Below are 70,473 nucleotides of genomic sequence, written 5' to 3' on the forward strand. Positions count from 1 at the left end.
TCATCCGCAAATTTGCTGAGAGTGCAATCCACACCATCCTCCAGATCATTTATGAAGATATTGAACAAAACCGGCCCCAGGACCAACCTTTGGGGTACTCCACTTGATACCGGCTGCCAACTAGATATGGAGCCATTGATCACTACCCGTTGAGCCCGACAATCTAGCCAGCTTTCTACCCACCTTATAGTGCATTCATCCAGCTCATACTTCCTTAACTTGCTGACAAGAATACTGTGGGAGACCGTGTCGAAAGCTTTGCTAAAGTCAAGAAACAATACATCCACTGCTTTCCCTTCATCCACAGAACCAGTAATCTCATCATAAAAGACGATTAGATTAGTCAGGCATGACCTTCCCTTGGTGAATCCATGCTGGCTGTTCCTGATCACTTTCCTCTCATGCAAGTGCTTCAGGATTGATTCTTTGAGGACCTGCTCCATGATTTTTCCGGGGACTGAGGTGAGGCTGACTGGCCTGTAGTTCCCAGGATCCTCCTTCTTCCCTTTTTTAAAGATTGGCACTACATTAGCCTTTTTCCAGTCATCCGGGACTTCCCCGGTTCGCCACGAGTTTTCAAAGATAATGGCCAATGGCTCTGCAATCACAGCCGCCAATTCCTTCAGCACTCTCGGATGCAACTCGTCCGGCCCCATGGACTTGTGCACGTCCAGCTTTTCTAAATAGTCCCTAACCACCTCTATCTCCACAGAGGGCTGGCCATCTCTTCCCCATTTTGTGATGCCCAGCGCAGCAGTCTGGGAGCTGACCTTGTTAGTGAAAACAGAGGCAAAAAAAGCATTGAGTACATTAGCTTTTTCCACATCCTCTGTCACTAGGTTGCCTCCCTCATTCAGTAAGGGGCCCACACTTTCCTTGGCTTTCTTCTTGTTGCCAACATACCTGAAGAAACCCTTCTTGTTACTCTTGACATCTCTGGCTAGCTGCAGCTCCAGGTGCGATTTGGCCCTCCTGATAACATTCCTACATGCCCGAGCAATATTTTTATACTCTTCCCTGGTCATATGTCCAACCTTCCACTTCTTGTAAGCTTCTTTTTTATGTTTAAGATCCGCTAGGATTTCACCATTAAGCCAAGCTGGTCGCCTGCCATATTTACTATTCTTTCGACTCATTGGGATGGTTTGTCCCTGTAACCTCAACAGGGATTCCTTGAAATACAGCCAGCTTTCCTGGACTCCTTTCCCCTTCAAGTTAGTCCCCCAGGGCTGTAGGAGTCTGCTGAGGAACCGAAAATGCTGTTCCACCCCATCAGAGTAGGATAAAAGCATCTGTAATCCTTGGACAGCTGTAACTTTATGGTGAATACAGAGGCAGTAAAGTCTAAAGAAAGCAACTCAGCTCTGGAAGGAAATATTATCCTTCTGCCAGGCTTTGGGTAAGGCTGGAAGATTTCTATACCCAACCCAAAAATTTGTGCTTAAAGCACTATCCCGGGACCCACAGATCTAGAGTTAAGTCCTGAGTCTGCTACAGGCTTCTTGGATGACCTTTCACAAGCCACCTAGGCCAGATTCACTGATTTTGGGTGCCCAGCTTGATACACGAAGGTGCTGGGCAGCTAATATTTAAGACACACAAAAATTAATGGCCATGTTGGAAAATTTGTGGCCAAATTGTCCGTACCCATAGAATCATAGAATATCAGGATTGGAAGAGACTTCAGGAGGTCATCTAGTCCAACCCCCTGCTCAAAGCAGAACCAACACCAACTAAATCATCCCAGCCAGGGCTTTGTCAAGCTGGGTCTTAAAAACCTCTAAGGAAGGAGATTCCACCAATTCCCTAGGTAACCCTTCCAGTGCTTCACCACCCTCCTAGTGAAATAGTGTTTCTGAATATCCAACCTAGACCTCCCCCACTGCAACTTGAGACCATTGCTTCTTGTTATGTGATCTGCCACCACTGAGAACAGCCGAGCTCCATCCGCTTTGGAACTCCCCTTCAGGTAATTGAAGGCTGCTATCAAATCCCCCCTCATTCTTCTTTTCTGCAGACTAAATCACCCCAGTTCCCTCAGCCTGTCCTCGTAAGTCATCTCTCTGTGCTTCAGTTCCCCATCTGCAGAATGGGGATAATATTCCTTCCAACCTCACCAGGGTTCTCGGAGGAGAAAGTCATGAATGTGTGAAGGGCACTCAGATGGGGGCCATACAAGATAGAGGAGAGTCAGGGATACACTGGCAAGGGTGTTACCAGATTTGCTTGTTACTTTGGGGTATGCTCATTTATTAGGGTTACTCTTCTGTGGGGTTGGTTCTGTAATTCTATCAATGTACTGCTTGTGTCACTTGAGTTCTCATACGGAGCTCTACTTCTGCAAAAGTTCCCTCCCAGTGGAGCTATCCTGCCAGGACCTAGGTTCCCCAGGGCTGGGTTCTTCCAGCCCCAGAATCAGATTAACACACACATTAACAGAGCACGTCTGAGAGGACTGGGTTAATCAGCACTCCCAAGCTGATCCCTTATACGTCCCTGGATTCAACAGACTGGGTCGAACAGCACCTCCAAGCTGTCACCCTCATAGGCCCTTGGACTCAGCAAACTGTCCCAGGTTCAGCATGTCCCTAACCCCACTTTCACGTTATAATTGTTCTGGTAGTAACCCACTTGATGAGAAAACCCCACAGGACTTTTGGGTGCTGCAGGGATCTTTAGCTTAGGTACAACGAGCATTGCTGCAGAGTGAATGAGGAAGCCAAAAAACACCCACAAGGGGGAGAGAGCGAGAAAAACGCAATCAGCTTAACCATGAAAGTTATTTATTCCCAGGTAATAACCATAGGGGACCCAAACAAACAAAACAGGGATAATATTAAATCTAACTTAAATTTGATTATAAAAGTCAGGTTTAGAAAACTAGAACTGATCCCACAAGTCAGTGTCAGAAGGCTACACCTAGAGAGAGAGAGCGAGCGAGAGCTGGGTTCTCACCACTCTGTGAAGCTTGAATCGATCAAGGTCTCCCAGGTGGTGCTGGTAGCTGAGGGTACGGAGTGCTAGAAACAGGCAGAGCCCCCAGCACAATCAGTCAGGAGAAGACAAAGTCCCAATGGAACTGATACAGATTTTGGATCCAGGCATCAGAGCACTTACCTGAGCATGGGTAGGGGGTTTTGTAGGGAAAGAACAATGGTTCAAGGGAGAACACGAGATTTGTTTATGGGTAAACTGATGGCTCAAGGGAATATACCAAAGTTGTTTTGTTCAGGCAGACAATAGGATCTGCTCATTCCTGACTATGGGTGGTGTTCCTTCCAGGGAGCTCACAATGCAATTAGGCAGCTTCACTATTTTGGATACCAATAAAGGATTTATACTAGAATTGGTCTGATAACTACTGAGCTGGGTGCGTGCAGGTGTGGGCTCATTAACATCTAGAGCAGAGATCCCCCATCATGCAGTACTTCCCTGCTTTTCAGATCCCAGAGTTCTGTGCGGTTCTTGCCTTGGAATCGCTGTTCTCCATTCTGTATGCTAATGGGATGTCTCCCTGTCCCATCCTTGATGCAAATGAGGCTCGGGGAGTTTCTTTAATCCTGTCACCCTTGTCAGGTGTGACTCCCACTGCCTTTCATTGCTTTTTGTAAGTCTTTCTTCTGATCAGTTTTAGTTCAAGCAGAGGCTGGGTGGAGGGAGGTCTTTTGTGAGTCAGACAGGCTGGATACTGCATCCTGGTTTCCCAAGAACACAGAGCTGATAGGTAGCAAGTGACCCACTGTACTGTAGGTTCCCATCCCTGCTGAGCTCTTTGCAAACTCCCTGGGCCTCACAGGAGTTCAGTTACACTTCAACCACATTTCTACAAATATCCTGTGCTCCCTTAGCACCTGAGCTGCAGGGCTTACTATGTGTTTCACTGTGACCCTACCTGACCTGTGAGCATGCCCAGTGCAGCCCTCTGCCAAGCCCAGTCCTGAGAGCGAGTGAGCTGTTCAAACGCTGGCCATCTGCAGCCTCTGGCCGAACGTTCAAAAGGGTTCTGCACCCACAATCCAAAGAGCTCAGTGTGCTGGGGGCTGGGCTCCTTTGAAGTCATTAAATCAAACTCAGGTGTCTGAAGATACGTTCTAGCTCAACCAGATGTTATTGGGTTACATATACAATGACGGGGTCTAAATTAGCTGTTACCCATCAAGAAAGAGATCTTGGCACCACTGTACTTTGAAAACAGCCACTCACTGTGCAGCGGCCGTCAAAAAGTCAAACAGAATGTTGGGAATCATTAAGAAAGGGAAAAACAACTAGGAGTCCTTGTGGCACCTTAGAGACTAACCAATGGATCTGGGCATAAGCTTTCGTGAGCTACAGCTCACTTCATCGGATGCATAAGCCCAAATAAATGTGTTAGTCTGTGAGGTGCCACAAGGACTCCTTGTTGTTTTTGCTGATACAGACTAACATGACTACCCATCTGAAAGCTGTCACCGAATTAAGAAAGGGATAGATAATAAGATAGAAAATATCATATTGCCTCTATATGAATCCATGGTACACCTGGCCCACATCTTGAATACTGCGTGCAGATGTGGTCGCCCCATCTCCAAAAAGATATGCTGGAATTGGAAAAGGTTCGGGAAAGGGCAACAAAAATGATTACGGGTATGGAAAGGTTTCAAAAGACTGGGACTTTTCAGCCTGGAAAAAAGACGACTAAGAGGGGATATGATTGAGGTCTATAAAATCATGGCTAGTGTGGAGAAAGGAAATAAGGAAGTGTTATTTCCTCCTTCTCATAACACAAGAACTAGGGGTCAGCAAATGAAATTAATGGGCAGCAGGTTTAAAACAAACAAAAGGCAGCACTTCTTCACTCAGCGCACAGTCAACCTGTGGAACTCCTTGCCTGAGGACATTGTGAAGGCCAAGACTATAACAGGGTTTTAAAAAGAACTAGATAAGTTCATGGAGGACAGGTCCAACAATGGCTATTAGCCAGCATGGGCAGGGATGGTGTCCCTAGCCTCTGTTTGCCAGAAGCTGGAAATGGGAGACAGGGGATGGATCACTCAATAATTGCCCTGTTCTGTCCATTCCCTCTGAAGCACCTGGCATTGGCCACTGTTGGAAGACAGGATACTGGCCTAGATGGACCTTCGGTCTGACCCAGTCTGGCTGTTCTTATGGATGTAGGAATTCCTGCATGAAATTCTATGGCCTGTGTTACAGCAAAAGGAAGGATCATAAAGGGAGGAAGGGTGGTCCGGCGACCAAGGCCTGATCAGCAACGTGTGATCAATTCCCTACTCTGCTACCAACTCCCTGTGTTATCTTAGGCCATCACTTAATCTTTCTGTCCCCAGCTCCCCATGAGATTGCAAGTTTGCTTGATGAAGATAATAGTGTTGACATAATATACTTAGACTTCTTCAGGCATTTCACTTGGTAAAACATGACATGTGAATAAAAAACTAGAACAATATAAAATTAACATGGCACACATTAAATGGACTAAAAACTGTTTCAAAATGTAACTGTAAATGGGGAATTGTGATTGAGCAGGTGTGATTCCAGTGTGGTTCCATGGGAATCAGTTGTTGGCCCTACACTATTCAACATTTTTATCAATGACCTGGAAGAGAACATAAAATCATCACTGATAAAGTTTGCAGATGACACAAAATTTGGGGGAGTTGTAAATAACAAAGAGGACAGGTCACTGACACAGAGCGATCTCAATCACATGGTAAGCTGGGCGCAAGAAAACAATGTTCTTTTTAATACTGCTAAATGTAAATGTAGTATACCTCTATGAACAAAGAATGTCGGCCATACTTACAGGGTGGGGGGCTCCATCCTGGGAAGCAGGGACTCTGAAAAGGACTTGGGGGTCATGGTGGATAATCTGCTGAACATGAGCCCCCAGTGCCACGCGGTGGCCAAAAGAGCTAATGCAATGTTTGGATGTACAAACAGGGGAATCACAAGTAGGAGCAGAGAGTTGATTTCACCTCTGTATTTGACACAGGTGTGACCACTGCTAGAATTCTGTGTCCAGTGCTGGTGTCCACGGGTCAAAAAGAGTGTTGATAAATGGAGCGGGTTCAGAGATGAGCCATGAGAATGAGTAAAAGATTAGAAAACCTGCCTTACAGTGAGAGACTCAAGCAGCTTGATCTGTTTAACACAAGCTGCGACTTGATTACAGTCTGTGAGCACCTACATGGGGAACAAATATTTAATAATGGGCTCGTCAACAGAGCAGAGAAGGATGTAACAGGATCCAAATTCAGACTGGAAATAAGGCATAAATGTGTACCAGCGAGGGTAATCAACCACTGGAACAACTCACCAATGGCCACGGGGTCAGTGACAATGCGGGGAACCAGCCCCACACTAGTCGGCCCTGCCCCGGTCTGCAGCGCTGGTGTATCTGTGGGTCCCGGGGTGCTGGAGATGAGGGAATATCTGTTACTGGACCAACTTCTGACCAGCTTTCCCGCGGCCCAGGTCCTTCTCGGGTGGGATTCCCTGCTCAGTGTCACTGCGGCCGGGAGTGCAGGAGCTGGGCTGGGCTGTCCCAGGGTTAATGGGCGGGAGGCAGGTGCACTGGACTCTGCCCTGCCCGGCTCCCTGCTGCCCCCGCTCCTGCCCCACCTCCCCCGCCTGCGGGGCTGGGGCATCGGCGGCGGCCCTCGCTCCCTGTCTCGCTCCTGCTTTCCCAGGGACGCTGTGCGGTCGGCCAGCCCCGTCCTCCCGCTGAGCATCCATCGCAGCCCTGCCCCTTTCGCCGCCTGCGAGCCAGACGCGCCCCGAGCCGGAGCAGGCGGCGGAGCCTGGCGCCGCGGTCGTGCCAGGGCCAGCCGGCGGGTGGATGAGGTTGATGCTCCTCTGCTGCACCTGGAGGGACGAGCCGATGGGAGAGGACGAAGGTTCGTGCCCGGGGCCGGGCTGGGGCCGCTGCGCCGCCTCTGCAGATGCGGGAGCCCCGCCAGCCGGCGGCCGGGCAGGGACAGCTCCGGGCGGCCGGAGCCTCTTCTCATCCCCCGGCCCCGGCTGCTCCCCGGCCGCTGCCGCGCCCCCTGCGTGCCCAGCCCGGCCGCTCCGGCCACTGCCCGGCCGGGGGCTGCAGGAGCCCCCGGCGCACCCCGCAGGGAGGAACCCCGGGCCAGCGCTTGGCGCAGGGGCTCCCGGAGCCCGAACTCCTGGGTTCCTTTCGCAGCCCGCAGGGACTCGCTGTGACCTTGAGCGAATCGTTTCCCCTGCTGCAGTGGGTTTGGACGGGCGGGCGGCTCAGGGCTCGGACACGTTGCTGGGCAGGTGTGGAGGGGGCTCCCACTGGCGCGACTTCGTGTCCCGGGCCCCCCGCTCCCGGCCAGGCGGGCCCTTTGTGATACCGGGGAGGCCTCCGCCGCCTGGCTCACTGCAGGCAGGCAGCCCTCAGGGGGCAGTTGGTGGCCAGCTCTTAGCCCTGGGCTAGAGGTTGAAGAGCCCATGGCCCCCTGCTGAGCCACGAGGTGCCCCTCACCCTACCTCAGTCCTGCTCCGGTCAGGCCAGGGTTCCCAGAAGCTGCCCCCTCCGTCCTCCTGCAGCCAGGCGCTCCCCCCGTCTCTCCCTGGCTTGGGGTTCACATCCCACTGCTCACATTCCTCCAGCACAGGGGATAGTAACCCTAGCATCTGAGCCCTCCCCCTGGCCAGGAGGTGCATGCTGGACAGGAGCTTTCTACATCCCTGCTTCTATTCCCTGGGACATCAGTGGCCTTTCTCTGGCCCTCTGGGGGTCACCTAAACCCTCCCATCAAAGGTCCCCTGCTCCCAACTCCCCAGCCACCACTCCCAGCTCCAGGCTGACCAGACAGCAAGTGTGAAAAATCGGGACTGGGTTAGGGGGTAATAGGCACCTATATAAGACAAAGCCCCAAATATCAGGACTGTCCCTATAAAATCAGGACATCTGGTCACCCTACTCCCAGCCCCTTGCAATGCCGTTTGCCAGCTGTTCCCTAGCCCTGCAGCCTGGCCCTGGCTGCTGGGGGTTCATCATTTCAGGGTGTGGCTTGTCACAGCCCCTTGGCTCCTTTCCTGCTGTGAGCTGGGGGCCTGGCTCCCAAAGCAGGAGGGAGCAGACCTTAGCCTGGCCTAGGTGATCCTGGTGATTAACAGCTCCCTCTTGTCCTGGCTGCCCTGCCTCCCACACCAGCGCATGGCCCCTCTCCATGCCCACCTATCACTTTACTGCCGCCAGCAGCTCTGCTTTCAAGCCATTCTGCTTCCACCCCCCGCGGAGCCGGGCTCCTGTGACTCAGTACTTGGGGCCTCCACTGCCCCCACGCCGGGGCCCTCTCTCCTGACAGCTGGGGAGTGGTTCCTGGCTTCTCTTGGGCAGTGGGGACCCCCTGCGCCCGCTGACACCCTGCACACTCAGCCTGCTGAGGGGCCCTGACCTTCTTGCCACCCCACATCTCCTCCCCCATGCCTCATCCTATCCTCCCCTCACACTCCTCACCCCTGCACACCTCCCCCTTCCTTCCCCCTCATGCACTTTGCTCTTCCCCTGCTCAGCGAGTCACCTGCCTGACAGCATCTTCTTCACCACCTTCCCTCACCCATTCATGCAGCCCTCAGGGCCAGCAGGGCTCCCCACCCCCGCCTTTCCCAAACCAGCAGCCTCCACTGCTCTCTCCCCTGAGCTCTGGACTGGCCCTGGGGCCCCTGGGCTGAGTCTGCCCCGTGCTCTCCCTCCACCCCACTCCGCTTTGCGCTTCCCACCCCTCACCTGCCAGTCAGAGGAGACAGAGCAGCAGTCGTGGGCACTCAGGGCGGCGCTTGCATCACCAGGGAGCCCCACCGCTCTCCAGGGCCCCAGGCTGGCCCAGGCCACACTCCTGACTCCTGCCAGACACCACACGCCCAGGGCCTGTCACCCTGCCCCAGCCTGAGCCCTGATGTGACTCTGTCCCAGTCCTGCTCTTCCAGCACGGGCCACGGGCACTGGAGGGGGCAGCTCTGGCTGTGGCTGGTGGGGACCCCTGCCCCTGTTATAGAAACCAGCAGGGGATCAGTAAATATAGGCAAGGTGAGTGGAAAGTGCAAAGAAGCCACTGGGAGAGCACGGCTATGCCTGGCTTGTGTTGCACCTCCCCTGGGCCAGAGGCCAGGCTTGGTCAGGGCCCAGAGATGGGGGCTCAGGGTCAGCATAGGTCCCAGTGGGGGATGGGAAGTCAAGGCCTGTGTGGGTCTGGAGGACAGGGGTCAGGGTCCATGCAGGTCCCAGTGGGGGAGGGGCATCAGGGTCACTGCAGTTCCAGTGTGGGAGGGGGTCAGGGTTTGTAGGTGTTGCAGTGACAGCATGGTGGGGAGTGTGTGGCGGGGGTGAATGTCAGTGTGAGTCCATGTGATGGGGGGATGAGGCTCAGAGTTACTGTGAGTCCTGGTGATGGGCAGGTGGGGGTGGGGGAGGGTCAGTGCAGGCCCTGTGGGGAAGGGGAAGGGAATGGGTCCCGGTGGCAGACGGGCTGCGGGCTCTCAGGTGTGAGGTGGGGATGTGCCCGGCCTAGTTGTTCTTGCTCTGTAGCGGTTTCGGTGCTCCTCGCACAGGGGTCTGTGGGACTAATTGCGTGCCCGTTTCTGGCGCCATCCCACCAAGGCTCGCCATACCCTGCACACCTGCCAGAGCGTGCTGCTGCATAGCCTGCCAGGCAGTCGCTACATCACATTCCCCTTTCACTGATGGGGAAACTGAGGCACAGAGCAGATAGGAGATGTTCTATGTCCCCCCAACTCAGGAGTCCTGCTGTCCTGTCCTGTCCCTTTACCACCAGCTCCCCCTGCTGCACGTCTCTCTCCATAGTTGCCTCAATGCATGCAGGTGAGGTTAGGTGCCGGGCTTCCACGGGAGAAGGGCCCTCAGGGCTCCCCGAGCCAGATTGACTCTGCTGGGGCTGGCTGTGCCCTCGCATGGGGGTGCAACAGCCTGTGCTTCTTCTGTGCCCTGCAGGAAACGACCTGCCTGTATGTGCGAGCTGTGGCCACAGTATCTACGATGGACAATACCTCCAGGCCCTGAACGCTGACTGGCATGCTGACTGCTTCAGGTAGGAGCCACATGGGACAGGCATGGAGGTCTCCAGCCTGCGCTCCCCAGCTAGAAGTCTAGCCAAGGCTAGAAGTCTAGGGACAGACACTGGTGTCACCTCCTGGTCAGGGCTGCAAGGTGGCAGCATGTGTACACACACACACACACGTGTCCATGTCCTGCACAGATATACACTCATGCACTGTCACACACACACAATGTCCTGCACAAACACACACATATGCAATGCCTCTCTGGCACACAACTTCCTGGGGTAAGGGCCCTGGTCCCAGCTAGCCGTTAGACTTGGGGTGGGCATTCCCAGGGTGGGCTGCAGTTCTCCCCCGGATGGGCTCTGGGGCCCTGGCACACCCTGGCTGCCTGTGACCCTGGCAGTCTGCTTTGGTTTCTTGCTTGCTTCCCTGGGCTCCTCTCTCCCCTCAGCACCTGCTCTTCAGGCTTCTTCCCAGCCCTCAGCACTGGCCATGTCACCCAGACTGCCCAGTGGCCTGGCCACAGGAGGGAGCCCTGTGCGCTGCGTGGGGCTTGAAGCCTCTCCAGCACTCAGTCAGCGAGGGCTGTCCTCCAAGCCAGGCGCCCCAGGCATGCCAGGTGTTCGGACAGGCCAGCCGGGGTGAAGGGGCGTTTGCTGCTGCAGCTGGATCCCAGATGGGGTGAAGCAGAGTGTGAGCATGGCGTTGCTGGGCCCCTGCGCTCCCTGTCACGGGGAGCCTGCAGGCTCCCAGCCACTCCTCTCAGAGGCCTGCCCTTCAGTGCCACACAAGTGTGCTGCCCCTCACATCTGTGGTCGCAGCACAGATAAATGTCATTCCACAGGGAGGGCTCAGACACCAGGCATGCAGCATGGAGTGTGTCCCTGGCCTGGGGAATGGGAGTGCCCAGCCCCTGGCATCCTTGCTGCAGCCTGCCTTCAGCTTGACCCACCCAAACCTTACTGGGGCCCTGTGTGCCAATGCTTGCTTCAAGGGACCTCCCTGCTATTCTACTGCAGTCCCAGCCTCTCCCAGCAGGGGCGCTGTAGGGAGTGGAGCAGGAGTCCTGGCTGTGGGGGAGCTCCCAGCTATTTCTGCTCTGGCATCTCCCAGCAGGGGGTGCTGTGGGGCGGTGTGAGGGTGGCACCCTTCATTATTATTATTACTGTTTGTGTTACCGTAGCACCTAGCAGCCTGAGATGGCCCAGGACCCCATTGTGCAAGGTGCTGTACAAACACAGAACAAGCTGACCCTTTGGCCTGTCCCTGGGGCACAGTGATGTCTGCAAGAAGCCTGTCTGGGAGCGACACAGATTCCGTGGGAAGCTGGGCTGCTCTCTGCACTCCACAGCCCCATGCGCTACTGCAACTGGGCAGCCATTAATAGCAGCAGCAGCAGCAGCTGGAGAGCATGTGAACGGGGCCATCTGCTCCTCATTAGCCTGTGTGCCGGCTAAGCCAGAGCCAGGGAAGGGAGCGGTGGACTGTGCATCGCATCCTGTGTGCTGGAGTCCCCAGAGTGGGGGCAGGCTTTTCTGGGGCCAGGACAGAGCCAAGCCCCTCTGCCCAGGCAAGGGGGTCAGCAAGCGTTTCTCCTTCAATCTGTTGAGGGGGCAGAGGGGTGGAAGTTGTGACGGTTCCCTCCTCGTGCCGACACCGTGACGGTGCCCCTGTGAGCAGGGCGAGGCAGCACCGGGGTTAATGCCGGCAGCTGCACTGGAGCTTTGCTGACAGTGGCGTAGCCAGCCACCGAATTGCCGCTAGCGCCAGTGCAGCCCTTCCCAGGGCTGGCAACACAGCAGGGCTCTCTGGAGCTGGGAAAGCCCCGTTCCCTTGGGGTGCACACATGGGTACCTGCCCCAGGGCTCTCTGCACTTGGCAGGTATGCACCTGTGCATCTGCATCCTGGAAGCTGTGCATGCGACTGGGAGTTGGGTTCGCTGGCAGGGACGCTGCGAGTTTGTGGGCAGGGGTGAGCTGCGATGTTGGAAGGCAGGGCATGGCCAGGCACAGTGCTGTTGCAAATGGGGGAAGAGATGTGGGAGGGCGTGTATGGGTGGTAACAGGGCCATGTCCATGTGGACAGTAAGCTGCACACGTCAGTGCTGATGTTATGCATGGAACAGTGGGGTGACATGCGGGTTGGCTGGTGTTGTGTTTGCAGGCGTGTGCCTAGGGAGGGGAGGCCTGTGAGTCCCCATGAGGAGCTAGCCCAGGGGAGGCGCAGCAATGGCTGATGCAGGGCAGGCTGCTGGCTGTCACTGAGGAAGCCACCTCCCTGTGTGATTACAGCTCGGTTTCCTTTCCTCCTCAGGCTGCTGGCTGTGGTCTGGGGGTGGGGGGAAGTGAAAGCAAGTGTCTCTCCCTGAGTCACTGAGGACAGAGCTGTGGGGAGCAGGCTGGGGAGGAGGGGATGATGTCATGGGTTCCTGGTCTCTCTCCCTCTCACTTAATGCGTCTGTAGGAATTAGAAGCCACAGAAGTGTGTGCAGGGCCTCCCTGGCCAGCTGGGGGAGGCGCCCCCACAGCTGAATGCATGGCCCCACCATCCTAGCAGAGGCTGTGCGTGAGTGCCGCTCACTGAGGCGGGGGCCACACGGCCCCGGACTCCAGTTCTGGTTCGGAGGATGCTGACTGCTGTGCTCAAGAAGAGCCGCTTCCTGAGTGCTGGAGTCAAGTAAGTGTGTGGGGCTGCTCTGGCTTGCAGCTGAGCCTCCGCCATGGCTAGGGACACTGCATCACCATGGGCTTGGGGCCACGGTGTGGGACAGTTTGCGGTGGAGTCCGGACAGCACCCTTGGGTCCAAGCCCAGGACAGGGATAGAGGGAAGGCAGCAATCCCGAGGAAAAGGCGTGTGCCTGGAGACATACTGCCAAGGAAATAGAAACTGTGGCAGGAAATGTCCCTTCCCCCCACACCCAGCCCTCTAGCCTGGAGGGCAGCTGCCCCCACACATCTCTCCTCACCGCCTGCTCACTGCTTCTCCTGCACTCCTCCAGTTAGCAGGCAGCTGAGGCCAGACCAGCTGTGGGAGGGGGAGGAGCTGAGCAGGGTCTGGTGATGCTGAGATTCTGATCATCTTCTGGGGGCTGCGGCTTCCTCCCCCAGACTGGGGGGAATTGGCCCCTCGGTGACTAGAGGAACCGTCTGGGTCGGTGGCTGGGGCCGGAATTTTCCTCCCTCAGGCCGGGGGGAATTGGCCTCTCGTGTTATGCACTTGGTAAAAAGTCTGGCTGCTTTTTGTGTGAAATATCCCCCACCTCCCCTCCACCCAGCACCGAGGAACCGAAAACCCCTCTGCTCCAAAGTGGGCAGCTGTCCCAGCCGCCTGGGCGTGTGTGTTGTTATCCCCTTGATCAGATGGGGAACCTGAGGCAGCATGAGAGGAAGGGACTTATCTGGGTCCGGGAGGGACGCTGGGGTCTGCTGGACTGAGCAAGGGTCGGGGAGCCAGGCGGGTGAGCTGGGTCTGCCTTGGGCCAAGCGGGCGCCCAGTGGGCTGCCAGGGTGGATCAAAGGCAGGTGGGTGAGCAGGGCGAGGGGACGTGCCTGGGCACTCACCATCACTGCGACCTCTGGCAGAGCTGCGCAGCGGCCAGACCAAAGGTCTTCGCAAGGCTGAGGGCCAAGCAGCATGGCGAGAGCGTGACCCAGCCGCTGCGCCCCCCCAGGGTCAGGGTCACCCCCAAAGTCTCCGAGTGGCTCATCTCTACCCCTGGAGCCGCCTGCGGCCCAGCAAGCGGGTCTCCCCTTTGGCCCTCCGCAGTGCGTGTGTGCGCGGTGCCAGGCGCCCGAGCGGGCGGGCCGAGCGGGTGAGCGCGCCGGGGCCGGGGCCGGGGCCGGGGAGCGCAGGGGGCGGGGCGGGGCGGGGCCGGGGAGCGCAGGGGGCGGGGCCGGGGAGCGCAGGGGGCGGGGCGGGGCCGGGGAGCGCAGGGGGCGGGGCCGGGGAGCGCAGGGGGCGGGGCCGGGGCCGGGGAGCGCAGGGGGCGGGGCGGGGCCGGGGAGCGCAGGGGGCGGGGCCGGGGAGCGCAGGGGGCGGGGCGGGGCCGGGGAGCGCAGGGGGCGGGGCCGGGGAGCGCAGGGGGCGGCCCCCCGCAGGTGCCGGGGAGCGCAGGGGGCGGGGCGGGGCCGGGGAGCGCAGGGGGCGGGGCCGGGGAGCGCAGGGGGCGGGGCCGGGGAGCGCAGGGGGCGGGGCGGGGCCGGGGAGCGCAGGGGGCGGGGCCGTCCAGCCCACCCCCAGCGGCCCCTGCGCGGCGCCCTCCCGGCGGCGTTTGAGGAACGCAGTCGGAGCGCGGCTTCCCGGCCCGGGTGACGTAATGGGGCTGCCGGGGCGTGACATCATCGCTGATGCCCCTGCGACCCTCGTGCCGCCGAGAAAGGGGGAGGAGTCAGGAGCGGGCTGCAGAAGCACAGCCCCGCCCCCACTGCGCCTGCCGCTGCCGCCCCGCCCCCTCCAGCCCCGCCCCCATGCGCCTGCCGCTGCCGCCCCGCCCCCTCCAGCCCCGCCCTTCCTGTCCCCCTCCAGCCCCGCCCCCACCGCTCCTCACTCTGCAGCCCCGCCCCCTACAGTCCCGCCCCCATGCGCCTCACTCTGCAGCCCCGCCCCCACTGCGCCTGCCGCTGCCGCCCCGCCCCCTCCAGCCCCGCCCCCATGCGCCTCACTGCAGCCCCGCCCCCTCCAGCCCCGCCCTTCCTGGCCCCCTCCAGCCCCCCATGGACAGCCCCAGCCCTTCCTGTCCCCCATTATCCATACCCCACCCCCTACTCCAGCCCCACGCCAGCACCCCACAACCTCCATCCCCACACTGACATCCTCAGCCCAATCTCTGACCCTCCATCCCCCCACTGGCAGCCCGACCCCCACCCTCCCAAACTCCAGTCCCACACCGATACCCCCCACTCCAGCCCTCAGCCCCTGCCCGTCACTCTCCGTACTGCCCCCCCGGCCTGACACGGACATTCCCATGCCCCCACTCCAGTCCCCCTCTCTCCGTACCCATGATCCTGACCCCACGCGCCTCTCATGAACAGCCTGCTCTCCGCCAGCCACATGCTCCTCGCTTTTCTGCATGCGTCTTCCCTACCAGGCATATAAAAGGTGATCTTCCCATGCTGTGAGCTTCCCCACAGCAGTGTCCTGCCAGAGCCCAAGAGTTCCAGCAGGCTACATCTGAAGCAGTCGTGAATTGCACTGTTCGTGCATACTGTTCAGTCCCCCTCCCCGCCCCGCTGTTGGGACTAGCGCTCCAGCAAGCCCAGCACCTGGCGCCCGGGGGTGGGGGAGTAGAGAGCTGGGGACAGGGCACAGCAGCTGGGGCCTCCCCACTGGGACAAGGGGTTCATGGGGAGCAGAGGGTTCTGCTTGCCCCCAGCAGCTGGAAACCATTGCGGCAAGTGCAGCATGAGTCAGAGCCGCTGCGCCAGGCCTAAGGACACATTGCCAGTGGGGGCTGCACATCTGCGGGATGGCTCGCTCGCCACCTTCTCGGGCTCCTGCCTGGTTGGCCAGCTGGGGCATGGCCCAGACAACGGGAAGGACAGTGCTGCTCAAGTAAGACATTCTTTAATGCATCTTGCATGGCGTGATGGTAGGTCTTGCTGAGCACAATCTGAACCAGGCAGATCTGTTCTGCAGTGTGAATGAGGATGATAAGAACCAGCCAGGGACTATCTTTTTGTTCTCTTTGTACAGCATCTAGTGCAACAAGGCCTTGATCCCTGACTGGGGTCCTAGCTGCTTGTCACGGAGTCCCTGGGTGATGCTCTGGAACTGCTCCCCATGAAGCCAGTCAGGACTCTGGGGCAGTCGCCTTTCTGTGAGCAGCCTGTCTTCAGGACACACAGCTCACACAGCTTCCACCTTCCTGGGTCTGACCTCGGAGCATTCAGCCTCCTCTGCCCCTCCGTGCGCTTCCCCCAGCGAGTCCGCCCAGGCGGTGTCCTGGGGAAGCCAGAGGGTCCTGCCCCCCAACTTCGCAGTCAGACGTGACTCTCAGCCAGCCAGTAAAACAGAGGTTTATTAGACGACAGGAACATGGTCTAAAACAGAGCTTGTAGGTGCAGAAAACAGGACCCCTCAGCCAGGTCCATTTTGGGGGGCAGTGAACCAGACAACCACGTCTGCCCTTCACTCCATGTCCCAGCCAGCCCCCAACTGAAACTCCCTCCAGCCCCTCCTCCTCTGGGCTTTGTCCATTTCCCGGGCCAGGAGGTCACCTGATTCCTTTGTTCTCCAACCCTTCAGCTCTCACCTTGCAGGGGGGAAGGGCCAGGCCATCAGTTGCCAGGAAACAGGGTGTCGGCCATTCTCTGTGTCCAGACTCCTGCACACACCTGCCCTCTAGGGCTCTGCAAGGACCATACCCCCTTACCCCACCCCTTAGAGACTTAAAAACTGCCCAGGGGAAACTGAGGCACCCCCCACACTATTCAGAGGAAACATTAAGAACAGTCCCACTTCGTCACACTGCTACTGTGCCACAAATAGCGTATGGGTGTGTCTGCACCAGGGGTTTCAAACTAAATGACCACGAGGGCCACATGAGGACTAGTACATTGGCCCAAGGGCCGCATCACTGACACCCCCCCACCACCACCGTGCACCCACCCGCACTCCACCTCGTCCATGAGGCCCCGCCCCTGCCCCACCTCTTCCCACCCCTTCCCTGGCCCCATTCCAACCCTTCCCCGAAATCCCCACCCCAGCTCCGCGCCCTCCCTGCTCTCAGGGGGTGCAGGAGGAGTGTGGGTGTGGCGGGGGCTCAGGGCAGGGAGTTGAGGTGCCGGAGGGGTGTGGAGTGCAGGAGGGGGCTCGGGGTGTGGCGGGGGGCTCAGGGCAGGGGGTTGGGGTGCGGGGTTCAGGAGGGGGTCAAAGGCAGGGGGTTCGGCTGCAGGAGGGATTTGTGGGGTGGACTCCGGCCTGGCACACACCAGGGGCAGGGCAGGCTCCCTTCCTGCCTGCCTGCCCTGCCCCCATGCCGCTCAGGGCCAGAGCCGCTCGAGGTAAACGTGGCGAGGGGCCTCGGGGAGCTGGAGGGCCGCAGAAAATAACCCCGCAGGCCGTGTGTTTGAGACCCCTGGTCTGCACTTAAAACGCTACAGCAGTACAGCTGCAGAGCTTCAGTGTAGACACTACCTATGCTGACAGGAGGGATTTTGCCGTAGGCGTCAATAATCCACCTCCCTGAGAGGCAGTAGCTAGGTGTCACGGAGTCCCTGGGCGATGCTCTGGAACTGCTCCCCATGAAGCCAGGCAGGACTCTGGGGCAGTCGCCCTTCTGTGAGCAGCCTGTCTGCAGGGCAAGAAGCTCACACAGCTTCCACCTTCCTGGGTCTGACCTCAGAGCATTCAGCCTCCTCTGCTCCTCCATGCGCTTTCCACAGCGAGTCCGCCCAGGCGGGCTCCTGGGGAAGCCAGAGGGTCCTGCCCCCCAACTCCACAGTCAGACGTGACTCTCAGCCAGCCAGTGAAAAGGGCTTGCTCTAGAGGAACACTTTCCTGAGCAACAACAGACTCTTTCTGGGACTCCCTTACATCCAGAATTATCTCTGGCCCATCTGGCGGATTCCTACACAATCCCCTTTCAGGCAAACTTACAGACTTCCTAGATAAAAGGTCAGAAGCATTCTCCTTCCCTTTGCCACACACAAGTTCAGGAATCTTTTCCTTCTTGCTACAGGTTTCCACACCCTCAGTAGGTAACACAATCATGCTCTCCTTGTGCCCTAGCTAGGATCTCACCCTGATTAGACAGAGTTGCGACACCCTTTCCCAGCCACACACTAGCAACAGGCAAAATACAAGCACCAGAATTGTCTGGTCTCTGGGATTTTACATAGACACTAACTGGATGCGACCTAGTTACACGGCCATTCTCCCGAGCAGACACAAACTTAGGACCATTCCCTTCCTGGGCTTTAGCTGAATCCAGAACCAACTCTGAGACAACTGCACGACCCTCAACCATCACAGGCTGAAAGGCCCCTTATGTCTGCTCCACAGACAAAGAAGAGCCGGACACACTTTCTCCTTTCCCAGACACACAGCTTGGGATCTCTTTTCCCTTGTCCCAGCACACAAGGCTGGTCACAGACAACTGCTTGGAGATCAGGGTAGCTCCCTCCACAGGCAAGTCAATACCCCTGACAGACACAGGCACATTTCCTTCACTGTCCCAATTCTCCACCCGGTTAACAGGTAAGGTCCAGGGACACTCATCTTCCACTCTCCTCGCCTTCCCACCCTGCTGATTAGACAAAGCCATCAGCTCACAAGGCTGCCTAGGCTCATCCAAACTTTCCTTACCAAGTGCCTTCCCACTCCCAACAGATCCCCTGCCCTGCCTGTGTCTCCCCCACTCAGCTGGGGTCTCAGCTCCCACTGTGCTCAGCGCTGCCCTTGCTGTCCCAGTGGGGGTAGGCAGTGAGCTCGCTACTTTCCTCACTGCATCAGAGCCAGCGTGAGCCCCTTCTCCAGTGTGCAAGGGGGGCGGGGAGCCCCAGGGGTCTGGTTACAGGCAGGCAGGTAGCCTGAGCCTAGCAGCTCCTCCCCGCTGCCAGCCAGGTCATCTGCCTTTTCACTGACCATTTCCCTCTCCACTGATTGGTTCCCTGGATTCAAATTCAAACCCTTGGCAGTTACAGGAGCAGGGCCTGGATCCTGTCCCAAAGAGACACAGTCACCCCACAACAGGGTCTCGCAACTGGAGTCCTGGAGAACCCCAACAGCCAGCCAGCCCCACCCCTCCTGGGTCTGCACAGGGATATGGGCCATAGGCAGGGCGAGGGGCTTTGTCCCTGGGACCCTCACCCAGCTCTCACAGCCCCTCAGCATCTGAGGCTGCACCACCCAAGGCCTGACAACAGTTCTCTCTGTCCCAGGATCTCACCACCCCAGGAATGTCTCCCCATTGACCATCACCTTCCGCTCCCACTGGAGGTCTGAGGGGCCTGGCCCCAGGAAACTCCACACAGACATATAGGTTGGGGTCAGGAGTGGGAGCCTGTCCACCTCCCCGCCCATCGGGCTGATGGAGTCTATGGCCTTCGGACCCAGCAAGGGAGCTAGACACCGGGGCTTTTCCGCAGGGTCCCCCTGGTTCAAATCGCCAGCCTGCTCAAAGGCAGTGAGGTGGGCATCCACATCCCCCCCTCGTTACCCAAGGGCTGCAATTTAGTATCGAGGTTCCCTGCAGAATTGGCACCCGGGGTCTATCCCCACTCACTGTGGGAAGGTCCCCTATGCCTCTCCGCTCCAGTTCATGCTGCTGCTGCTTCTGCAGCTCTTTCTCGGGCTCTCGCTGTCTCTCACAGTCCTCTTGCTCTCTCGGATTCAGCTCCAATCCCATCCATCTCTGATCCCCGATCGTGAAGACCCTCGTCTGGTCAGGGACAGGAGACTTGGGGATGCCTGGCTACCACTCCAGCTGCTCCCAGATCCTGTAATAGCCCCATTTGGGGTCAGGAATCTGTTCCTTAGAGCGGTCATCCTCCTCCAGCTGCGTGATGAACTGTGCTTTGGTGAACTTTCCAATGCGCAACCCTCTCTTTCTGCACCGAGTTACAATGTCCTTCTTAAGGAGAGGGTGACAGGCCATCACTCCGCTCTTCCCAAGTTGTTGTGGACTCACAGGCCTGTGTGCTCTCAGCTCCCCACGGTTTCCAGGGAGAACCCCTAGTGTGCCAGCCCTTCTCAAGGTCACCACCACTTTGCCAGGGTCGAGCTGCAGACTCCTCCGCCCCTTGGACTGTTACTGCAAAATTTCTTCTCTCTCCCAGGGCCAAGCCACAGGCTCCTTCACCTCTGAGACTGCTCACCGCAGTCCCCAAGGGGACCCCATTAGTGCACAGTCCTTCTTGCTGGTCACACACTCCCAGGGGTTAACTGCCCCCCAAAACCGCTCCTCTCTGAGCCTTCAGCAGGCCTGGTCCTCGTCAATCCCCCTTTGTTTTACTGCTCCCCAGTCACTTACTGCAGGAAGTGCCATCCATGGGGTGCAGTACATCCCACAGCTGCCACCAGTTGTCACGGAGTCCCTGGGCGATGCTCTGGAACTGCTCCCCATGAAGCCAGTCAGGACTCTGGGGCAGTCGCCTTTCTGTGAGCAGCCTGTCTTCAGGACACACAGCTCACACAGCTTTCACCTTCCTGGGTCTGACCTCGGAGCATTCAGCCTCCTCTGCCCCTCCCTGCGCTTCCCACAGCGAGTCCGCCCAGGGGCGGGGTCCTGGGGAAGCCAGAGGGTCCTGCCCCCCAACTTCACAGTCAGACGTGACTCTCAGCCAGCCAGTAAAACAGAGGTTTATTAGACAACAGGAAAACGGTCTAAAACAGAGCTTGCAGGTGCAGAGAACAGGACCCCTCAGCCGGGTCCATTTTGGGGGGCAGTGAGCCAGACAACCACGTCTGTACTTGATTCCATGTCCCAGCCAGCCCCAAACTGAAACTCCTTCCAGCCCCTCCTCCTCTGGGCTTTCCCCTTTCCCAGGCCAGGAGGTCACCTGATTCCTTTGTTCTCCAACACTTTAGCTCTCATCTTGAAGGAGGGAAGGGTCCAGGCCATCAGTTGCCAGGAAACAGGTTGTCGGCCATTCTCTGTGTCCAGACCCCTGCACACACCTGCCTTCTAGGGCGCTACAATGATCATACACCCTTACCCCACCACCTAGATACTTAAGAACTGCCTAGGGGAAACTGAGGCACCCCCACACTATTCAGAGGAAACATTAAGAACAGTCCCACTTCATCACACTAGGTCCATGGAAGAATTCGGCCATCTACCAAGTGCTGTCTATACTGGGCTCAGGTGGTATAACTGTCTCTCGGGGGTGTGGATATTTTCACACCCCTGAGAGACGTAACTACACGGATGTAAATTCCTAGCGTAGCCCAGGCCTGAGATTCCAGGCCTATTACCTGTCTGTGTTACTCTGAAGCCTGGAATGTCTGGTGAGTCAGCCGGAAGCCAGGGAAACAGCTCCAAGCATGATTGAAGGCTCTTTTTGTCCAGACAGAAAAGGAGGACTTGTGGCACCTTAGAGACTAACCAATTTATTTGAGCATGAGCTTTCGTGAGCTACAGCTCACTTCATCGGATGCATACTGTGGAAAGTGTAGAAGACAGTATGCATCCGATGAAGTGAGCTGTAGCTCATGAAAGCTTATGCTCAAATAAATTGGTTAGTCTCTAAGGTGCCACAAGTCCTCCTTTTCTTTTTGCGAATACAGACTAACACGGCTGCTACTCTGAAATTTGTCCAGACAGTCACCAGGTCAGCCACCCCTGAGATTCACAGAGTGTTACCATCCAGTTCGCTGCCATTGGTACCTTACAAGTTCCATCCGTACGACGCCCAGCGACAGCCAGGCATGGCAAGGGCGTGTCTGCCCTTAGAATGCTGCAGCCGCACAACTGGAGTGCTTCAGTGAAGAAACTACCTCTGTGGATAGAAGGAGTGCTCCCATCCGGGCAGGCGTTGCACCGCCCCCAGAGGCAGTGGCTAGGTTGACAGAAGAATTCTTCCGTCCAACAAGTGCTGTCTACACCAGGGTTTCGCTCGCACAGCTGTGTCTCTTGGGGTGGCTTCCTGGTCAACAGGGTCACAAGATGGCTACCCAGTTCCCTTCTCCTCCATCACCCGCTCACTCTACCCCCATGACTCACACAGACACCCCATCTGTAGCTAACCCACGTACGTTCCTGGTCGGGACTGGACCCAAGAGTTGTCAGAGGTAACTCAACCATTCACCACCCTTACTCTGCAGCTAATTTGCACTAATTGGCTGAGGGAGATGGCACAGATGTGGATCACTTGGCCCAACTGCCAAACCCGTGCACCAGCCTGGGCTCCCAGCTCCATGTACAGCTAACACGAGAGATGCTGTCATGCTCTGGCCCCAATTCCCTCGGGGGCAGGTCCCGGGCTGTGGCTGGACAGCACATGATGTACACAAATCAACTGCTGCCTTGCAACCTGCATGCAAACAGGACATGACTCTGTGACACCGCTTCCTCTTCCCCCCACACCAGGGGAAACCAAGAGCAAGTAGGGACCCAAACACAGCCCATGCCTTCCCAGTGCCCCACACTGTTACCACACTTGGGAACTTACCTCCGAGGCAGGGCTCCCTCAGCCATGGTGCCAGGCTGGAATTAGAGGGGGACCGGCAGGCAACATGGACAGGACACAATTAGAGGCCAGCAGTGGCTACCTGAGCTACGAAACTGGGATGCAATTAGAGACCAGCTGTGGTCACCTGAACTACAGAGCTCGGCCACAATTAGACACCAGGGGAGACGTGAACTGCAGACTGGACAGAATTAGAGATGGGTGGGGGGTATCTCTGTGAGCAGGGTGAAGGGGTGGAATTAGAGATGGGGGTGTCAGTGTGAGCCGGGGGGAGGGGTGGAATTAGAGGTGGGGATGTCGGTGTGAGCTGGGGGAAGGGGTGGAAATAGAGATGGGGGTGTCTGTTTGAGCCAGAGGGATGGGGTGGATTTAGAGATGGGGGTGTCTGTGTGAGCCCTGGGGGATGGGGTGGAATTAGAGATGGAGGAGTTTGTTTGATCCGGGGGATGGGGTGAAATTAGAGATGGGGTGTCTGTGTGAGCCGGGGGATGGGACGGACATAGAGACTGCACGTGGCAAGGAATCCTGGGACTGGGGCCTGAGATCTGACAGCTGGTTCATTCCCTAGGGTGAGCAGGGGATGGAGGAGAAGGGAACTGGAAGCCAGCATGACCTGGGCTTCACTATATTGAAGACAGTCTGTGTGGGACCAGGCAGCTGGGAGTCACCTAGCTACTGGTGCCTGGGCTGGCGAGCTCCTTGTCGGCTGGCTGGAGGGCGCACAGCGAGCAGGGCCCTCTCATCTCATGGTCAGAGGATGGGGATTGCCACATACTGGAGCCCTCTGCAATAGCCATGATCAGAGACAGGAAATGGCCCTGGGTGGCTCGTGGCCTGGCTGCTGCAGTCTCTTCCACACACAGGGCGCAGGATGGTGATGGCTTTTTCCGGAGCAGTAGGACCACGGCTCTCCCCAAGGCAGCAGGCTGCTGTGGTGCTGTAAGTGCTGATAACCACCGGCCATCAAAGCCCAGTCTGCCAACCATTGCCATCCCCTGCAGAGCATAGTCCATGGAGCCTTTGGCTCCGTCTCCATTGTGGAGCCCGCCAGGTGACCCAGAGGTGCTAGGCTCTAGGAGAAGTGCTGGCAGCCAAGAGTAATATGCAGTGATTTTGATCACTCTGGGTGTGGGTGCACTGCAGTTAGACGCCAGCAGCTGGTCTGCGTCCACTAACCGGGCGCGCAGGGCTCAGGCTGTAGGACCCTGTGAGGTGGGAGGATCCCAGAGCCCAAGCTCGGATGTCTATATCAGAAGTAAACAGCCCCTTAGCCCTGAGTGTGAACGTCTGCACTGAGAGCTGGAACGGCAGCTCTCCCAGAAGCCCACGGGAGCCTGGCAGCCCCCTGCCAGATGAGCAACAGTCTCACTCTCTCTCCATCGGGATTCGGCACAGGGCACAGTTCAGAGGTGCCCACACAGGTGGGGTCAGGGTTCAAGAGCTTCCCAGTTGCGCAGATGCTGTCAGGTTGCAGCCCTAAAGTCCCATCAGCTGGGGGTCACCCACATAGTCTGTTCTTCCTCTGCACGGGGGCGGGGGGGGGTAGTAAGTGTCACCAGGGTAGCTACATGATGGGGGAGGGGCTGAGCATAGCTGGGATATGACCAGGAATGGGGGGAGGGGCTGAGTACTAACTGTGCTGGGAGGGAGCTTGAGCCTCCTGTGTTGTCACTGTGAGCCCAGGGGAAATGAGCAGGTCTGGGAGAGGCCAGCAGGATGCAGCCTGAGCTGGAGGGGAGGCAAAGCCGGCTGGCCCCAATACACACCTGGTGCAATTCCCCTGGAGTCCCTGGGACAGCAGCAGGGCTGGGGATGGGCTGAGGCTGACGGGGGTGGGCTAGCGAGGGGGTGAGGAGTGAGGTCTGTAAGGTCACAGGGGCTGGGGGTCTCTTGCCTGCAGGTGTGTGAGGGAGGGGAGCTTGGGCTGGGTGCGGGGTAGGTGACAAGGAGAAGACACCAGCCGGGCCATACAGGAGGGATGGAGGGCAGCTCAGCGCGGAGGGCTGGGCACTAGCTGGGGCAGCCTATGCCCGAAGCACATCAGCTAGTCCTCTGCTGTGGGGCGCACAGCCAGGGGCTGGGGCTACAGATTCTGCTGACAGGCAGGATTTCCTCTGCAAGGGCCCAGAGCCCAGCCCTGCAGCCATTTGGGAAGGTAGCGCCCAGCAGGAGCGACCCAGCCCCATGGTGCTGCGGCTTTCCTGTGGCCAAGCGGCAGGGAGGGGCAGGCCCGCATGGTGCCCTCGTTCGGATCCCGATGGGTCACAGGCAGGCTCTCCAAAGGGCTTTGCCGTCTGTGAGCTGCCCTCTTGCTATTGCAGGTGCTGCGAGTGCGGGGCCCTGCTGTCCCACCAGTACTATGAGAAGGATGGGCGCCTCTACTGCAAGAAAGACTACTGGGCCAGGTTCGGGGAGCTGTGCCACGGCTGCTCGGAGCAGATCACCAAGGGGCTGGTCATGGTAAGTACCATTTGCCAGAGCAGAGGCGTCTGCCCCCTGCAAGCAATCTGAATGTGGGTGCACCTAAGGAATAGCTTAAAGTGAGGGGCACAGGGCTCTGTGTGGCCAGCCCAACCCGGGTGCGGTCATTTACCCCGGTGCCCGGCGGCTAAGGAGGTATGGAGCACTGCCCAGCCAGACTGGAACTGGGATCAATGCTATCTCAGTGTGTAGGCTAGCAGAGACTCAGACCCAGGGCTCCTTGGGTGCTGGGGATTCCCACTAAGCCGGTGGTCTTGTGGCTAGCAGTGACTGGACATTTCCAGCCCAGCTTCTCCGCGGGGCAGCCTGGGACATGACCTGGGGCTCAAGCTGAAGATGTGGGCGGTGCTAGCTGGTGTCATCTGGAGATGAGGTCATTGGAAAGGGAGTAGTTTCCAGCAGTGGGCGAGTAAATAAGTCACACACCCAGCAGGGAGCCTGTTACACTTACCCAGCACCATGGTAGGAGAAGCCAGGCTCATACACCAGCAGGGGAATTGGTTCAGCACCATGCTACAGGTAAGGGCCAGACCGGGAGCTGCGGCCACTGCCGACGAAGGGGAGGGCCAGGAGGGACGCTGCTTTCCAGCAACCGGGGCCATTGGAGCTGGGATTGGGGGGCTTGTTACTATCACTAATGTCATTGGATTTTGGATGGAAACTTGTAACCTCTTGCCTGAGGCAGATAAGTTGCAATTAGTCAGGGAGCTGGGAGAATAGCCAGGGTGAACCAAGGTGGTCGAGAGCCATATCCACCCTCTTTGCGGACAAAGGGTCAGTAGTGATACCCATAAGTGCTGGAACTACGGATGCTGGGGAAGGCTGCCACACCCCCTGGCTGGAAGTAGCAATAACAACCCAAATACGTGGTTTCAGCACCCCTGGCGGGACCCCAGTGAGATGGTAGTGGAGTCACGCCTGGTGAGAGCGGTTCCAGCCCCAGGAGTTAACGGGACACTGTCACGTCAAAAGCGACTCAAACCTCCTGTCCTCTGTTCTTGGGGACCCCCACGCTGACAGCGCCGGCAGTCTCACCTCCCTATCTGTGACTCACTCTGCCTCTCAATCAGCGTGGGCAGCACAGAACGGCTGATACCTCTCGCTTCTGTTTGTCTGGTGGGTGCTCTGTGGGGAGTGATTTGGCGCAGGTTTTATTGGCAAACTCCCAACCTTCCCTGTGCGAGCAGCTGTGCTAGTCAGAGCCGTGCTGGGCCTGCAGTGCCCGCTTGGCGTGCAGGGTTTGGGCTGGAGGGGATGTTTACATCCGAAAGTCACCACCTGCCAATCAATTGCCTTTCAGTTCATGAACGCTGTCCTGCTGGGTTTATACAGTTTCTCCCCAGCACATGCGGACAGGGCCTCTGAGGCTAAGCCCAGGGGTCCCTGCCACGGCCAGGGCCTCTGATACTGAGCCCAGGGGTTCCCGCAGGGACAGGGCCTCTGAGGCTGAGCCCAGGGGTTCCACCGTGGACGGGGCCTCTGAGGCTGAGCCCAGGGGTTCCCCCATGGCAGCTCGCCTTCATGCTTGAGTCTCTTTCCGAACCCCAAGGCTTAGCCTGTACACGTCTTGCCTGAGCCAGCAAGTGCCTTCCAGGCAGCCCTGCCTCTGCATTTCCCGTCTCCCTGTCAAGTGTTGTCATTGCCACAGCGGGGAAAGGCCAGTCTGGGGAGGCCAGCCATGTGACTGTGCAGCAGCGCAGGGCACTTCCCCTTGTTTACAAGCACAGGACAGGGAGGGGCTCTTTGCCACCCCAGCCACAGGATGTAGTACCCTGGCCATGAGAGCAGCCCCTGGGATCCCATCCAGGCCTGTCCCCACTGGGCAGGGCCGCTCCCAGGGCGTTGTCCAGCCAGGGGTGAAGAGCTCTCACCCTCAGCATAGAATCATAGAATATCAGGGTTGGAAGGGACTTCAGGAGGTCATCTCGTCCAACCCCCTGCTCAAAGCAAGACCGACCCCAACTAAATCATCCCAGCCAGGGCTTTGTCAAGCCTGACCTTAAAAACCTCTAAGGATGGATATTCCACCACCTCTCTAGGTAACGCATTCCAGTGCTTCACCACCTTCCTAGTGAAAAAGTTTTTCCTAATATCCAACCTAAACCTCCCCCACTGCAACTTGAGACCATGATCCTTGTTCTGTCATCTGCTCCCACTGAGAACAGTCTAGATCCATCCTCTTTGGAACCCCCTCTCAGGTAGTTGAAAGCAGCTATCAAATCCCCCCTCATTCTTCTCTTCTGCAGGCTAAACAAACCCAGTTCCCTCAGCCTCTCCTCATAAGTCAGCCTTGACCTGGCGTCACGTCATAAGCAGCCTTGACCTGGCCATCAGGCTGTGTTTTCCTTGACTACATCTAATCCTGTGATTCCTGAGGAGCCCTGGCCAAGTAGCTGCCCTCCCTGCCAGGGCTCTGCAGGGTCTTAGCGCTGTCCCTGTCCCCTACTTGTCCCTTGGCCAGCTCTCTGAATCTCCTTTCACTGTGGCTCCCTCCAGCCCAGAGCCTGGCTTTTTTCTCTGTGAGGCACCAGAGCAGAGCCCGGTGATCTGGGTCTGGCTCCCCAAGCAGGAGAGAAGGACCAGGCCCCTCCCTGCTAGGGCATGAGGCCATCACTCCATGCTGCCTCAGACAGATCCCTGCCTGGCAGGCTCCCCTCACTGCACCTCCCTCCCCCTCACCGCCTGGCTGGGGGTGAGCTCCCAGCGCACAGCCAGTGAGAGGCAGACTCCTGCAGCAGGGAGCAGGAATCCAGGCCCTGAAGGCAGGACCCCTGGTGCAACCCCTTAGAAGGGAAGGAGTTGAGGTAATCCTGCTTCAGAGCCTGGCCCAGGGCTGCCCAGGGGGCCCAGGGCTGCCATCCCTTGTGCCCCCAATGCAATTGAGGGATAGCAGGGCAAAGCACTGCCTTGGCCAGACCTGCTCCGGCTGGTGTAGCACCCCAGGTGCTGGGGCTCCAGTAGAGGAGGCACAAAGCTGGCAGAGCTGGTTCCTGTCCTGCCGGAGGGCTCCTACATGGGGGAGTTTCCCAGGGGGCCTCACTGCTTGTGTTGTACAGTATTCTGGTGCCAAGGAGCCACCTGGCATGGAATGGGCTATAGCACAGGGCAGCAGGGAAGTGGATCTTGCCAGTGGCACCATGAAGGGGCCCAAGCTCGGGCTGCTGGGTTCAGAGCAGGGATGCAGGAGGTGACTCCTGCCTCACCCCAGCATTGGCCTAGCCCCACCGTGAGCCAGTCCCATGCGCCTGTCCAGCCATGGGGCCAGCAGCCTGTGGGGCTCAGGCCCAGCGGCAGGAGGCTCTTCCAGTCACAGCAGAGGAGTGAAGTGGGCAGGATGCTTGGCCCAGCGCTCGTCCCGGCTGCTCCCTGGGCGGTGGGGGGGCGCAAGCGGGTGGGTGGACTCAGCCCCTCTCTGTGTCCTGCGCAGGTGGCTGGGGAGCAGAAATACCACCCAGAGTGCTTCCTGTGCCTCAGCTGCCCAGGCGTTCATCGGAGACGGCGACACCTACGCACTTGTGGAGCGCTCCAAGCTCTACTGGTACGTGGGGCTGGGGCACGTCCCTCCCCCCGGCCACACCCCTCCCCCCCAGGGCCGGGTCACGTCCCCTCCTCCCCCGGGTCACACCCCTCCCCCCCAGGGCCGGGTCACGTCCCCTCCTCCCCCGGGTCACGACCCTCCCCCCATGGCCGGGTCACGTCCCCTCCCCCCGGGCCACACCCCTCCCCCCAGGGTCCGGGTCACGACCCTCCCCCCCGGGCCACACCCCTCCCCCCCAGGGCCGGGTCACGACCCTCCCCCCGGGCCACAACCCCTCCCCCCAGGGCCGGGTCACGTCCCCTCCCTCCCCCGGGTCACACCCCTCCCCCCATGGCCGGGTCACGTCCCTCCCCCCGGGGCCACACCCCTCCCCCCAGGGCCGGGTCACGACCCCTCCCCCCGGGCCACACCCCTCCCCCCAGGGCCGGGTCACGTCCCCTCCTCCCCCGGGTCACACCCCTCCCCCCAGGGCCGGGTCACGACCCTCCCCCCGGGCCACACCCCTCCCCCCAGGGCCGGGTCACGACCCTCCCCCCCGGGCCACACCCCCTCCCCCCAGGGCCGGGTCACGGTCCCTCCCCCCCGGGCCACACCCCTCCCCCCAGGGCCGGGTCACGACCCTCCCCCCGGGCCACACCCCTCCCCCCAGGGCCGGGTCACGACCCTCCCCCCGGGCCACACCCCTCCCCCAGGGCCGGGTCACGACCCTCCCCCCGGGCCACACCCCTCCCCCCAGGGCCGGGTCACGACCCTCCCCCCAGGGCCCACACCACCCCTCCCCCCAGGGCCGGGGTCACGTCCCCTCCTCCCCCGGGTCACACCCCTCCCCCCAGGGCCGGGTCACGACCCTCCCCCCGGGCCACACCCCCTCCCCCCAGGGCCGGGTCACGTCCCCTCCTCCCCCGGGTCACGACCCTCCCCCCAGGGCCGGGTCACGTCCCTCCCCCCCGGGCCACACCCCTCCCCCTAGGGCCGGGTCACGTCCCCTCCTCCCCCGGGTCACGACCCTCCCCCCAGGGCCGGGTCATGTCCCTCCCCCCGGGCCACACCCCTCCCCCCTAGGGCCGGGTCACGTCCCCCTCCTCCCCCCGGGTCACGACCCTCCCCCCAGGGCCGGGTCACGACCCTCCCCCGGGCCACACCTCCCCCCAGGGCCGGGTCACGTCCCCTCCTCCCCCGGGTCACGACCCTCCCCCCAGGGCCGGGTCACGTCCCTCCCCCCCGGGCCACACCCCTCCCCCCGGGCCACACCCCTCCCCCCAGGGCCGGGTCACCGTCCCCTCCTCCCCCGGGTCACACCCCTCCCCCCAGGGCCGGGTCACGACCCTCCCCCCGGGCCACACCCCTCCCCCCAGGGCCGGTCACGTCCCTCCCCCCGGCCACACCCCTCCCCCCAGGGCCGGGTCACGACCCTCACCCCCCGGGCCACACCCCTCCCCCCAGGGCCGGGTCACGACCCTCCCCCCGGGCCACACCCCTCCCCCCAGGGCCGGGTCCACGACCCCTCCCCCCGGGCCACACCCCTCCCCCCAGGGCCGGGTCCACGACCCTCCCCCCGGGCCACACCCCCTCCCCCCAGGGCCGGGTCACGTCCCCTCCTCCCCCGGGTCACACCCCTCCCCCCCAGGGCCGGGTCACGACCCTCCCCCCGGGCCACACCCCTCCCCCCCCAGGGCCGGGGTCACGTCCCCTCCTCCCCCGGGTCACGACCTCCCCCCCCAGGGCCGGGTCACGTCCCTCCCCCCGGGCCACACCCCTCCCCCTAGGGCCGGGTCACGTCCCCTCCTCCCCCGGGTCACGACCCTCCCCCCCAGGGCCGGGTCATGTCCCTCCCAACGGGCCAACACCCTCCCCCTAGGGCCGGGTCACGTCCCCTCCTCCCCCGGGTCACGACCCTCCCCCAGGGCCGGGTCACGACCCTCCCCCCGGGCCACACCCCTCCCCCCAGGGCCGGGTCACGTCCCCTCCTCCCCCCGGGTCACGACCCTCCCCCCAGGGCCGGGTCACGTCCCTCCCCCGGGCACACCCCTCCCCCCCAGGGCGGGTCACGACCCTCCCCCCGGGCCACACCCCTCCCCCCAGGGCCGGGTCACGACCCTCCCCCCGGGCCACACCCCTCCCCCAGGGCCGGGTCACGTCCCCTCCTCCCCCGGGTCACGACCCTCCCCCCAGGGCCGGGTCACGTCCCTCCCCCCGGGCCACACCCCTCCCCCCCAGGGCCGGGTCACGACCCTCCCCCCGGGCCACACCCCTCCCCCCCAGGGGCCGGGTCACGACCCTCCCCCCGGGCCACACCCCTCCCCCCAGGGCCGGGTCACGTCCCCTCCTCCCCCGGGTCACACCCCTCCCCCCAGGGCCGGGTCACGACCCTCCCCCCAGGGCCACACCCCCTCCCCCCAGGCCGGGTCACGTCCCCCTCCTCCCCCGGGTCACGACCCTCCCCCCAGGGCCGGGTCAGGTCCCTCCCCCCGGGCCACACCCCTCCCCCTAGGGCCGGGTCACGTCCCCCTCCTCCCCCGGGTCACGACCCTCCCCCCAGGGCCGGGTCACGTCCCTCCCCCCGGGCCACACCCCTCCCCCCAGGGCCGGGTCACGACCCTCCCCCCGGGCCACACCCCTCCCCCCAGGGCCGGGTCACGTCCCTCCCCCCGGGCCACACCCCTCCCCCTAGGGCCGGGTCACGTCCCCCTCCTCCCCCGGGTCACGACCCTCCCCCCCAGGGGCCGGGTCACGACCCTCCCCCTGGGCCACACCCCTCCCCCCAGGGCCGGGTCACGTCCCCATCTCCCCCCGGGCCACACCCCTCCCCCCAGGGCCGGGTCACGTCCCCTCCTCCCCCGGGTCACACCCCTCCCCCCAGGGCCGGGTCACGTCCCCTCCTCCCCCGGGCCACACCCCTCCCCCCAGGGCTGGGTCACGTCCCCTCCTCCCCCGGGTCACGACCCTCCCCCCCAGGGCCGGGTCACGTCCCTCCCCCGGGCCACACCCCTCCCCCCAGGGCTGGGTCAATGTCCCCTCCTCCCCCGGGCCACACCCCTCCCCCAGGGCCGGGTCACGACCCCTCCCCTCGGGCCACACCCCTCCCCCCCAGGGCCGGGTCACGACCCTCCCCCCGGGCCACACCCCTCCCCCCAGGGCCGGGTCACGTCCCTCCCCCCGGGCCACACCCCCTCCCCCCAGGGCCGGGTCACGACCCTCCCCCCGGGCCACACCCCTCTCCCCAGGGCCGGGTCACGTCCCCTCCTCCCCCGGGTCACACCCCTCCCCCCAGGGCCGGGTCACGTCCCCTCCTCCCCCGGGTCACGACCCTCCCACCCAGGGCCGGGTCACGTCCCTCCCCCCCGGGCCACACCCCTCCCCCCAGGGGCGGGTCACGGACCCTCCCCCCGGGCCACACCCCTCCCCCCAGGGCCGGGTCACGTCCCCTCCTCCCCCGGGTCACGACCCTCCCCCCAGGGCCGGGTCACGTCCCTCCCCCCGGGCCACACCCCTCCCCCCAGGGCCGGGTCACGTCCCTCCCCCCCGGGCCACACCCCTCCCCCCAGGGCCGGGGTCACGTCCCCTCCTCCCCCCGGGCCACACCCCCTCCCCCCAGGGCCGGGTCACGTCCCCTCCTCCCCCGGGTCACGACCCTCCCCCCGGGCCACACCCCTCCCCCCAGGGCCGGGTCACGTCCCCTCCTCCCCCTGGGCCACACCCCTCCCCCCAGGGCCGGGTCACGACCCTCCCCCCGGGCCACACCCCTCCCCCCAGGGCCGGGTCACGACCCTCCCCCCGGGCCACACCCCTCCCCCCAGGGCCCGGGTCACGTCCCCTCCTCCCCCGGGGCCACACCCCCTCCCCCCAGGGCCGGGTCAAGTCCCCTCCCTCCCCCGGGTCACGACCCTCCCCCCAGGGCCGGGTCACGACCCTCCCCCCGGTCCACACCCCTCCCCCCAGGGCCGGGTCACGACCCTCCCCCCGGGCCACACCCCTCCCCCCAGGGCCGGGTCACGTCCCCTCCTCCCCCGGGTCACGACCCTCCCCCCAGGGCCGGGTCACGTCCCTCCCCCCGGGCCACACCCCTCCCCCCAGGGCCGGGTCACGACCCTCCCCCCGGGCCACACCCCTCCCCCCAGGGCCGGGTCACGTCCCTCCCCCCGGGCCACACCCCTCCCCCCAGGGCCGGGTCACGACCCTCCCCCCGGGCCACACCCCTCTCCCCAGGGCCGGGTCACGTCCCCTCCTCCCCCCCGGGGTCACACCCCTCCCCCCAGGCCGGGTCACGTCCCCTCCTCCCCCGGGTCACGACCCTCCCCCCAGGGCCGGGTCACGTCCCTCCACCCCGGGCCACACCCCCTCCCCCCAGGGCCGGGTCACGACCCTCCCCCCGGGCCACACCCCTCCCACCAGGGCCGGGTCACGTCCCCTCCTCCCCCGGGTCACACCCCTCCCCCCAGGGCCGGGTCACGTCCCTCCCCCCGGGCCACACCCCCTCCCCCTAGGGCCGGGTCACGTCCCTCCTCCCCCGGGTCACGACCCTCCCCCCAGGGCCGGGTCACGTCCCCTCCTCCCCCGGGTCAACGACCCTCCCCCCAGGGCCGGGTCACGTCCCTCCCCCCGGGCCACACCCCTCCCCCCAGGGCTGTGGTCATCGTCCCCCTCCTCCCCCGGGCCCACACCCCTCCCCCCAGGGCCGGGTCACGTCCTCCCTCCTCCACCCCGGGTCACGACCCTCCCCCCAGGGCCGGGTCACGTCCCTCCCCCCGGGCCACACCCCTCCCCCCAGGGCCGGGTCACGACCCTCCCCCCGGGCCACACCCCTCCCCCCAGGGCCGGGTCACGACCCTCCCCCCGGGCCACACCCCTCCCCCCAGGGCCGGGTCACGTCCCCTCCTCCCCCGGGTCACGACCCTCCCCCCAGGGCCGGGTCACGTCCCTCCCCCCGGGCCACACCCCTCCCCCCAGGGCCGGGTCACGACCCTCCCCCCGGGCCACACCCCTCCCCCCAGGGCCGGGTCACGACCCTCCCCCCGGGCCACACCCCTCCCCCCAGGGCCGGGTCACGTCCCCTCCTCCCCCGGGTCACACCCCTCCCCCCAGGGCCCGGGTCACGACCCTCCCCCGGGCCACACCCCTCCCCCCAGGGCCGGGTCACGTCCCCTCCTCCCCCGGGTCACGACTCCTCCCCCAGGGCCGGGTCACGACCCTCCCCCTGGGCCACACCCCTCCCCCTAGGGCCGGGTCACGTCCCCTCCTCCCCCGGGTCACGACCCTCCCCCCCAGGGCCCGGGTCACGACCCTCCCCCTGGGCCACACCCCTCCCCCCCAGGGCCGGGTCACGTCCCCATCTCCCCCCGGGCCACACCCCTCCCCCCAGGGCCGGGTCACGTCCCCTCCTCCCCCGGGTCACACCCCTCCCCCCAGGGCCGGGTCACGTCCCCTCCTCCCCCGGGCCACACCCCTCCCCCCAGGGCTGGGTCACGTCCCCTCCTCCCCCGGGTCACGACCCTCCCCCCAGGGCCGGGTCACGTCCCTCCCCCCGGGTCACGACCCTCCCCCCAGGGCCGGGTCACGTCCCCTCCTCCCCCCGGTCCACACCCCTCCCCCCAGGGCCGGGTCACGACCCTCCCCCTGGGCCACACCCCTCCCCCCAGGGCCGGGTCACGTCCCCTCCTTCCCCTGGGCCACACCCCTCCCCCCAGGGCCGGGTCACGACCCTCCCCCCGGGCCACACCCCTCCCCCCAGGGCCGGGTCACGTCCCCTCCTCCCCCTGGGCCTCACCCCTCCCCCCAGGGCAGGGTCACGTCCCCTCCTCCCCCAGGGTCACGACCCTCCCCCCCAGTACCCCCTCCCCTCCCAGGGCCGGGTCACTATCCCCTCCTCCCCCAGGGTCACGACCCTCCCCCCAGGACTCCTCCCCCCCAGGGCCGGGGGCACGCCCCCTCCCCACCCCCCATAGTTGGGTCACATCCCCTCCCCCCCAGAGCCAGAGTCATGTCCTTCCCCCACGCCCCATCCCCTTCTGCCCGGGCCAGCATCATGCCCCCTACAGGGGCAATCACACCCACGGGGCGCACCGGAAACAGAGCAGTGGCAACGATTCCGCAGGTACCGGACTAGTGGCCAATGGGCTGATCCATTCCAGTGGGCTGGGGGGGCGGTACCGGACTAGTGGCCAATGGACTGATCCATTCCAGTGGGCTGGGGGGGCGGTACTGGACTAGGGGCCAGTGGGCTGATCCATTCCAGTGGGCTGGGGGGGCGGTACCGGACTAGGGGCCAGTGGGCTGATCCATTCCAGTGGGCGGGGGGGGGCGGTACTGGACTAGTGGCCAATGGACTGATCCATTCCAGTGGGCTGGGGGGGCGGTACCGGACTAGTGGCCAATGGACTGATCCATTCCAGTGGGCTGGGGGGGCGGTACTGGACTAGGGGCCAGTGGGCTGATCCATTCCAGTGGGCTGGGGGGGCGGTACCGGACTAGGGGCCAGTGGGCTGATCCATTCCAGTGGGCGGGGGGGGCGGTACTGGACTAGTGGCCAATGGACTGATCCATTCCAGTGGGCTGGGGGGGGCGGTACCGGACTAGTGGCCAATGGACTTATCCATTCCAGCAGGCGGGGGGGTACCAGACTAGGGGCCAGTGGGCTGATCCATTCCAGCTGGCGGGGGGGTACCAGGCTAGTGGCCAATGGGCTGATCCAGTGGGGGGGGGGTACTGGACTGGTGGCCAGTGGCCTGATTTGGGCCATCCTGTGTTGTCACCCTAACTCTTGGGTCTGCTATGGCCACACTGTGCTCCTGTTCCCGGGCCCCCATCCCAGTGCAGCCTTCTGGACACACGGTGAGAGTGGGGCAGAGGATAGCCCAGCTGTGGCACTTTGCAGAGTGGGTGCTCAGCCAGTCCCCCTCACACCGCTTGGGAGAGGTCTAGTCTGTGGGTTCCAGGCTGGGAGTCCCTCTTGGGACGTGCCACAGACTGAAAAGCACTGTTAGGGAGCACGGGGTGAGCCCCAGCCCACTGCCTCTCCTGGGCAGGGCTGTTCCCCTCCATGGGTCCCCCTTGCCCTGAGCCCAGCTGCAAAGGAAAACTGCTAACAAACTGGTCCTGGCTTCTCTCCTGTCTCCCCGCGCTGGGTCTGACCCGCTGCCCTCCTCCCCACCCCTCCCAGTGGGCACTGCTATTACCAGATGGTGGTGACCCCGGTGATAGAGCAGATCCTGCCGGACTCCCCGGGCGCCCGGATCCCGCACACTGTCACGCTGGTGTCCATCCCGGCCTGCAGCGACGGGAAGCGAGGGTTCTCTGTGTCCATCGACCAGCACTGCAGCTCCCAGGGCTGTGGCTCAGAACACTCCCACACAGTCCGGGTCCGAGAGTATGTATCTGCCCCAGGGGAGGAGGCCAATGCTCTAGCATCAGTGGTGGGAGGGCTGGGGGGGGCAGGCACTCACAGGCAGCAGGCTTGGGGCTAGTGGGCACGGATCTCCCTGGTGCAGTGGGAGCCCCTCTGCCAGTTCTCATGGCTCTGTGCATGGGGAGGAGGCCAAAGAGCCCTGCAGATTGAATCCAGCCCCACCACCCCACGCACACACCCTGCTTCACCCTTCGGAGGGGTGGGAGGTCACATCCCATCTAGAGCCAGCAAGGAGGGGCCCAAGCAGAGCCACTTGTAATGGGAGTTGTGTGTGCAGAACCGAAACCTGCCCCAGCCCCTTTGGCTGAGGGGCCGCTGAGCAGCCAAGAACAGGGGAAAATCCCCCCGTCCCGAGAACAGGGGAGAATTCCCCCACCCCAAGTGGGGTGGAGGACACAGGAGCCGCTGGGGATGGTGGTGCCTGGGCCAGTCTCCTGCAGGGGTGGCTGGGGCATGAGCCTGTGGTGCGGAGGGTGACCAGGTGTCATTTTGTATGCAGGGGGATGGGGGGGAGGGGGCACTGGTGGGTGAGACCGGAAAGCCTTTTTGCTGTGTGGGGTGTGGATGCCTGGGACCCTGGAACTCCAGCCAGGGGGCTGGACCTGGGGCCTGCGTGAGCCTGTCCCCGTGCAGGTGTGGCGGGAGCTCACAGCACTGTGTGTCCCCTGCCCCCAGAGTGGACCCTGACTGCATCAGTCCCGACATGAAGAACTCCATCCACATTGGGGACCGTATCCTGGAGATCAACGGCACCCCCATCAGGCATGTTCCGCTGGACGAGGTACGCCCCTCCCCATGCTCCCCCAGCCAGCCAGCAGGGCCCAGGCAGCTGCCCAGGGACCTGAGTCCCTCACTCTGTGCCTGCAGATTGACCTGCTGATCCAGGAGACCAGCCGCCTCCTCCAGCTGACCATAGAACACGACCCCCACGAGGTGGTGGCCCGAGAGTCGGTGCTGGAGAGCAGCCCCATGGCCAATCTGCACAGCCCCCAGCGCTCGCCGGCCTGCACGCCTGGTGGTGAGGCTAGTGCCATGAGCCAGAGGACAGTCATGTAAGGACAGCTTTTACAAGCGTGCCCAGCACGCTGCTGGGTGGGCTGAGGGAAGGGTTGGGGGGGTGAGAGCTCCGGTGGAATAGAGCCTGGGGCCCCTGCGGCCATGGCCCAGCTGATTTGCTGAATGCTTTGCCTGGCTCTGCAGGAGGAGCTGCAGCATCGACAAGTCTCCGTGCTCCAGCTCCTTGGGCTCCCCTGCCTCCCAGCGCAAGGACATCAGCCGCTCCGAGTCGCTCCGTGTCGTCTCCCGCGCGCACCGCATTTTCCGTCCCTCAGACTTGATCCACGGCGAGGTGCTGGGGAAGGGCTGCTTTGGACAGGCCATCAAGGTACCGCCCACCCAGCTCGGGTCTCTGCTGACACCCATACCCACCCATCCAGTAACCCAGCCCCCTCCCGCGCGCCCTGCTCCCTGGGGACCCCTCCCCACTCTCAACTGAGAGCCCAGGAGAGCAGGGGCCAGGCCCCTCACGCCACTGTCAGGGCTTGCATTGGAGATCCCTATCCCTTCTCCCAGTGTCATCCATGTGATGGGCTCAGCTCCTTTATCCCCCCATTATCCTGTACCTCTCCCCACACATGGGGAGGTGGGTCTCCCAGTAGTTGCCATAGAGAGGGGAGAGAGGGGACAGCTGTGCCCCACTCCAGCATCCATTGCAGCCCCACCCTGCTGAGAAATGCTCCTTGCGGCAAGGAGCTGCGGGGTGTGGCTGCTCCCACAATGCTCTGCCCTTCTCTGCTAGGTGACGCACCGGGAGACGGGCGAGGTGATGGTCATGAAGGAACTGATCCGCTTTGATGAGGAGACCCAGAGGGCATTCCTCAAAGAGGTGAGTCCACCCTACTTGCTGTCCCTGGGCCCTGATCTCACTCCAGCCACACCCTGTCCCATCCCAGTCTCTGTCCTTCAACCCTGATCCTGACCCAACCCGGTGTCTGTCCCTCTCCTACTCCTCAAGGCTGCAGGACGGCTTTTCATACTGTCTCAACAGACCTTCTCATGAGTAGACTAGGGACACATAGCCTGGACGGGCCTACTGTAAGGTGGGTGTACAACTGGCTGGAAAACCGCACTCAGAGAGTAAAAAGAAAAGGAGGACTTGGGGCACCTTAGAGACTAACCAATTTATTTGAGCATGAGCTTTCGTGAGCTACAGCTCACTTCATCGGATGCATACTGTGGAAACTGCAGCAGACATTATATACACACAGAGACCATGAAACAATACCTCCTCCCACCCCACTGTCCTGCTGGTAATAGCTTATCTAAAGTGATCATGAAGTTGGGCCATTTCCAGCACAAATCCAAGTTTTCTAAGGTGCCACAAGTCCTCCTTTTCTTTTTGCGAATACAGACTAACACGGCTGCTCCTCTGAAACCACTCAGAGAGTAGTTATCAGTGGTTCACAGTCAATCTGGAAGGGCATAATGAGTGGGGTCCCGCAGGGATCTGTTCTGGGTCCAGTTCTATTCAATATTTTCATCAGTGATTTAGATAATGGCATAGAGAATACACTTATAAAGTTTGTGGATGATACCAAGCTGGGAGGGGTTGCAAGTGCTTTGGAGGATAGGATGATCTGGACAAACTGGAGAAATGGTTTAGAGTAAATAGGATGAAATTCAATAAGGATAAATGCAAAGTGCTCCACTTAGGAAGGAACAATCAGTTGCACACGTACAAAATGGGAAATGACTGCCTAGGAAGGAGTATCACAAAAAGGGATCTGGGGGTCATAGTGGATCACAAGCTAAATATGAGTCAACAGTGTAGTACTATTGCAAAAAATCATTGTGAACTGTATTAACAGGAGTGTCGTAAGCAAGACACGAGAAGTAATTCTTCCACTCCACTCAGCACTGATACTCAGCTGGAGTATTGTGTCCAGTTCTGAGCGCCATACTTTGGGAAAGATGTGGATACATTGGAGAAAGTCCAGAGAAGAGCAACACAAATGATGAAAGGTCTAGAAAACATGACCTATGAGGGAAGATTGAAAAAATTGGGTTTGTTTAGTCTGGAGAAGAGAAGACTGAGAGGGGACATGATAACAGTTTTCAAATACATAAAAGGTTGTTACAAGGAGGAGGGTGATAAATTGTTTTCCTTAGCCACTGAGGACAGGACAAGAAGCAGTGGGCTTAAATTGCAGCAAGGGAGGTTCAGGTTGGACATTAAAGCTTTGTTACTGTCAGGGTGGTTAAGCACTGGAACAAATTGCCTAGGGTGGTTGTGGAATCCCTGTCACTGCGGGTTTTAAGAACAGGTTTGACAAACCCTGGGGTTGGTTCTCCCTGACAATGGTCAGAGTCAGACAATCCTTAGTCCTGCCTCAGTGCAGGAGGCTGGACTAGGTGACCTCTTGAGGTCCCTTCCAGCCCGACATTTCTATGATTCTGAGGGGACCCAGCCCAGTGGGGGCAGGGGAAGGGCCCCTTCTCAGACTCCCACACTGCCGCCTATGGGTTCTCAGCAATTTGGCCAGGCAGCCAAGGCCAGCCAACAGGCAGTGCCGTGTTAGGCTACTCACTTTGTGACCCCGTCTCAAAATGTAATTGTAAACGGGGAATTGTCATCGAGCGGGAGCACTTCTAGTGGGATTCTGCAGGGATCGGTTCTTGATCCTAGGCTCTGTAACCTTTTTATCAATGACTTGAAGAGAGCACAAACCATCACTAGTCAAGTTTGCAGATGACACAAGACTTGGGGGAGTGGTAAATAATGAAGAGGACCAGTCATTGATTCAGAGAGATCTGGATCACTTGGTAAACTGGGCACAAGCCAATAATGTGTGTTTTTAATACAGCTAAATGTAAATGTCTATGGAACAAAGAGTGTCAGCCACACTGCCCTGGGAAGCAGGGACTCTGAAAAGGATGTAGGGGTCGTGGTGGAGAATCAGCTGAACATGAGCTCCCATTGCAATGCTGTGGCCAAAAGGGCTAATGCCATCCTGGGATGCTTAAATGGGAGAATCTCGAGTAGGAGCAGGGAGGTGATTTTTCCTCTGTATCTGGCACTGGTGCGACCACTGCTACAATCCTGTGTCCAGTGCTGGTGCACACATTTCATGAAGGATGTTGGTAAATTGGAGAAAGTTCAGAGAAAAGCCCACAAGAATGATTAGAGGATTAGAAACCTGCCTGATAGTGATTGACTCAAGCAGCTCAATCAGTTTAACCTAAGAAAGAAGGTGAAGGGGTGAGCTGATCTCAGTCTGGAAGTACCTACTTGGGGAACAGAAATTTGGCTCTTCAGTCTAGCAGACAAAGGTCTAACAAGATCCAGCAGCTGAAAGCTGAAGCTGGACAGGGGTAGGTTAGAAAAAGGTGAATTTTTTTAACAGTGAGAGTAATTAAACCTTGGAACAACTGACAAGGGTTGTGATGGAGTCTATTTTAAATCAAGATGGGCCATTGCTCCAGGAATAACTGTGGGACATGTCTCCCAACTGTGCTCTACAGGGGTCAGACTAGATGGTCACAGTGACCCTGTTGGCCTTGGGATCCATGAAATGATGATCATGGTGCTTTGGCTCCCGTAGGTGAAAGTGATGCGGTGCCTAGAGCACCCAAACGTGCTGAAGTTTATCGGGGTGCTGTACAAGGACAAGAGGTTGAATTTCATCACAGAATACATCAAGGGGGGGACCCTACGAGGCATCATAAAGAGCATGGTGAGCAGGGAAGTACCCCGGCCTGTAGCCCCGGACACAAGTCGGGGGTGGGACATGAGCAATCTTGGATGTTATGACACTGTTGGTAGAACATGGGTCATTGAGGTGGCTGAGGTGTGTCCATGCGGACTATGGCCAGGGCTTTCCCGGGGCAGGGGTGGCTGGTGCTGTGCCCATGCAGACAATGGCCAGGGCTATCCCGGGCCAGGGGTGACTGGGATCTGTCCATGCGGACTATGGCCAGGGCTCTCCTGAGGTAGGGGTAGCTGGGGCCTGTCCATGCAGACCATGGCCAAGGCTCTCCCAGGGCAGGAGTGGCTGGGCCGTGTCCATGCAAGCCGTTGCTCAGTGCTCCTGGGTAGGGTGTGAGCCATGGCCCAGGGACTGTTCCAGGGCTGGGCAAGCACCTCTTCCCTCTCCTGTCACTAATGGAACCCTTCCACCCACAGGACAGCCAGTACCCATGGAGCCAGCGTGTGAGCTTTGCCAAGGACATTGCGTCTGGGATGGTGAGTGTGGGGTCTCAGCAGAAATGGTGCCAGGGGCTAGGCACCCCACCCATGGGTGGGTTTGCTGTGTGCATACACACCTGGCTTACAGGTGGGGGCGATGGGACACTCCAGACAAAGGTACAAGAGAGAACGCATGAAGGGGAACCAGTGCTGCAAGTACGGTGGTACGGTCCGGTACGCCATACCAGTAAGATATTTGTAGCTGGTACGGCGTACCGGAAAGACAGAGGAGGACCCCGCCCTCAGCCCTTCCACGTAGCTGTGTATCCCAAGCCCTCCTGCCTGGAGTCTGTAGAGCAGAAGTCTCTGGTGCAGCAGGAGGAGGACAGAGCTCCCCTGCAGGTAACATGCGATGGATGTGGATCATAGGCAGGGGACGTGGAGAGTGTGGGGGACCCCAGGCTGGGGGTGGGGTGGGGAGAAGTCCCATTGGGAGGTCACGTGCCCCCCCTTTGTGTGCCTCCCATGAGTGCAGCGTACCGGCAAGAAATGATTTCTACTTGCACACTCAGGGGAACAGTGGGTAGCTCAGTGACAACGAGTCTACAGATGCTGTACATGTACAGGCAGGCACGGTACAGGTTTTTATGGGGCGTTGCTGTGTATGTACAGGCAGGGGGTGCTGTGCGGGTGTTTACGGGGGCGTTGCTGTGCACGTACAGGCAGAGGGTGCTGTGCGGGTGTTTATGGGGGCGTTGCTGTGTATGTAGAGGCAGGGGTTGGTGTGCGGGTGTTTATGGGAGCGTTGCTGTGTATGTACAGGCAGGGGTTGGTGTGCGGGTGTTTACGGGGGCGTTGCTGTGTATGTACAGGCAGGGGTTGGTGTGCGGGTGTTTATGGGAGCGTTGCTGTGTATGTACAGGCAGGGGGTGCTGTGCGGGTGTTTATGAGGGAGTTGCTCTGTATGTAGCGGCAGGGGTTGGTGTGCGGGTGTTTATGAGGGAGTTGCTCTGTATGTAGCGGCAGGGGTTGGTGTGCGGGTGTTTACGGGGGCGTTGCTGTGTATGTACAGGCAGGGGTTGGTGTGCGGGTGTTTATGGGGGCGTTGCTGTGTATGTACAGGCAGGGGTTGGTGTGCGGGTGTTTACGGGGGCGTTGCTGTGTATGTACAGGCAGGGGTTGGTGTGCGGGTGTTTACGGGGGCGTTGCTGTGTATGTAGAGGCAGGGGTTGGTGTGCGGGTGTTTATGGGGGCGTTGCTGTGTATGTAGAGGCAGGGGTTGGTGTGGGGGTGTTTACGGGGGCGTTGCTGTGTGTGTAGAGGCAGGGGGTGCTGTGCAGGTGTTTACGGGGGCATTGCTGTGTATATACAGGCAGGGGTTGGTGTGCGGGTGTTTATGGGGGCGTTGCTGTGTATATACAGGCAGGGGTTGGTGTGCGGGTGTTTACGGGGGCGTTGCTGTGTATGTAGAGGCAGGGGTTGGTGTGCAGGTGTTTATGGGGGCGTTGCTGTGTATGTAGAGGCAGGGGTTGGTGTGCGGGTGTTTACGGGGGCGTTGCTGTGTATGTAGAGGCAGGGGTTGGTGTGCGGGTGTTTACGGGGGCGTTGCTGTGTATGTACAAGCAGGGGTTGGTGTGCGGGTGTTTTGGGGTCGTTGCTGTGTATGTGGAGGCAGCGGGTGCTGTGCGGGTGTTTATGGGGGCGTTGCTGTGTATGTAGAGGCAGGGGTTGGTGTGCGGGTGTTTACGGGGGCGTTGCTGTGTATGTAGCGGCAGGGGTTGGTGTGCGGGTGCTTACGGGGGCGTTGCTGTGTATGTAGCGGCAGGGGTTGGTGTGCGGGTGTTTATGGGGGCGTTGCTGTGTATGTACAGGCAGGGGTTGGTGTGTGGGTGTTTATGGGGGTGTTGCTGTGTATGTACAGGCAGGGGTTGGTGTGTGGGTGTTTATGGGGGCGTTGCTGTGTATGTAGAGGCAGGGGTTGGTGTGCAGGTGTTTATGCGGGCCTTGCTGTGTATGTACAGGCAGGGGTTGGTGTGCGGGTGTTTACGGGGGTGTTGCTGTGTATGTACAGGCAGGGGTTGGTGTGCGGGTGTTTACGGGGGCGTTGCTGTGTATGTACAGGCAGAGGTTGGCGTGCGGGTGTTTATGGGGGCGTTGCTGTGTATGTACAGGCAGGGGTTGGTGTGCGGGTGTTTACGGGGGCGTTGCTGTGTATGTACAGGCAGGGGTTGGTGTGCGGGTGTTTACGGGGGTGTTGCTGTGTATGTACAGGCAGGGGTTGGTGTGCGGGTGTTTACGGGGGCGTTGCTGTGTATGTACAGGCAGGGGTTGGTGTGCGGGTGTTTACAGGGGTGTTGCTGTGTGTGTAGCGGCAGGGGGTGCTGTGCGGGTGTTTACGGGGGCGTTGCTGTGTATGTACAGGCAGAGGTTGGCGTGCGGGTGTTTATGGGGGCGTTGCTGTGTGTGTAGCGGCAGGGGGTGCTGTGCGGGTGTTTACGGGGGCGTTGCTGTTTATGTACAAGCAGGGGTTGGTGTGCGGGTGTTTACGGGGGCGTTGCTGTGTATGTACAGGCAGGGGGTGCTGTGCGGGTGTTTACGGGGGCGTTGCTGTGTATGTACAAGCAGGGGTTGGTGTGCGGGTGTTTACGGGGGCGTTGCTGTGTATGTACAGGCAGGGGGTGCTGTGCGGGTGTTTACGGGGGCGTTGCTGTGTATGTACAAGCAGGGGTTGGTGTGCGGGTGTTTACGGGGGCGTTGCTGTGTATGTACAGGCAGGGGGTGCTGTGCGGGTGTTTACGGGGGCATTGCTGTGTATGTACAGGCAGAGGTTGGTGTGCGGGTGTTTATGGGGGCGTTGCTGTGTATGTACAGGCAGGGGTTGGTGTGCGGGTGTTTATGGGGGCGTTGCTGTGTGTGTAGAGGCAGGGTTGCCATAAGCATGGACTGAGTGCCAGGGTGCTGCTCCCATGTGGGAGGGTGCAGTGAGTTGTTGCCTTTCTGACCCTGGTCCTTGCTCCCCCAGGCCTATCTGCACTCGATGAACATCATCCATCGTGATCTCAACTCTCACAACTGCCTAGTACGGGAGGTAAGTGCTCCCTCGGCACAGAGCCCTGGGCCTGGCTGGGAGCAGGGCAGCTGGCTGGAGCCGTGGCTGAGAAGGCCCAGGCTGGTGTGCGGCGGGCTCTGACTTCAGCCTTGGCATTGCAAGGATCTCCTACCACGAGTGGCTGCAAGCAGCTGCCTTGGCCTCTGCCTACCCACGGTGACCTGTGTCCGTCTCTCCTGCTCAGAACAGGAGGGTGGTGGTGGCCGACTTCGGGCTGGCCCGTCTCATGGTGGATGAAAAGAACCAGCCTGAGCAACTCAAGAACCTGAAGAAGCCGGACCGCAAGAAGCGCTACACAGTGGTGGGGAACCCCTACTGGATGGCCCCAGAGATGATCAATGGTGAGAGGAGAGGTTGGGGCATATCTGGGAGCGCTAGGCCCAGGGCAGCCAGGGCATCGCGGACATATGCAGCGGGGGGCACATCCATGACCTGGCAGTGCTGGGCCTGTCTGTCCTCATGCCACAGGAGGGCAGTGTAAGGAGCAGAGGGAAGCAGGGTCTGGTGGGGGCTGACCCATCTCCTCTCTCCCCACAGGCAGGAGCTACGATGAGAAAGTCGACATCTTCTCGTTTGGCATCCTCTTGTGTGAGGCAAGTGTCTTCCCAGGAGCTCAGAGCTGCTGTTCATCCCCTCAGCTCTGCCCCCAGCCCCTTCCGCCCATTGCCCAGCCCCCCTGTTCCTGTGTCAGGGGGTCCCTGCAGCACTAGGTGGCTGCATGCTGCCTGGACGGAGCTCTCCGTTGAGTTGTGCTGGGCCCCACTCTTAATCCCTGTGCTCCCCCCAATCCCAGATCATTGGCCGGGTCAGCGCCGACCCTGACTACCTGCCCAGAACCATGGACTTTGGCCTCAACGTGCGAGGGTTCCTGGAGCGGTACTGCCCCCCTGCCTGCCCCCCGAGCTTCTTCCCCATCGCTGTGCGCTGCTGCGATCTGGACCCCGAGAAGAGGTGATCAGGGGAACCCTGGCCAGCCCCAGGCCGCAAGTGTGGGGAAGGGAAAGGGATCACTGGTCCCATAAACACCCGCACAGTGCCCCCTTCCTGTACATGCACAGCAATGCCCCATTCACCCTGCTCCCTACTGACAGAACAAGAGACTGGGCTGGGAGGGAGGAGTTGAACAGTGCCCCGCCCCCTGCAGAGGGCACTCTCCCCCTGGGGGCTATGGGGTCTCTAACCCTCGTGCTGAGCTCAGACGGAGTGAGGAGAGGTCTGACCTCTGTGCCCCGGGCTGCTGGGCAGGGGGAGGGTCTGACCCCCACGCTCAGGGTGCTGGGAGGGAGGGGTCTGACCCATGCACTCAGGGAACTGGGAGGGAGGGATTGTCCTCGTGCTCAGGGTGCTGGGGCAGGGGTTGCCCTCGTGCTCAGGGTGCTGGAGTGGGGGGTTCCCCTCACACTCAGGATCTAATCTGGCCTCTCTCCCCCAGGCCCTCCTTCCCCAGACTGGCACAGTGGCTGGAAGCACTGCACATGCACCTAGAGATCCACCTGCCGCTGAGCTCGCAGCTGGAGCAGCTGGATCGAGCCTTCTGGGAGTCATACCGGCGGGGCGAGGGCGGGCTGCCCCTGCACCCCGAGGTCCCTGACTGAGCGCCGGGCCATAGGCGTGGGGGGAGAGCTCTCACACGCCCCTCCCTCACTCTCACAGCGCATGGGGAGCATAGCCCAGGGGGCAAGCACTGCCCCCGCCTGCCATCGCGCCCTCCCCCCCAGGGCTGGATCTCTGGGGTGCCTCAGCAGCAGCCGGTGGCCGAGCCCTCTTGGCAAGGCCAGTTTGGTTGCTTCCCTTGCCGTGTTTGCCATTCAGTTCTCTCGGGGGAGCCAGCCCTCCCCACCCACTGCACTTTCCCCAGCTCCCTGCCCATCCTGACTGTACATAGCTCCTCACCATGCGAAGCCTGCAGCCGGAAAGGGGCCCCTCAGCATGCTGGGTGTGTGGCAGCCTGCAGCCCCACTCCCCCACTCCTTGGTGAGCCACCTGCCGGCACGGCCCTTTCCACACTCCTCAGAGTGCAGGGGGGCACTGACTCGCTCCGACACCGGGCTCTGCCCCTGTGGCTGTGGGGCACTGGGCCTCGCTCAGCATCTGCAGGGTGTCCCGGCCTTCCCCTGGGCTTGTCAAAGTGGTGCCTTGGGTTTGTGAACTTGCACTACAAAGCTAAAGGGTTCTCTGAGCCAGTGGGGCTGCTGGGTGCTCACCGGCGCTCTGCGGGCAGTGGGTAGGCATGTGCATGCGTGTGATGGGATGCATGTGCATGTCGGGCGTGTGTCTCTCTGATGGGGCAGGGGGTGGGGTGTTGCTTCGGGGCTGGGTGCCTCTGATCCCAGTGGATAACTGTTGCAATGCCCCCTCCATAGAGATGGCTGGGGGTCCCACAAACTCTTCCTTTTCCCTTTTGGGGTCCCTGTGTGTCACTCCCCCCTCACCCTCTCCTCCCTGGGCCCACAGCCCCCCTCCCTTTGCTAGGGTTTGGTTCAGTGCAGGAACACCTTGGCATGAGGCCAGCTGGATCCGAGAAAGGGACCTGGGCCCTCCAGCAGAGGGGAGCGCTCCCCAGAGGGGGTCTGATCCCAGGCCCATTCCTGCCCTGCTGGCATCTCCTCTCTCATTACACGTCTCCCAGCTCTGCTCCGTGGCCTCGGCCTCTCGTGCTCTGGTATTCTAGGAGCCAGTTCCCCTGACCCTGGGACTGCACTGTTCTGTGTATATCCCGGGCCGTCAGTCCCTGCTTCCATGTTCGCTCTGTGTCCGCCTGAGGTCCCAGATGCAGAGCCCAAGCCAGAGGGACAGGAGCTCCCCCAGCAAAATTCCTGTTGAGCTGGAGCACGGCTCACTGGGGCGAGGCACCCGCCGGCGTGAGTGTTTCCAGCGGGGTGGCTGCGTGTGTACGCTCCGTGTGTGTCTCTTGGAGCAGATGTGGTGGTGTCTTGCCTGTGTGTGTGTGCGAGAGAGAATATGTGCTGTGAGTGTGCCTTGAAGGGGGCGCGACTCCCTGCACATGTGGCTGGAGCATCTCTTTTCCCGTAACTGTACTGTGATGTGCATGTCTCCCTTGCAGCGTATGTCACCCCTGCTCCCTGCACACGCCTGCTAATGTGTCCCGCCCCCTGCGTCTCTGGATTTTCTGACCGAGGGGAGAGGGTGTGGGGGGACACAGCTGGTTTCATTTCCTTTCCATTAGGGGGCCTCTGACCCCTTGCCCAGCACCATGCGGCGGTCGCTGTGGGAAAGCACTGGCAGAGGGCTCTGGTCCTGAGAGTGCCCCCACTGGTTTTTGCAGTGCGCTGCTGTTCATGCTACGTTTATTCAGGTTAATTTTCTGTAATATATTTAAAGAGAAGAGTTTGTATTATTTTTTCATATGGCCGCCATGGCGATTTGCAGTTTGCCATTGTCACTCTGCCTCAGTTCTGCTTACAGGAAGCATTCAAACTGTGAAGCGTCTCTGCGCACTTTTACCTGGAAGTAAAACCGATGTCCTCGGAGGCGGGAAGGAGAATTCTCAAACTGTGATGTAACAAGTCATGACTCAATAAATCCAGTCCTGATGTAACAAGTCATGACTCAATAAATCCAGTCCTTCCCCTCTGATTGCCTCACTCAGCACAGTGCGGCCCTGCCCTGCCATCTCCTCTGGTGTGCCCTCTGGAGGGGGTGGGGGAGTTCAGGCCACCACACAATGGCCCCCAATCACTCCTTCATGGAGCCATGTGCCCAAGGGCTGTGGTGGCTCATCCTCTCTCTCAAGCAGCATCAGCTTCTAGACTGTCCGAGTTCGCATGCACAAGAGTCACTGGCAGAGCATCTGGGCTCCCTGGACAGTCCAGGGGGGGTCACCCAGCAGAGCCCCCATTCCTGATATTACGACTGGGACTCCACAGAGCCAATGCCTTGAGCTTAAAGCAGGTGTCACTCTTACATGATTGCACAGCATATGTGCCTAAATCCCCTCTCCATTGCGACTGCCTATGCCTGGTTCTGCCAGGGTTCTCTCCTTGCTGTCATCGGAGCCATGAAAGGAGAGGCCCAGATACCTTCTTCTACAGACCTGCAGCCAGAAAGCAAGAGCACTCTTCACCCGAGTTGGGAGAGCAGCGGACAGCTCAGGGAAGGCAGAAGAGTCGGCTCTCTTGGGCCAGGCTAGTTTTCAAGTCAGAGGAGGATGTGAGGATGTAGCAGTTAGTGGCAGAGGGAACATGGGGGCAGTAGCTGGAAAAGCGCACGTGTATCAGAAACATTCCCCTCAATGCCTTCCAAATGCAAACATCCACCCAACAGCTGTCCAGCAACTTGGTGTCTGCTTCTGCATGGGCAGGGCGGGGCCAGCCTCCCCACCCCTCAGCCTGCCTTGATGCTGAACTGCAGGGCTACAGCTAGGGTGGGAAGACTCTTCAGTCCTCTTTCTGTCTGCCAGTAGGGCCAGCTGCACCAGCTGCATCACACCCAACCTAGTGCACCCAGCTACTAAGGAACAAAAAGGGTTTTCCACAGAGGAGGGCATCGTCATGGGCAGAGCTGGTCGCACTGTCTGTGGTGAAGGTTGCCCGTCACTTATACCACCCTGGTTTCAGTGGATTATAACTTTGCCATGTTTTAACTGTTCAGGCTGAAATTCCCCATGCCAAAAGTTTCAAAGGTTTCTGCTAAAATGGTTCAGCCATTCCCAGGAACGAGTTCAAGGGACAATACGGTGCTTTGACCATGTTGAAACATGATTACAACCCTATGCTGGCCCCATGTTTTGGAGGAAGGGCTTGGAATTTGGCAGGAGGGCTGCCATGGTGTCAGGAGGGCGCTGTTTGCTGTCCCTGGAAAAATTCACTCCAGTTAGGTCATTACGAGCTTCTAAAAAATCTTCTGTGTCTCATTACCCTCTAGGAGTGTGCCGCATACTACTTCCGGTTAATCCTTCGCTCAAACGGCAGAGTTCTGTGTAGTGGAACTAAAGGACCAGGCACTGTTCCTAATCCAAGCTGTAGTCAACATAGTGCCACAGGATGGAATTTTTGTTTGTTTTTAAATTAGGAAATTAAACAAAAAAAGCTATGGCAAGGCAAGGCCCTCCAAAGTTAGAAAATGCAGGAATTAAGGGTTCTTGTGCAACTTTAATTCAGCCTCCTTTTGCATCTGCATTATACCATCTTTAATTACATAAGCCCGCAGTATTTGTTCCCACCAGATCTTTGTATCATTCAGTGCTCTGGACGGACACTGCTCTGAGGTTGGACTCTTGTTACAACCATTGGAAAGTGTGCCGTGAGTGAGGCGGGGACTGCAGGAAGAGGAAGGACGGTCTCATGGCTAAGGACGTAAGAATGGCTACACTGCGTCATAGCGATGGTCCATCTTGCCCGGTATCCTGTCTTCCAAGAGTGGCCCACGCCACATGCTTGAGAGAGAATGAACAGGGTGTCACGGACTTACAGGTCGTGCCCACTCTTGGCCCCGTGCGGTCTGTGGGGGGAACTCCCTTCAGTGTGACAGCCCTTCTCGGGGGTCCACTCTCTCTTTGGGGTTAAGCCCCTCCACCTTCTGGAGCCGCACCTCTCCGAGCCTTAGCACACCTGTTTCTCGACATGGGCCTCCTCAGGGAGTCCACTCGCTCTAGATCCCCGGAACCTGCGCTCCCAGAGGGAATACTGCAACCCTGTTCTCTAGATGACTCTCAGCCAGCATAAAACAGGAGGGTTTATTGAGCATTTGAACACAGCCCAGGAAACTCTCAGGGCCCTCAGGCCTGGCCTCCCTCAGCACAGCACATCCCAGTCTCCCCTGCATCCAGGTGGGCTCTGTCTGCTCCCTCTCTCCAGCCCCAAGCCCCCCTGCTTTCCAGCTGGACATCTGATATCACCAGCCCCAAGCCCCACCTCTGTCCATTGTCTTCTATCCAGGTAAACAGGGTTGCCTGGGCCTCCTCTCCTCTCTTCTGGCCCCCTCTGGCTAGAACCGGCTGGTCAGGTCACCAGGGTCCTCTCTTTACAGCCTATTGTCCTCCCACTCGCCAAAATGGGCTGTGACTCCTGAGCTGGGCCTCCCAGTCGCCAGGTCACCAGTCGCTGGGGTCTCCATTCTCTCTGTAACAACAAACTCCCGCTCCCATCACCTCATTAAACCAGTAACACCCAGGGAAACTGAGTCCCACCCCCTCTGCATGCAAACCATTGGAAAAAAAAAGAACATCCCCCACTTCGTCACATCTCTCCCCCCTTCAAGTCTGAACTGAGCTGGGTCTTAGCCAGTGACCTGGGGAAGTTCAGGGCCCTGCCCCATGAGAAAGCATCGGCTGTAATGTTGGCACCCCCCTCACATGGACCAGCTCCATGTCAACCCTGGAGGAGCAGGCTCCATGTCAGCAGCTTGGCATTAGCCCCTTTCATCTGGTGCAGCCACGTCAGGAGCGACGGGTCAGTGTACACTGTGAAGTGCTGCCCAAATAGATACGGCTGCAGTTTTTTAAGGGCCCACGGGATGGCCAGGCACTCCTTCTCCATGGCTGCATAGTGCTGCTCCCAGGGCAGCAGCTTCCTGCTCAGGTACACGATGGGATGTCTCTCCCCCTTAGCATCAGTTTGCATCAGCACCGCACCCAGCCCCATGTCTGAGGCGTCGGTGAACGCCAGGAAGGTTTTGTTAAAATCTGAGTTTACCAGCACCGAGCGTTGGATAACTGCCCCCTTCAGCACAGAGAGAGCCTGTGACACTGCTCAGTCCAGACAACCTTGTCCAGCTTTCCCTTCCTACAGAGCTCCGTGAGGGGAGCTGCCAGGGAGCTAAAGTGGTAGTATCCTGCCATCCCAATGAAAGCCTGGACCTGCTTCTTAGTCTGGGGAGCAGGCCAGTCCTTGATTGCCTCCACTTTGGCCAGCTCCAGCTCCAGCTTCAGGTGGCCACTCCCCACCTCGTGGCCCAGGTTTGACACCTCTGCCATTCCCTCTTTGCACTTTTCAGCTTTTATGGTCAGTCCTGCATCGTGGAGGCGACCCAGCACCCTCTTCACCTGGGACACATGGTCTTCCCAGGACTGGCTAAAGACACAGATATCGTCAATGTACGCTACAGCAAAGCCCTTCACCCCCCTGAGCAACTGACCCACCAGGTGCTGGAAGGTGGCAGGTGCCCCCTTGAGGCCGAAAGGCAGGACCAGGAACTCAAAGAGCCCTCCTGGGGGGTGAAGGCAGACTTCACCCTGGCCTCTGGGTCCAAAGGCACCTGCCAGTTGCCTTTGGTAAGATCCATGGTAGTGAGGTACCAGACACCCCCCAACTTGTCTAGGATCTCATCAGTCCTAAGCATGGGGTAGGCATCGGACACAGTGATGGCACTGAGCTTCTGATAGTCCACACAGAACCAGATCAACCCGTCTTCCTTGGGGACCAGCACCATGGGAGAGGCCCAGTGGCTGAAGGATCACCCCTAAAGCCAGCATATCCCCGACCTCTGTCTCCAGGTTCTGGGCTGTTTTCCCAGTGACCCTGAATGGGAAACACCTGATGGGAGGGTTGGCTCCCGTCTCCACCCGGTGAACAGCCAGGTTAGTGAGCCCAGGCCGGTTGGAGAACAGCTGCCGGTATGAAGGCAGCACCGCTCTGATCTCGGCCTGCTGGGCAGGGGTGAGCTGGTCTGAGAGGGGAATTGACTCCAGCGAGGGTTCAGCCCCCACCTCAGGGAGGAGTCCCACCAGGGATCCTCTCCCTTCTCCTCCCCCTGCCCCCACACAGCCAGCACCGACTTCTTCCAGTCCCAATACGGTTTCATCATGTTGACATGATACACCTGGTGGCTGTGAGCCCAGTTGGACAGCTTCACTACATAGTTCACTTTGTTTAGCTGTCTGATGACCTTGAAGGGGCCATCCCAGGCAGCTTACAGCTTGTTCCTCCTCACGGGGAGGAGGAGCATCCCCTGGTCCCCCGTAGCATAGAAGCAGGCACGTGCTGAGCGGTCGTACCAGACCTTCTGCTTCCTCTGCACCCTGGCTAGGTTTCTCCTGGCCCAGACCATCAGCTCCACGAGCTTTTCCTGGAAGATCAGGACATGCTCCACCACTGATTCTCTATCGGGAGAGGCCTTCTCCTCCCACTCGGCCCTCATCAAGTCCAGGGGTCCCCTCACTCTCCTCCCATACAGCAACTCGAACGGGGAAAACCCTGTGGACTCCTAGGGCACTTCCCTGTAGGCAAACAGCAGGTGGGGTAAATACTTGTCCCAGTCCTGTGGGTGCTGGTCCATAAAGGTTTTCAGCATCATCTTTAGGGTCCCATTGAACCTCTCCACCCGCCTGTTGCACTGAGGGTAGTACACCGAAGCCCAGGTGGGCCGGACCCCACACTTCTCCCACAAGCACTGGAGCAGGGTTGACATGAAGTTGGATCCCTGGTCTGTAAGGACCACCTTGGGGAACCCCACCCTGCTGAAAATGGTCATCAGCGCATCTGCCACGGTGTCTGGCTGGAGAGAGGACAGGCCCCTGCCTCGGGGTAGCGCGTAGCGAAATCTACCACCACCAGAATGTATTTCTTCCCTGACCGGGCTGCCCTGCTGAGGGGCTCACTATGTCCATGGCCACCCCCTGGAAAGGCTCCTCTCTGATGGGCGGAAGTCTCAGAGAGGCTTTAGACGTATCCTGGGCCTTCCCCACCCTCTGGCAGGAGTCCCAGGCCCTGCAATGCTGCTGGACGGCGTCCAAGACCCTGGGCCAGTAGAAGTTCTTCAGCAGCCTCTGCCTGGTGCCGGATGCCCTGATGCCCCGCCACGGGGAGATTGTGGGCTAAGTACCACAGTTTCCGGCGGTACCTCTGGGGAACCACCAACTGCCTCCTGGCTTTCCAAGGTTCAGTTTGCCCCGAACCAGCCCATTCCCGGTACAGGAATCCCTTCTCCCACAGGAATCTCTCCCGGCAGTCCTCCTGCTGGGATCCGGCACCCAGCTAGGGCCCTCCAAGGAGGGATCCTCCTGCAGCTCCATCTAGAATTCAGCTGCTGGTTTGAGGATACAGCCCTGGCTGGCAGCGCCTCAGTTTCCCCACCTTGGGACAGAGACTCCGGCCCAGCCTTGTATAACGATGCTGGTTCTGGCGGGACCCAACTGAGAGCGCCAATTCTGGACAAACTGCTTAGAGCAGGGCAGTTACAGCCCCAGGCTGGGGTTTCTACGCACACCAAGGCAAACCAAACCAGCCAGACAGAAGACTTAGTTTTCCCCCCTGGCTAACCACAAGTCACACAAGTAATTCCCTTAGACACTTCAGTTTCCCCGTATCTCCACCAGTGCCATTCGTTATGGGGACAAATGGTTATGAAAACCAATACTCCAGTGAAAGAAAAAAGGTTCTCTCGATCCCAAAAGACCAAGCCCCACACCCAGGTCAATATACAAATCAGATCTTACCCACAAATCACACTGTTGCCAATCCTTTAGAATCTAAAATCTACAGGTTTATTCATAAAGGGAAAAAGATAGAGATGAGAGCTAGAATGGGTTAAACAGAATCAATGACATCCAGTAATGGCCAAGTTCTTGGTTCAGGCTTCCAGCAGTGATCGAATAAACTGCAGGTTCAAATCAAGTCTCTGGAGAACATCCGCAGCTGGGATGGGTCTTTCAGTCCTTTGTTTAGAGCTTCCATTTGTAGCCAAGTCCTCCAGAGGTATGAAGCAGGATTGAAGACAAGATGGACGAGCTGCAGCAGCTTTTTATAGTCTCTTGCCATGTGGTCTGTGTCCCAAAGACAAGCTGCTCATCACATGGCCTGGAAAACCCTCAGAGTTCTGTCCATAGGCAGGTCCCTGCACACCTGGCTGAGTCCCAAGGCATGTCTGCCTTCTCTCAATGGGTCAGTTGTGTCGCAGATGGTCCTTAATGGGCCACCCAGCAGGCTAGGCAGAGCTGACACCAACTTGTCTGGGGTGTCACCCAGAAGCACAGCACAAGTTTGAACTACAGACAGTACAGAGCCAATATTCATAACTTCAACTACAAAAATCAAACACACATATAGACAGCATCAGCCTAACCAGCAAACCATAACCTTGTCTTAGACACCTCATTTGACCGCCTTTATACAAGATTTGGTGCCACCATAGGACCTTGGTTGCAACAATGAGCTATACGGTCCCGGATTATGTCAATAAGGTCATACCCTGTCAAGCCTACCCTCGGTGCTTCGGTCCCCCCCTTCGGGAGGTCCCGCATCCCTCGCTGGCTCTGGCTCCGGGTAAGGACCAGGGCTCTCTGAGTGCCATCCGCCCAGTTCTTCAAGTCATTACCCATTAGCACCTCAGTAGTCAGGTGATCATGCACCCTGAACTCTTTGGGTCCCTCCTTAGCGCCCATTTCAGGTGTATCCTCACTGCAGGCACCTTGACAGGGGAGCCCGAACTCTCCCCTCTGGGTCATGTAGACATCGGTCACTAGCTGGTCTGGGCCCACCACCTTGGACCACGCCAGTGTCACCTCTGCGCCCGTGTCCTGGAACCCCTGGACACTCCTTCCCCCCACCTCAATGGGGATGATGTGGCGATTGTCCCCCGGGGCCTGTCCCACGTTCCTCCGGTTGATTGAGTACGGGTGCTCTGGACCTGGGACCCCGCCTTCCTCTGTTGGCCTGGCCTCGCGGTCCCTTCCCCCTGGCACACCCCTATTGACTGCAGCCAGCCGGACCAGCAGTGCCCTGTCTCGGTGTGCTTCCACCCGGTTGACACCCCGCATGTTCTGCTTGGCTGCCATTTCTTTCATCTTCAGGCATTGTGCCACCTTGTGTCCCTTTGGACACAGTAATTACATTTCAGCTCCCACGATGGGGGTTGGCCTGCCACAGCACTCACAGGCACCCCTGAGTTGGGCTTCCTGGAGTCCCACCTTTGAGAAGTCTTTGGGTGACTCCCCTTCTGAGCCCCAGATGTGGGTCCCTCCTGCCCCCAATCTGCTGTCCACAAATTCATCTGCCAGTGCAGCTGGCTGATCTTTGGGCTTCCTGTCCACTAACCAGATCTTCAGGTCTGGAGGGCAGATGTCCTACAGCTGCTCCAACCCCACCAGGCGATACACGTCCTCTGCGGCAGTGGCCCCTGCGCCCTTCCCCCACTTGCGGAGATATTCCCCCAGCAGGTTGGCAACCTCCTTGTACGTGACACCTGGAATCGTTTCCCATACACCTCGGGGGTCAGTTCAAACTTCAGGAGGAAAGCCTGTTTGAACAGGTCATAGTCCGCCGTCTCAATACCATCCATTTGGCTGAACACCTCTCTGGCCTTCGGACCCAGCAGGGGGTCAGACAGTGAAGCCTGTCTGCGGGATCAGTCTGGTTCAGATCACAAGCTTTCTCAAAGGCTGTGAGGTAGGCATCAATATCCCCCCCCCACCCCCCTTGAACTGAGGCAGCAGTTTGCTGTCTAGATTCCCCACCCCCACAAAACTGGTGCCCTGGGGCCCTTCCCCACTTACCCCCCAGCAGGCCTTCTTGGCCCGCCACTCCTCCAACTCCAACTTGTCCTACTGCTGTTCTGCACAGTCCACCAGCCTCTGCTCCTTAAGCTTCTTCGCCTTCAGCTCCAGCTCCAGTATCCGCAGCTCCTCCAGGGAGGAACCTGTCTGGGGAGTCGGGTCTGGTACACTCCCGGTCGCTACACAGACTGCCCCCATTGCTACTCCCCAGCTCTCCAGGCACCCCAGGAGCCCCCTTGGGGTCTGGAGCCTGTTCCTCAGACTGGTCATTCTCTACAAGCTGAGCCATCAGCTGCTCCTTAGTGACCCTCCCCATGCTCAGCCCTCTCTCCCTGCACAGATGTGCCAGGTCGCTCTTATGGAGCTGGTTATAGGCCATTTCCATGCTGGTTCCTTTCAATTCCCTCATTTTATCGCTGGCAGCCACTCACTGCAAAGCGCCTGCGTTCACAGCCAACCATCTGCAGGGTGCATCCGCCAACCATCCTCTGCTACCACGTTGTCACAGACTCACAGGTCGTGCCACTCTTGGCCCCATGTGGTCATTGAGGGGAACCCTCTTCAGTGTGACAGCCCTTCTCGGGGTTCCTCTCTCTTGGGGGTTAAGCCCCTCCACCTCCTGGAGCCGCACCTCTCCGAGCCTTAGCACACCTGTTTCTCAACGTGGGCCCCCTCAGGGAGCCCACTTGCTCTGGACCCCCAGGGCCTCCACTCCCAAAGGGAATAATGCCACCCTGTTCTCTAGACCGGAGTGACTCTCAGCCAGCGTAAAACAGGAGGGTTTATTGAGCGTTTGAACACAGCATAGGAAACTCTCAGGGCCCTCAGGCCTGGCCTCCCTCAGCACAGCACATCCAAGGTGGGCTCTGTCTGCTCCCTCTCTCCAGCCCCGAGCCCCCCTGCTTTCCAGCTGGGCATCTGATATCACCGGCCCCAAGCCCCCCCTCTGTCCTTTGTCTTCTATCCAGGTAAACAGGGTTGCCTGGGCCTCCTCTCCTCTCTTCTGTCCTCTGGCCCCCTCTGGCTGGAACCGGCTCATTAGGTCACCGGCATCCTCTCTTTACAGCCCATTGTCCTCCCACTGGCCAAAACTGGTAGAGACTCAATACAGGAATAACTGGGTGAAAGGAATGCCTGTATGATCGAGGAGGGCAGACTAGATGAGCTGATGATTCCTTCTAGCCTTAAACTCCATGAAACTCCAGGAGGCCAGAGGCCTGTGATAGTGAGGAAAATTGTGATGGGGTGTATAGGCACTGAAAGGGTCAATGTGGATCTGAGAGGCCAGTTCTGTTACCTGGCTGCACCTGGAGCATGGGCAAGGCTTAATGCTGAAGCTGAGCTGGGTGGTAACAAGACAGCAAGAAAGCCCAGATTAGAAGGGGGCTGCAGGGAGAAACTCTACAGTCACTCTGGGGATAGATAGTCAAGTGACCATGTCAAGGCTGGGGATAGACAGTGGAGTGACCGTGTCAAGGCTGATTCCCCTCTGGCACTTTGAGTGCAGAAGGTGGGGGCCTGAAAGGATTCCAAAAATTAATACTGGCCACTCCAGGCTTGTATTAAACTCTCAAGGTTACAGCTTTTCTCTGACCTTGTATGGGTAGATGCTGCCACCACCCAAATGCAAAAACCTCTTTGAGAGTCCAGGAAGGCACACTTGGGAATTCCTCCCTGTGCGGTACCCTCAAGCCCTTGGCCAGGTGCCCACTCACTTCCTTTTACCTATGCATAGCAGGGAGACTTTTTAACCCTTTACAGGTAAAGCAAGTAGAGAACAGGTACTAAGAGGGATTTTGTAGCTAACTGGTTGGCTGGGTGTCCATAACAGGGAGATACCACCACCTCGCCCCTTCATGTGTCACAGATCCTGAGGGTCAAAGAGGAAGCCCAGAGGCAGAGTTGGCCCTGGGATCCCCTCCTGAGTAGGGAAGTCTGGCAGCAGCCAGAAGAGACATGGAGCAGCCACTGGGACCTGCTCCACCCCAGTGCTGAGCCCTCATAAAAGGCGAAGCTCTGGCCTTCCATGGAGAGTGTGGTTCAGGGCAGGAGAACCTAGAGTGGGAAAGCCTGAGGAGGTCACAGTAAGTTGAAGTTTGCATTTTTGGTTTGGGATTTGTAGGGGGAGCCCAGCCCTGAAAGGAGGGGGAACTTTGAGAGGGTTTGGGCTGGAACCAAGCATAGAAGGTGGGCCTAGGTCCCCTACCAGTCACTGGAAAGGTGTCATTAACACACACACACACACACCGCGAGAAGGGGATATGGATGACTGGAAGCCCTGAGGAAAAGGTTTATGGCCCACTGGGCCCAGAATTGAGAGCAGCAGACCTGAGGGAGGGATTGGAGAGCTGTGTTAGTTGAACTCTCTGGCAGCCTGGCCGGGTGGGACTAACCCTGGCCTGGCTGGAGAGCTGAGTGATGAGAAGTGGCAGACCACCACAGGGCAGGCGTGATGCTCGCAGGAGCTGCTGGACAGGGAAGAGCAGCTGTGCCACACCAGCCATGAGGGCCACTCCAGCAGCGAGTGCACTTTTCCACAGGGATAAAAAGAAATACTGAATGAATCAGGGTCCTGCAACTAAAACAGTGAGTGATCACACCCTTAAAGATAGTATCATAATGCACACGCACACGGAAAACAAATTAAAGTTGCATGGGCAGCCTTAATATGGTCATTTCCTAACTTCTGAATGCTTGATTTTTCAACCTTACTGTTCTTTTTTACAGCATTTTGGATGTAATTATTATTTATATTTACAATAGGACCTACAGGACCCCCTGAGATCAGGAATCCATTGTGCCAGGTGTTGCACATACACATAACAAGTCCTTGCCAGCTCCACGTGGCTCCCAGAAGCAGCCACTAGGTTCCTGGAGCCCCTAGGCACTGGTGTGGCCAGGGAGGCTCCGTGTACTGCCCCCACCCCAAGGGCCAGCTCCACAGCTCCCATTGGCCAGGAACCGCAACCAATGGGAACTGAGGGGGTGGCACCTGTGAGTACAAGGGCAGCACGCGGAGCCTCCCTGGCCACCCATGCGTCTAGGGGCTGCAGGGATTTGACGGCCGCTTCCTGGGAGCCGCAGTAAGCACCGCTGGGACCCCACACCCCAACACACTCCTGCACCCCTACCTCCTGCCCCAGCCCGGAGCCCTCTCCCGCATCCCTAACCCCTTGGCCCTGGCCCCACCCCAGCCCAACCTCTTCCTGCAGCCCAACCCCCTGCCTCAGCCTGGCGAAAGTGAGTGAGGGTGAGGGAGAGTGAGCGACAGAGGGAGGGGAGATGGAGTGAGCGGGGGTGGGGCCTCCAGGAAGGGGTGGGGCTAGGGTTTTCGGTTTTGTGTGATTAGAAAGTTGGCAACCTTACTCACAGAACCCAGCCATGGGGCGCTCCCCAGCCCACAGTCACACCCCCTACACCCCCAGAGCCCAGCTGCAGGACAGCCCCCACTCCCGACATTCACACCCCTTTGCCCCCAGAGCCTAGCTGTGCCCCCCTCCAGCCCAGATACTGGCCCCCCTTCACTTCCAGAGCCCATTGGCAGCCCCCCTGCCCAGACAACTGCACTCCTACCCCCAGAGCCTAACTGTGGGCCCCCCCAGCCCAGACACACACACATCCCCCCCTACCCTCCCAGAGCCCAGGGATCCAGAAGGAGAAACAGCCTGATGCTGGGTCCTGGGCTTGTGTGGAGTTTCCTGCATGCCAACTCCTTCCTTCAGGGTGTGCTGAGAACTCCAGCTGCCGGGAACCCTCCAGCTCCCTCCCTGGCAGCAGAATCTATTTGGGAGCTGGGCTCTGCGGTCTCCAGCATCCCCTAGTGACGGCCAGCAGCTCTGCAGCCCATTTCTAGGGAAGAAAAAGGAAATTCTGCACAGAACATTAATTTCTGCACAGCCTCTGCACTGCGCAGTGGCACAGAATTTCCCCAGGAGTTACCCACTGTCAGGATTCTCCTGTGAATTTCTCAGCATAGGTCACAGGCTGAGACCCTCCTAAGAGCACAAGGAGCACTCAGGGCAGGCCCAGGCCTCTGCTGTGTGGGCTGCAGAGACTCCTTTTGGGTGGGGCTGGTGGGGAAAGAAAAGGGAAACAATTGCGTTACTGGCCCCTGCCTCTCTCAGGTGACCTTAGAGCAACTCCACAGAACTTGGCCTCCTTCCACCCCACCGGGTAAGTGAGGTGGCTGAAAAAGAGTGGGTGTATGGGGGGGTGTGTCTCATTTCTACAGAAAGGAAAATTCTTCTTTGAGTGCTTGCTCGTGTTGATTCCATTGCAGGTGTGAGCACACCCACGTCTGTGGTCGTCAGAGACTTTTGCCTTAGCAGTATCCATAGGGACGGCCATGGCAGCCCCTGGAGTGGTGTGCTCATGGTGCGGTGTATCAGGCACCACCATCTCTGTGCCCTCTCAGTTCCTTCTTACCGCCCATGGTAGTTAGTTGGATCCCCTCTCTCCCTTGCTTCGCAAGTGGTCAGCGGTTGTTCTTGCCTCCTTAAGAGCTATTCAGCCTTAGGGCTTTGTAAATAGTTTTAATTGTTTCTTATAGTTAATTGATAGTTAGTTAGAGTCCCTAGTGGGACCTTGCCCCAAGCGGGGCATGCCCCAGTCCCCCTGCTTCAAACCTTGCACAGACTGGAGTGATCCCCACAGCAGCTGTCTCAGTGCTTGGGTGAATCGCACGTCAAGAAGTGCCCTGTGTGTAAGAACTTTCGGCCATGAGCTCAGAAAGAAGTGGGATACCATTCTCATGGAGTCAGCCTTTCGCGCTGTGTCCAAGATCTCCCACCAGGAATTGGCGAGTACTTCGGCATCAGTGCATAGCGCACCCCTGGCACCGGCCTCTGCTCGGCACCGATTGTTTCCTTGGTGCCTAAGAAGATCCAGAAGCACAGCTCCCCAGCACCAGGCAAACAGGCCCAAGGGCCTTTGTGTAAGGGACCTGGTTCGGCCCGCCTGGCCACCCCAGAGCCACGAGCGTGGGCCTCTCTGGCTGAAACGCTGAGCCCCTGAAAAGGTCCGTCACCACCTCAAGGAGTGGTTTGGGACCCAAGCCCCCATTGGCACTAACACCTGCCCAGACCTCCCCGACACAAAGAGAGCAGAGACCTCTGCTGGCATTGTCGGCACAGCCACTGCGACCTCTGGGACAAAACAGCGCACCACACCCCTGCATCGCAAATCCCCAGGGCCGGCCCCAAGACCCTCTGGTGCTTACTGCTGATTGCCAGCACCGTGATCGTGGTCCCCGTTACCTACGCAAGGTTTGCCTAGAGATCGACATTGGTCTCCGTACTACCGGCACCGCTTGCCTTCCTACGGGTCTACATCGTAACACCATCCCCTGTCTCCTGCCATGTGGGAACAATCTCCATCCAGGCTTCAGGCTCCTAGACGTCACTACCGTTCAGCCCGGTACCATCATTGATCACACCCCTGCATCCCAAACCTCTGCCCCAGCCCTGAGCTCCTCATCCCCGGCTCCACCCCAGAGCCCACACCCCAACCAGAGCCTTCCCACCCCTGCACCCCAACCCTCTGCCCCAGCCCTGAACCCCCTCCCACACTTCAAACCCCTCAGCCCCACCCCCACCACATGAATTTTTATGTGCACCAATATGAAGGTCATGTGTCATATATCACCTCCATATTGGTGCACATAAAATTAATTCTGCACATGGGTGGGAAAAATTAGAGGGAACACTGCACTCTACTACATACCCAAAAAGCCACAATCTCACAACTGAGGAAGAAAGTTGAATTGATTTAAAAAACCCACTTGGTTTAGAGGGGAAGTGACGGAAGCTTTATTTTTTTTAAAAATGTAACAAATGAAGAAAGGGAAGTTGATAATAATGAATATAAATCAGAAGCTAGGAAATGTAGAAAATTGATAAGGGAAGCAAAAAGACAAGGCGAAATTTATGGCCAGAAAAATTAAGGACAATAAGATGACATTTTTAAAGTATAATAGAAACAAAAAGAATGCCTAACAATAGTATTGGTCAGTTAGTAGATGGAGATGGTAAAATTATCAAAAATAATGCAGAGGTGCTCAATAAATTTCTCTCTTCAGTAATTGGGTCAAGAACAGATGCTGTAGTCATATCATATTATAACACTCTTTCCATTCCATTAGTATCACAGGAGGATGTTACAGCAGTTACTAAACTCCAACATTTTAAAATCGGCAGGTCTGGTTAACTTGCATTCAAGAATTTTAAAACCGCTGCCTGGGGAGCTCGCTGGACGGTTAATTTTGAGGTTTTGGCTCCAGGGAAGCCCCAGGAGACTGGCAGAAAGCGAACGTTCAGCCAGCTAACAAGATGACCTGGGTAATTATGGGCCTGTCAGTCTGACATCAATTCCAGGCAAACCAGAATTGCTGATACTGGACTCGAATAATAAAGAATTCAAGAAGGGTGATTAATTGATGCCAATTAACATGGAAAATAGGTTCTGTCAAGTAAAAGTGTTGATGTAATATACTTAGACTTCTGTAGGTATTTGGAATGCCCAAGGGGACTGTCTGTGACTCCATGGAGAATATACAACAGCTTTCTCCCCCTAAGTTATGATTTCCACACACTGATTTTAGATAAAGCAAAAACAAGTTTATTAACTACAAAAGATAGATATTAAATTATAAAGGATAGCAAACAGATGAAAGCAGATTACCAAGCAAACAAAAAATGCAAACTAAACTTAATATACTAAATAGATAGGGTGTGGATCTGCTATTCATATCCAAAGTGCTGATCCAAACAGGCTGCAGATTAAGGGCCAAGCTGCACTTGCTTACAGCTTGGAATCCCCAGGTATTCCATTCACAGGTTAAAAATCCCTTTAACCTGGGTCCAGACTGAACTGGGGGAAGTGCTTTGTTCCTTAGGTGTTTCCAGGAGCCTTCTTGGCAGTGAAGAACCACAATGATGTCACTCCCCTGCCTTATATAGCTTTTGCATATGGCAGGAAGCCTTTGTTTCAAAGCTTGGTTCCCACGCCAGTCAGTGGAAAAATACTGATGTCCCAAGATGGAGATCTGCAACAGGTGACCTGGTCACATGTTTCTGTAGTGTCAAAGCAGCCATTACTCAGAGGCTGTCTGTAGCATCCTCAGGAAGGCTCCCCAGGTGGGAGATAAGCTTCTAGTAAGGCCTATTGTTCTCTAATGACTTTTCCACACCCACTAACTAGGCTGGAAGCATCTTGTCTAGTGGGTGTTCCCTAGGTGTAATTACATATTGAAATACAGATCATAGAATATCAGGGTTGGAAGGGACCTCAGGAGGTCATCTGCTCAAAGCAGAACCACCCCCAACTAAATCATCCCAGCCAGGGCTTTGTCAAGCCATGCCTTAAAAACCTCTAAGGAAGGAGATTCCACCACCTCCCTAGGTAACCCATTCCAGTGCTTCACCACCCTCCTAGTGAAAAAGGTTTCCTAAAGTCCAACCTAAACCTTCCCCATTTCATCTTGAGACCATTACTCCTTATTCTGTCATCTGCTACCACCGAGAACAGTCTAGAGCCATCCTCTTTGGAACCCCCTTTCAGGTAGTTGAAAGCAGCTATCAAATCCCCCCTCATTCTTCTCTTCCGCAGACTAAACAATCCCAGTTCCCTCAGCCTCTCCTCATAAGTCATGTGTTCCAGCCACCTAATCATTTTTGTTGCCCTCCACTGGACTCTCTCCAATTTCTCCACATCCTTCTTGTAGTGTGGGGCCCAAAACTGGACACAATACTCCAGATGAGGCCTCACCAATGTCGAATAGAGGGGAATGATCACATCCCTCCATCTGCTGGCAATGCCCCTACTTATACAGCCCAAAATGCCATTGGCCTTCTTGGCAACAAGGGCACACTGTTGACTCATATCCAGCTTCTCGTCCACTGTCACCCCTAGGTCCTTTTCCGCAGAACCGCTGCCGAGCCATTCGGTCCCTAGTCTGTAGCTGTGCATGGGATTCTTCCGTCCTAAGTGCAGGACTCTGCCCTTGTCCTTGTTGAACCTCAGGCTTCTTTTGGCCCAATCCTCTAATTTGTCTAGGTCCCTCTGTATCCTATCCCTACCCTCCAGTGTATCTACCTCTCCTCCCAGTTTAGTGTCATCTGCAAACTTGCTGAGAGTGCAATCCACGCCATCCTCCAGATCATTTATGAAGATATTGAACAAAACCGGCCGCAGGACCAACCCTTGGGGCACTCCACTTGATACCAGTTGCCAACTAGACATGGAGCCATTGATCACTACCCATTGAGCCTGATGATCTAGCCAACTTTCTATCCACCTTATAGTCCATTCATCCAGCCCATACTTCTTTAACTTGCTGACAAGAATACTGTGGGACACTGTATCAAAAGCATTGCTAAAGTGAAGCAACACATCCACTGCTTTCCCCTCATCCTCAGAGCCAGTTATCTCGCCATAGAAGGCAATTAGATTAGTCAGGCATGACTTGCCCTTGGTGAATCCATGCTGACTGTTCCTGATCACTTTCCTCCCCTCTAAGTGCTTCAGAATTGATTCCTTGAAGACCTGCTCCATGATTTTTCCAGGGACTGAGGTGAGGCTGACTGGCCTGTAGTTCCCAGGTTCCTCCTTCTTCCCTTTTTTAAAAATGGGCACTACATTAGCCTTTTTCCAGTCATCTGGGACCTCCACAAGTCGCCATGAGTTTTCAAAGATAATGGCCAATGGCTCTGCAATCACATCCGCCAACTCCTTTAGCACTCTCAGATGCAGCGCATCCGGCCCCATGGACTTGTGCTCGTCCAACTTTTCTAAATAGACCCAAACCACTGCTTTCTCCACAGAGGGCTGGTCACCTCTTCCCCACGCTGTGCTGCCCAGTGCAGTAGTCTGGGAGCTGACCTTGTTCGTGAAGACAAAGGCAAAAAAAGCATTGAGTACATTAGCTTTTTCCACATCCTCTGTCACTAGGGTGCCTCCCCCATTAAGTAAGGGGCCCCCCACTTTCCTTGACTTTCTTCTTGTTGCTAACATACCTGAAGAAACCCTTCTTGTTACTCTTAATATCTCTTGCTACTTGCAACTCCAGGTGTGATTTGACCTTCCTGATTTCACTCCTGCATCCCCAAGCAATATTTTTATACTCATCCCTGGTCATTTGTCCAATCTTCCACTTCTTGTGAGCTTTTTTGTGTTCAAGATCAGCAAGGATTTCACTGTTAAGCCAAGCTGGTCACCTGTCATGTTTACTATTCTTTCTACACATCAGGATGGTTTGTTCCTGCAACCTCAATGAGATTCTTTAAAATACAAGATACATAGTCAATATTCATAACTTCGGATACAAAAATGATACATGCATACAAATAGGATAATCATTCAGCAAACCATAACCTTTCCAATGACACTTCAAATGACTTATCTTGCATCAAATTCATTATAACTATGCCATACTCATATCATAATAATATCACTGTGAAGAATATGGGGTGAAAAGTCATGGAGGTATCATTTGAAAACTCATAATTTGCTGATCAGTACAGTCCTCATAAAATATGTCAGGTTTCAGAGTAACAGCCGTGTTAGTCTGTATTCGCAAAAAGAAAAGGAGGACTTGTGGCACCTTAGAGACTAACCAATTTATTTGAGCATGAGCTTTCGTGAGCTACAGCTCACTTCATCGGATGCATACCGTGGAAACTGCAGCAGACTTTATATACACACAGAGAATATGAAACAATACCTCCTCCCACCCCTCTGTCCTGCTGGTAATAGCTTATCTAAAGTGATCATCAAGTTGGGCCATTTCCAGCACAAATCCAGGTTCTCTCACCCCCTCACCCCCCTCCCAAAAACCACACACACAATCACAGACATGAAGGTCGCTATCTTAAAACAAAAAAACTTCAAATCCAGACTCCAGCGAGAAACTGCTGAATTGGAATTCATTTGCAAATTGTATACTATTAATTTAGGCTTAAATAGAGACTGGGAGTGGCTAAGTCATTATGCAAGGTAGCCTATTTCCCCTTGTTTTTTCCTACCCCCACCCCCAGATGTTCTGGTTTAACTTGGATTTAAACTTGGAGAGTGGTCAGTTTGGATGAGCTATTACCAGCAGGAGAGTGAGTTTGTGTGTGTGGTTTTTGGGAGGGGGTGAGAGAACCTGGATTTGTGCTGGAAATGGCCCAACTTGATGATCACTTTAGATAAGCTATTACCAGCAGGAGAGTGGGGTGGGAGGAGGTATTGTTTCATGGTCTCTGTGTATATAATGTCTTCTGCAGTTTCCACAGTATACATCCGATGAAGTGAGCTGTAGCTCACGAAAGCTCATGCTCAAATAAATTGGTTAGTCTCTAAGGTGCCACAAGTCCTCCTTTTCTTTTTTCATAAAATGTGTGGCAACACTGTATGTGAAGTTATAAGTGTGACAGGATTCCCGGAGTGCAGCCAGGGACTATGGGTCTGCTGTACCTCCTGCTGTATCCCTGGGCGGTCTGTCACAATGCTTTGCTAGTGACAAGCAGCAAGCCCCTCCAGGCACCATGATCACTTAGCACAACTGCATGTGCAGCCCCATTGTGACGAGTTCGGTCAGAGACCCCCTTGGGATTGTCACCTGATATGCTGAAATTATCTCTGAGCCCATTTTCCTTGCCACCTTGGGACTTCCAGAACCCTGTCTGGTTGAGCCAGACATGCTAACCTGCTGTAACACAGACCCAGGGTCTGGTCCATGCCCCTAAAGCTGCAAGCTTAACTTAAAACAGCTCAGCAGGTTACCTGTCTCCAGCACCCAGACACCCTGTTCCCAATGGGATCCAAACCCCAAATAAATCCATTTTACTCTGTATAAAGCTTATACAGGGTAAATTCATAAATTGTCCACCCTCTATCACACTGATAGAGAGATATGCACAGCTGTTTGCTCCCCCAGGTATTACTTACTTATTCTGGGTTTATTAATAAACAAAAGTGATTTTATTAAGTATAAAAAGTAGGATTTAGGTGGTTTCAAGTAATAACAGACAGAACGAAGTCAGTCACCAAGCAAAATAAAGCAAAACACGCAAGTCTAAGCCTAATACATTAAGAAATGGATTACAGGTAAATGTCACCCTCAGAGATGTTCCAATAAGCTTCTTTAACAAACTATACTCCTTCCTAGTCTGGGCCCAATCCTTTCCCCTGGTACAGTCCTTATAGGATATCCAGGCATCCCAATGTTTCACAATGTGGTTGGCGTGTTGGGAAAAATGCCACGTCTGGTTTCCACCATAGGGCTCTGACCCGCTGACGGGCATGCTCGGGTGTTAGCCCCATTCTGATTCTGGCCTGATTCTGATTCTGACAAAATTTTCGTATCACCTACCTTGTATGTGGGGAATTTCTTGGAATGGGGAGCAGTATCTGGAGAAGGACTGTTAGTTACCTGCTGGACCCAGGTTAGCCCTTTCCAGCTGTAAGGGCTTCAGCTCTAACTTCGCCCCCAAGTGCTTCACCTGCATTTTTGCCTCCAAGTGCTTTGCCTCTCTTCTCTCCTCCACTTCCACCTCCAAGTGCTTGTCCTCCGCTTCCAAGCACTTCATCTCTAGGTATAAATTCCTTTCTGCCTCAGTTAGAACTCACCGTGGGTTAAGGGCATCCCTCCATCTTGGCACCGGGATCTCAGTTGGGGTGGGCTGACCCTTCCCTCCTGGGAAGTCCCCATTCCCCCATCCCCTCCCTTCATTTCCATCATGGAGCTGGATGTCTGGGCTTGATCTGGGTCTGTCTTTTCCGTGCTGTGCCACCAGTGTTTTCCCCAGGAATTGAAATGGGGGGGGGGTGTTCAAATTTACATGGGGGTTGGGTCAGGGCCGATGAGGGGTGAGACCGTGAGGGTGAAGGTGGGCTGTATGGCACCACAGTTAAAACTGAAAAATGTTTCATGACCATTTTATTAGATTTAACTCATGTTTTAAAAATCACACAAATTAAAGTTGGCTTCTCAAGCCTTCTATGAAGCACTACGTCGCCATCCTTCTTGGTTTCTTGTTATAATTTTGCACAATTCTGTTAATGAACTTCTTGAATGCAGTGTGTTCATCTTTGGTGGCTTGTCGTGTGTTCGGTACTTCCATTCCTTCAATTGATATGCTCATTAGTTCATTCACATGATCAGGCAGAAGGCGACTTTTTCAGAACACAAAATTCTATTCAATGATGAGAAAACACTCAGCTGTAGTGGTTGTTACTGGGAGTAGCAAGAGATGAATTCCTACTTTCGTCCCTGGAAACAGATCACAAAGATCGGGTCGAGCCACTAGTGATGATAAAAAAGTTGAAATCAAATCTACATTCATTCGTCATATGATATTCCACTGATTTCAGATTCTGTCCTGAGCACGTGGCAGCCCCATTGCTGGTAGTGCCTGTCATAAATATAAAGGGAAGGGTAACCACCTTTCTGTGTACAGTGCTATAAAAATCCCTCCTGGCCAGAGGCGACATCCTGTTACCTGTAAAGGGTTAAGAAGCTCAGCTAACCTAGCTGGCACCTGACCTGAAGGACCAATAAGGGAACAAGATACTTTCAAATCTTGGGGGTGGGGGGGAAGGCTTTTGTTTGTGATCTTTGTTTGTGTGTTGGTTCTCTCTTGGGACTGAGAGAGGCCAGACAGAAATCCATCTTTTCCAACCCATCCTAATCCAAGTCTCCAATACTGCAAACAGTGTAGGTAAGACAGACAAGGCGGATTAGTTTACCTTTTGTTTTATGTGAATTTTCCCTGGGTTAAGAGGCAGGTTTATTCCTGTTTTCTGTAACTTTAAGGTTTTGCCCAGAGGGGGATCCTCTGAGTTTTGAATCTGAATACCCTATAAAGTATTTTCCATCCTGATTTTACAGAGGTGATTCTTTTACCTTTTCTTTAATTAAAATTCTTCTTTTAAGAGCCGGATTGATTTTTCATTGTTCTTAAGATCCAAGGGTTTGGGTCTGTGTTCACCTGTACAAATTGGTGAGGATTATCATCAAGCCTTCCCCAGGAAAGGGGGTGTAGGGCTTGGGGGGAAGAAGTCTCCAAGTGGGCTCTTTCCCTCTTCTTTGTTTAAAACGCTTGTTGGTGGCAGCATACTGTTCAAAGACAAGGCAAAGTTTGTACCTTGGGGAAGTTTTTAACCTAAGCTGGTAAGAATAAGCTTAGGGGGTCTTTCATGTGGGTCTCCACATCTGTACCCTAGAATTCAGAGTGGGGAAGGAACCTTGACAGTGCCTCACTCCACTCAACTGTCAGTGTTTTATAGGACAGGGATCTGTAAAAGCTAGGTACAGGTTGAGTAGAATCTAGAAGTCACTGTTGTAGGTTTGTAAGAATCAAGTCTGTGTACTTTTTCAGTTGTCTTAACAAACATGTCTTCTTTTCACTTAATGATTCAATGTAAATGCCTTCATTAGTCAACTTCTTGACTGAAGTCTTTGCTTCTTCCAGTACTTTTTCAATGGATAGCTCTGATTGATCCAAATGTAGTTTCTGGACAAGCTTTGCTGGACAAAGATCTACTACTGTTGTAGCAGATGCCTGGATGGTATTGTTTAATGACCCAAGAGAGAATGGCAATAGTTTTCTCTGAACGTAGTAGCAAAAATAATCCACCAGCCTCAATACTTAGATCCATCCCATCTTGGTAGATACTTTCCAAAGCCAGTAATAATGTCTGGAGTAATTTTAAGACAACAGCCAAGGATCGCTCATGGGAAAGCCAGAGGGTTTGCCCAGGTTGGACTAATTTGAACTTCAGTCCCAGTGTATCTATATTTTACAAGATATTCAGTCTTTTTGGACTCTTGCTGAAAAAAGAATATAAGAAGACATTCAATTTATAGCTTTTTAAATGTCTTTTGAAGAGTCTGCAGCTCATACTAGTTGGAGGAGATGGCCTCTGCAGTGTGTATAGGAGAGATTAGGGTTACACTTTTTTCTGAGCAAAGCTTGTGCTCCACCATGTCTCCAGAGAAGTTTGCAGCTCCATCAAATGCACAAGCAGCCATCTGTTTGGGGTCCAATTGACAAACATTTAACTCTAAGATGTGGGTTGTCACAGATGCAGCCGATGCGTCTTCTATAACTTGAACATAAAGGTGGGGGAGTAGCACTGTATGTAAGGGAGCAGTATGACTGCTCAGAGCTCCGGTACAAAACTGCAGAAAAACCTGAGTGTCTCTGGATTAAGTTTAGAAGTGTGAGCAACAAGAGTGATGTAGTGGTGGGAGTCTGCTATAGACCACCGGACCAGGGGGATGAGGTGAATGAGGCTTTCTTCCGGCAGCTCACGGAAGCTACTAGATTGTATGCCCTGGTTCTCATGGGTGACTTTAATTTTCCTGATATCTGCTGGGAGAGCAATACAGTGGTGCATAGACAATCCAGGAAGTTTTTGGAAAGCGTAGGGGACAATTTCCTGGTGCAAGTGCTAGAGGAGCCAACTAGGGGGGGAGCTTTTCTTGACCTGCTGCTCACAAACAGGGAAGAATTAGTAGGGGAAGCAAAAGTGGATGGGAATCTGGGAGGCAGTGACCATGAGTTGGTCGAGTTCAGGATCCTGACGCAGGGAAGAAAGGTAAGCAGCAGGATACGGACCCTGGACTTCAGGAAAGCAGACTTCGACTCCCTCAGGGAACGGATGGGTAGGATCCCCTAGGGGACTAACATGAAGGGGAAAGGAGTCCAGGAGAGCTGGCTGTATTTCAAGGAATCCCTGTTGAGGTTACAGGGACAAACCATCCCGATGTGTCGAAAGAATAGTAAGTATGGCAGGCGACCAGCTTGGCTTAACGGTGAAATCCTAGCAGATCTTAAGCATAAAAAAGAAGCTTACAAGAAGTGGAAGGTTGGACATATGACCAGCGAAGAGTATAAAAATATTGCTCGGGCATGTAGGAATGAAATTAGGAGGGCCAAATCGCACCTGGAGCTGCAGCTAGCCAGAGATGTCAAGAGTAACAAGAAGGGTTTCTTCAGGTATGTTGGCAACAAGAAGAAAGCCAAGGAAAGTGTGGGCCCCTTAATGAATGAGGGAGGCAACCTAGTGACGGAGGATGTGGAAAAAGCTAATGTACTCAATGCTTTTTTTGCCTCTGTTTTCACTAACAAGGTCAGCTCCCAGACTGCTGCGCTGGGCATCACA

At 57.6% G+C, this 70,473-nt stretch overlaps 1 protein-coding gene across 1 annotated transcript; it reads left to right on the forward strand.

The window, feature by feature from the left end:
- The first annotated feature begins 6,747 nt into the window (after positions 1-6,747).
- LIMK1 (LIM domain kinase 1) lies at positions 6,748-47,439 on the forward strand. The gene is given in 17 exon segments (XM_073315415.1): positions 6,748-6,893; positions 9,962-10,058; positions 24,484-24,622; positions 28,071-28,121; positions 28,123-28,181; positions 35,338-35,544; positions 36,259-36,364; positions 36,451-36,635; positions 36,784-36,967; positions 37,382-37,468; positions 40,185-40,316; positions 40,766-40,825; positions 43,791-43,856; positions 44,062-44,218; positions 44,415-44,470; positions 44,671-44,828; positions 45,310-47,439. Coding segments are annotated over 17 exon segments (1,965 nt in total). The 5' UTR covers positions 6,748-6,835; the 3' UTR covers positions 45,473-47,439.
- The last annotated feature ends 23,034 nt before the right edge of the window (positions 47,440-70,473 follow it).

The sequence above is a fragment of the Lepidochelys kempii genome, chromosome 17 (genome assembly GCF_965140265.1).
Source record: "Lepidochelys kempii isolate rLepKem1 chromosome 17, rLepKem1.hap2, whole genome shotgun sequence".
Classification (NCBI taxonomy): Eukaryota; Metazoa; Chordata; order Testudines; family Cheloniidae; genus Lepidochelys; species Lepidochelys kempii.